The sequence below is a fragment of the Sardina pilchardus genome, chromosome 3 (assembly GCF_963854185.1).
Source record: "Sardina pilchardus chromosome 3, fSarPil1.1, whole genome shotgun sequence".
Lineage (NCBI taxonomy): Eukaryota > Metazoa > Chordata > Actinopteri > Clupeiformes > Clupeidae > Sardina > Sardina pilchardus.
The window spans coordinates 31,955,533-32,027,621 of record NC_084996.1 but is presented as its reverse complement, the minus strand read 5'-3'; the positions used below and the strand labels follow the sequence as shown (position 1 = coordinate 32,027,621).

The 72,089-nt window shown below is 40.5% G+C and overlaps 2 protein-coding genes across 5 annotated transcripts in view; both read left to right on the top strand.

Moving 5' to 3' along the window:
- The first annotated feature begins 13,701 nt into the window (after positions 1-13,701).
- Positions 13,702-50,120, top strand: zgc:165582 (uncharacterized protein LOC100124609 homolog). 3 transcript variants are annotated; one of them, XM_062532902.1, is made up of 3 exons: positions 13,702-13,872; positions 13,982-14,023; positions 48,458-50,120. In XM_062532902.1, the coding sequence occupies exon 3, from the start codon at positions 48,821-48,823 to the stop codon at positions 49,889-49,891; it is 1,071 nt and encodes a 356-aa protein (XP_062388886.1). In that variant the 5' UTR covers positions 13,702-13,872; positions 13,982-14,023; positions 48,458-48,820; the 3' UTR covers positions 49,892-50,120. The 3 variants fall into 3 exon arrangements, with proteins under 3 accessions (XP_062388886.1, XP_062388888.1, XP_062388887.1); XM_062532904.1 differs by lacking the exon at positions 13,982-14,023; XM_062532903.1 differs by lacking the exons at positions 13,702-13,872; positions 13,982-14,023 and adding an exon at positions 18,814-18,842.
- A 15,852-nt stretch (positions 50,121-65,972) lies between these two features.
- Positions 65,973-72,089, top strand: part of LOC134077347 (adhesion G protein-coupled receptor E5-like) — a 12,768-nt gene continuing 6,651 nt past the window's right edge. Inside the window, exons 1-11 of one of the 2 annotated variants that reach the window (XM_062532899.1) lie at positions 65,973-66,349; positions 68,033-68,134; positions 68,265-68,420; positions 69,049-69,201; positions 69,532-69,657; positions 69,931-70,071; positions 70,205-70,333; positions 70,611-70,739; positions 71,014-71,157; positions 71,525-71,647; positions 72,001-72,032. In XM_062532899.1, coding sequence (XP_062388883.1) covers positions 66,319-66,349; positions 68,033-68,134; positions 68,265-68,420; positions 69,049-69,201; positions 69,532-69,657; positions 69,931-70,071; positions 70,205-70,333; positions 70,611-70,739; positions 71,014-71,157; positions 71,525-71,647; positions 72,001-72,032 — 1,266 coding nt within the window. In that variant the 5' untranslated portion in view covers positions 65,973-66,318. The remainder of the gene's footprint in view (positions 66,350-68,032; positions 68,135-68,264; positions 68,421-69,048; positions 69,202-69,531; positions 69,658-69,930; positions 70,072-70,204; positions 70,334-70,610; positions 70,740-71,013; positions 71,158-71,524; positions 71,648-72,000; positions 72,033-72,089) is intronic. The other variant, XM_062532900.1, reaches the window with a different exon arrangement.

The following is a 72,089-nucleotide window of genomic DNA, read 5'->3' as shown; positions in this document are numbered from 1 at the left end:
GAGTGTATGTGTTGTCTTACATGACACCTAATGCACACCCTGCTGCAGTGAAACTGCAATTCCTGCTCCGATTGAACTGCAGGCGTGCAAAAATTAAAAGAACTAGATAAGAAAGCTTTATTGTCCATTAAATTAACATAAATGGAAATTTGTCTTTTGGCAATGCAGTGAAAAATAGTGCATAAAATATATAAAAGACTTCAAATATATGCTTCAACAGCAGCAGCGTTCATGAGCTTACTAACATTGTTATTAGTTCTCTGAGGGCATAAATGTTTATTTGTATCTGTATATGTACCTTGAGTCTCCTCCTAGATGGCAACAGCTGGAATGACGAGTGAAAGGGGTGGGTCAGTACAGGCCTCAGGTGTGTTCGTGGACGTGGACCAATTATAGAGGTTCTGGAGTTGCATTCGTTTTTTTTCTTCAGCGATCTTGCGGGCCTGGTTGATCACCTGAGTCAGCTTGTTCCTGTGTTTAATCCAGAGGCTCCCGTGCCAAGGACACAACGCTAAATGAGAGAACACTCTCAATGAGTGACCTGTTGTACGCTGCGGTCAGGGTCGGTCTTATGGCGTTGAAAACTCCTCCAAGTGCGAAAAGTAACTCCAGCACCACTTTGAGCAGCAGCAGCAATAGCAGCAGCAGCAGCAGCAGCCCGTTTGCGAAAGAGCAGTCGTCGGGAAAACACTACAGGTCGAGTGGTCGAGTCAAGCACGCCAGACGTCCACCCGCACACGGCCGGAACCTCGTCTAGTGCCATCACGAGACGGCCGGCGGGCCCGGCGGACGCTCCCTGTCGGCGCTCCCCTGGAGCAGGCCCTTAGGCCCTCGAGAGTGACTCCTCGCCGCCGCTGAAGGACAAAAGGAGGATCTCCACGGCGACGGCGAGGACACGCGCCAGGCCGCTGGCGGGGCTCGAAAGCCGCCGGCGCTCCTTAATAGGACTTAATCGGGCTATTTTTACTCCGACAGCAGTATCGGGGCCCAGATGGAGTAGCGGGCAATTTTCCGTCATTATCGCTCTTGATTAAAATGGCCGCCCTTCTCCTCCTCCCCACTCCTCTCCTCCATACGTGACTCACGTCCCCTCCTCTCGCAGGTCTCACGCTGGACTAATTGACTCCCCCTTATGCCTGATGACCACTGTGACCCCCCCCCCCCCCACACACACACACATACACCCCCCCCCCCCCGCCCAGCTTTCCCACCCAGCCCTTAAGCCACAGTGGAATGGGACTCCTCAGGCCACGCCAGCCTAAGTCATTAGGTGCAGCTGATCAGGCTGGCGCGGGGATACGGTGATGCAGATGAGGAGAGGGGAGAACGGGGGGAAAGGGAAATGTAAGGCCTTTTCTATCCCTGGAGCAGGAAGAGCACATTCAGCAAATATGCAAGCATACTGCGGACCTAGTTCCACCAGTGCTGACACACACACACACACACACACACACACACGCGCACACACACACGCACACACAGACTCATACACACCTGTAAACAGATTTGGAAATGAGAGTGTATGTGTAAGCATTTGTGGGTGTGAATGTGTGTGTGTGTGTGTGTGTGTGTACAGGAATGAGGGTTGTATCTTGCATATCTCTATGTCAGACAGGCTGAGTCCACACGTGGAAGACTGGTTTCCTGTTGCTCTGTGAGACTATTACATGGTCTACCAGAGCCTAACTAATAACCTGGACGAGACCACCCAATTCCCTCTTCCTCTCAAGATCATCACATGTCAGACCAACAGCGCCCTGAGCCCTCCCCCCCCTGCTACACACACACACACACACACACACACACACACACACACACACACACACACACACATATACAGACACACACACACAGAGAGAGAGAGGCACACACAAACTCGCACACACACAGACACACACACAGAGAGAGAGAGAGAGAGAGAGAGAGAGAGAGAGAGAGAGAGAGACACACACACACACACACACACACACACCCTTCATGTCTTTTTTATTGCCACTACCGCTAGCAAAAAAAAATGCAAACACTGGCTCTCAGTGAACTGGTATTTTGTTTTTGGTCAATTGGGTGTAAAATTATTCTCGTTTCAGTTATATAGGATAGCGTATCAGTTCATTAGGGTTAGTTGTTACTTTCTGTGAGTTTTACTCAACATTTATTGTTTAGCTAGCTTGCATCTAACATGAATGAACAAATTCTATTCACACTCTAAGACAGACGCGTACATTCAAATTCTTCGACACAGACACACACACAAACACACACTAAATCTTCTCCGATTGCAAAATCGGTTTCGATGCGAGCTTATTCGAGAGATGGCGCTGGCTTTGACCATCGCAGCTGTGTCTTGGGCTGTCTGGATGAATAGGGAATTATGGGCGCCGCGGAATGGCAGCCAGTGACAGCGTGCGAGTGTGTGTGAGTGTGTGTGTGTGTGTGTGTGTTGCTCTTTTCGGTGCGGCAGCAGGCGTCCCCACTGCTGGTGGACGTGCGCGCAACACGGAGGGGCTCTGTGTGCCGGAGAGACAGGGAGTGTGTGTGTGTGTGTATGGTGTGTGTGTGTGTGTGTGTGTGAGAGAGACAGGGCCACTTCCTCTGGGATCTCATTGAACTCTGCTGAGAGCCAGGGGAGTCTGCTGCACCAGACACAAGGCCCCCCAAGCATTTCTTTTGGGGGAGTGTGTGTGTATGTGTGTGTGTGTGTGTGTGTGTGTGTGTGTGTGTGTGTCTGTGTGTGTGTGTGGTGTGAGTGGGTGGGGGGTGGCGCACAAAATGCCTGCTGTGTTTTCACCGGGCAAAACCACTTTCCACCAACGACTCTCCCACAGGCAAAATAGCTGTGCCTCTCTCTGTCATTTTCATTTTTTTTTTGTCTTACTCATACACACACACACACACACACACACACACACACACACACACACACACACACACAAGCACATATGTCATACATGTACACACAAACATCCACACCTTCCATTAGAATTGCACCAGACACACACATGCACACATGCTCACAAATGTGCATGCTCTCATCCACAAACAGCCATATTCACACACGCACACCACCATCATCTTGATACCCAATTACATTCACACACACACTTAAATATACACACGCACCCTCACTCACATCCATATGCATGCGCACACACACACACACACACAGTCACACACATACACACACACACACAGACACTCAAGCACGCACACACACACACTAAGTCACATCCATATGCACGCGCACACACACGTACACACGTACACACACACACACACTAAGTCACATCCATATGCACACGCACACACACACACACACACACACGCACACACACACACACACACACACACGCACTCACACATGCTCACTAAGTCACATCCATATGCGCGCGCACACACTCACACACACGTGCGCACACACACGCACACACACACACACACTCGGTCTTGTCAGTTCTCCTCGCCTTGCTCAATCCTCCATTTCTTCCCTCCATCAACTCCGTGGCGCTCAGCAGTGGGCCGTGACATTACAGGAAAACAGGATGGGGGGAGTGGCGAGGGGAGAAGAGGAGGATGGGAGGATGGGGGGATGGAGAGAGAGAGAGAGGGAAAGAGGGAAAGAGGGAGGCAGACTGACGGAGATGATGAGGAGCGGGCAGTGTGGGGGTAGGGAGCGAGAGAACAAGTAAGCGATTTGAGGGAGCGAAGGAACAAGTCAAGCGACTGGACCAGCCTCTGGACGAGTGAGTGAGTGAGAGAGAGATAGAGAGAGAGAGAGAGAGAGTAAGCAAGTGAGTGAGAGAGAGGGAGAGAGAGAAAGAGAGAAAAAGAGAGAGAGAGAGTGAGTGAGAGCAAGCGTGTGAGAGAGAGAGAGTGAGTGAGTGAGCGAGCGTGTGAGTGACTGTGACCCCGCTGCATATAGAGAGGAGGAACGCTGCCTTGCTGCAGATACACTCTTCAACCCCAGGAGTGAAATCACACGCATGGGAAGGCCGGGAGGAGGGAGGCGGACGGCAGGGGTGCCCGCCATGTTCTGGGAAGGATCCCTGGGAAGAGGTGACTCAGGAAGCTGGGCAACCACCGAGTGTGGGGGGGGGGGGGAGCAGTGAAGCAAAGCTGATGGCCCACCAGTGTGATCGGGCCCTGATTTCCCTGGAAAGGAAACGTGGAATGACGCGGAGAAAGGGAGAGGCCAGGCAGTCAGGGTGAGTGGAGGGGGATGTGGGGAGAGAGAGAGAGAGAGAGAGAGAGAGAGGCCAGTGGTATGAGTGGTGGGGGATGGAGAGAGAGAGAGAGAGGGAGAGAGAGAGAGAGAGAGGACAGGCAGTGGGGTGGGTGGAGAGAGAGAGACAGAGGCCAGAGGCAGAGGGGGTTGGGGGGGCCGACTGTGACTAGAGAGGAGAGAGGGAGAGAGATACAGAGTGAGAGCAAGAGGGAGAGAGGTGTGTGTGTGTGTGTTTGTGTGTGTGTGTGTGTGTGTGTTTGCGATGGCAGTGGCAGTGGCAGAAATACAGGCAGAGAGGTGGGCACTGAATGGACGTGAGGGGGCAGAAGTGTGAAATCAGCTGGGGGACCGTAGGCACTGACTGCGTGTGTGTTTTGTGTGTGTGTGTGTGTGTGTGTGTGTGTGTGTGTGTGTGTGTGTGTGTGTGTCTGTGTGTGTGTGCATGTGTGTGTGTGTGTAAGTGTCGGTCACGGCAGGACGGGGTTTCACAGCCGAGGCAGCTTCTCCGCGGGGCTGCCATCCTGATGCACTGCAGAGAGTGTCTGTAATTACTACTGAAACACACACACACACACACACAGACACACACACACACACAGACACGCACACACACACACACACACGCACACACACACACAAACACACACACGCGCACATATACGCACACAGGGGATACTGGTAATTACAATAGAAAAACACTCACACAGGGTGCTTACAAAGACAAGCAGGCTATTCACCCACAACTACATGCATGCACACATCCACACCCACATCCACACACACGCACACACACACACACACACACACACACAGGATACTGGTAATCTCAGTTGAAATGTGTACATACACACACACACAAACACAGAGGGAGCTTACAAAGACAAGCAGGCCATTCACACACGCAGCGTAGGGTAGTTTGTGAGCATAAACACGAAATCTGGCACAAAATACATTTTCAGAGATTCTCGTCGTGAGGTCCCGTTGCGTTCCTGCTGTGAGCGCAACCACACAGAAATAAACACTACAGACACATCAAGATAGTCCAGCTACAACTACTGAAGTAAGTCTGTCTCTTTGTGGACACCAACTGGAGAACTACAGTACCATGTCAAAGAAAGTATGCTTGTGTAACATGGGCAACATTGTGTCGCATATTTTTGAAAAGCACACTGCATTGCCTCTGTGTATTAGTCTGGCTATCACCATACTAAGCTCAATCATTTAAAATTGAATATTAGTCTGAGGAGTCTGCGCTGTATTTCTACTGCACAAGAGACGTGATCAATGGGCATAGCTCAAATGGCTTTTGGATGGTCCTTCAACCAATCAGACCAACGATCTGGGTGAGCCTTTAGGGTAAGCTAGTTTGTGATTGGACCCAGAAGATGTGAACAGAAAGCAGGAGAGATAGATGTGCAGGTTTCCAGCCTGAGCTGCAGACCGAAATCGCTGGTAGATCAGGCAGGCTTTACCCAGCCTAGCTGTGTATGAAAAGCGGATCATAAATAAATTTGATAAATAAATGGTGTCTTGCCGTGAGACAAATGTATTTACCAGAGAGAAAGAAAGCCTCCTTAATGGCAGGCACCTCTGAAGAGAGGACTTTCTAATATGATAAAAATACCAGACACAGTCAGACCCGGTAGTGTCAAAGTGGAACTGCAGATATTTCTAATCCATTAAAATGCATGAGTTATATGAATAACCATGAATTCGCACAACAAACTGACACACGGCTGTCCCCTCTGGTTACTGTTTTGTTCGCCCTCTTCCATCCTACACGGTGCAAAACGAACTTTTGTCATTTGTCTCGCTCTCTTCTCCAACTTCAGTTCTCCTGTGTCTGTTGATGCCTCCTGACTTGTCTTCGGCCTGCCTAATTGCCTGTTGTTTTTTTGTCATTTACTTACTGACGATAATGAGTGCATTTCGAATCCACCCACCCTTATCTGCTCACACAGCTCATCACTTTCAACCGTCCAAAGAAAGACCCAGCCTTTGTGCGGCATTCCCAAGACGTACGGGTTACTTTGGTGCAGTCTCCCAATATCTTCTGCACAACCAGACCATCAGCACCATACAACATCGTTCCACACACAAAGCATCCTACTCTTCATGGGACCTAGATTATTCTGACTCCTATAGACATTAGTCAGAGCATGAGTACTTCATCATTTATTTCACAGTGATGGAATATTAAAGGAATATATTACCAAATGGTTGACCAAATTCCATTAAGTTACTTCCTCTGGCAATGCTTGTGCTGTTTATTACGTTTGGAACAGGGCATTGTTGCGAAGATAGGATCGTTTGGTTGGAACTTAGCAACGGATATCCGCTAGACCTCTGTCCTTGATCCTCAGTCCTCCGGCTCGTTCCCACTGATCTATAGGGAATGATGGTGCGGCAACATTGGGATAGCCTATCTAGTGTTCTTTATAGATCAGTGGGAACGAGCTGGAGGACCGAGGAAGGAAGGAAGGAAGGAAGGAAGGGAGGATAGATAAAAAAGACGAACGAGAAGAGCCTATTCTAATTCCATGGTCACTCACTACAGCCATGTCTCTCTGTAACAGGGCCTGCGTGGGCCAGCGGAAGCCTGTAAAAGCCAGGGTTAGCCACTCTGGTCCCCCCAAAGCTCCATTAGCACTGAGAGAGATGGAGAGAGAGGGTGGCGGGGAGAGAACAGAGTGCCTGCCATTTCCAAAATGATACCCCCTCTACATAATAACGGCAGTAGGAGTGGACTCATGCCAGGTTATCCAACTATGTCCCTGTTGCAGCCCTTTGCCCTGTTTACATAAGAGAGAGAGGACCGTTATCCAGTTGTTGCGGACCAAAGAAAGGGCGGAAGGAAAGGGAGGAAGGAAGAGGGTGGGCCTGTAGTCCCGTATTTGTGGTGTGCTGGCTCCCCCAAAAGGCTACTTGAGGCCTAACAACCAGGCTCTCTTCTGCGGGAATTGCTGTAAGGCTTGCTGGCTTGATAGAATCAGTTTATTTTTGACTGTTGATTGTGTCTTGAAAAGAAAGGGTTATAAAACAAATATATGTTATCACTGTTTCACTTTAGACCTGAAAAAAAGGCTGATACTCATTCATATTCATATTCTTCATTGTACAATTCTTTCATTAACTTATCAACAAATCGTCACAGGTCTACAGTATGTACCTAAATCCGGTAACACTTTATAATAAGGGTACATGAATTCTCATGAACTAATGCATGAATTAATGCATGAATTACGCATTAGTTAATCCATTAATATATCATGAATCATTATGACTTAACATGAATTCACTGATTGTCATTAATGAATTAATACATAAATAACTCATCATCTTAAGCATTAAGTACGGTTGGCACATCATCATGAATCATGATTAATTAAGCATGATCATGATGACTTTTTGTCAGACAACATTTTGGACATCACCGTCATAGAGAAAAAAGAAAAGTAATTACACATGAATTCATGTTAACTAAATGTCATGAATTATCATGAGTTAATTCATTAACTCATGCATTAATTATACATAAAAATCTCATTAATAAACATGAATTAATAGTATGTCATTAATGACATCAGGTATGGACAACAAATTCATCTTGAGCATTAGGTACAGTGGGTAAATCATTATGAATAATGATCAATTACACATGATCATGGTGATTTCTAGGTTTTTGAAATGTGCTCCAAAGGTTTAAACCTATAAACTTATTTAAAGTTATAGTGAAAACGAATAAATGCTCAAAATAATAGGGCAGAACATCTTTAGCAGGGGAACTGGGTGTGGATGTCTTTTATTAAGCATCCTAGAGGGCCTTTGTTGTGGCGCTTTGCCAGCCAGTAGGTCCACTCGATCCTACAACTTTGTATGGAAAGTAGTGTTTTGATGTGTGTAGGATTCATGCACTGATGCACCTGTTGGCAGGAATTAAAAATAACAAATGAAATATCAGTTTCTTCATTGTTAATAACACTATTCATCAATGTTAAATAAGCACCTGTTTACCACTTCAGTTAAGGGGCCACACACATGATGAACTCATGAGCACTTAATCTTTGATTCATGTAATATAACAATTTATTTCTTTCACTTCTTTCGTCAGTGATAAAGAAGGGTCCATTTACCACTTTAGGTGAGGGGCTACAAACATGATGAACTCATGAGTAATTCATCATTAATTAATGTAAATTGACCATTTTTGCATGACTTCAAACTTCATGCATTTAAAGCACCACCTGTTCATCACTTTATCTGAGGGGCCACAGACATGATTAACTAATGAAAAGATAATGCTTAGCTAATGAGGACATGCCTATATTTGAACGATGTGGATTCTTCGATATTCTCTGAAAATGGTCTCAATTAGTTCATGATGAGTTAATGTATAGTTTACTTACCCCTTGGAGCACATTTCAAAAACCTAGAAATCACCATGATCATGTGTAATTGATCATTATTCATAATGATTTACCCACTGTACCTAATGCTCAAGATGAATTTGTTGTCCATACCTGATGTCATTAATGACATACTATTAATTCATGTTTATTCATGAGATTTTTATGTATAATTAATGCATGAGTTAATGAATTAACTCATGATAATTCATGACATTTAGTTAAAATGAATTCATGTGTAATTACTTTTCTTTTTTCTCCATGACGGTGATGTCCAAAATGTTGTCTGACAAAAAGTCATCATGATCATGCTTAATTAATCATGATTCATGATGATGTGCCAACCGTACTTAAAGTAAAATCTTAAACACTGTAATTGCGTACGGCTATTTGTGCTACATAGACATTGAGGCAACGCAATAGTTCAGCTCAGGTCTAGAAGGCCCTACAAGTCATGGCCAGATGAGCATGGATCAGAGTAGTTTCAGTTGTTGCACATCTTTGGCATACCACCCCAAAATCCACCTGAAAAGCCTACAGGAAATCACAACATCCAACATTTCCTGGGGATGGACCTTTAGTTACTGCTAGGATTGGGTACCTAACCATGTACTTTTACCGGTACCGACCGACACGTCTGTATTACCGGGTATTGGTTCCCGTGAAATCGAACGGTGCTAAATTTCGGTATTTCATGTGCATCAGGAGCGGAGTGCACCATCTGAGGTCATGTCTGAGTGTAACGTTATGTCTGCCTCAAAAACAAAAGTTACTATGGCTAATTTAATATGCTACATTTAAAGGGACACTTCACCGATTAGCATTAAGCTTTGTATCTTTAAAAAAACAGTCATGTTTTTGAATGGTTGTGCATCATTCCCTCAGTTTGCCTTGAGATGGGAGAAATACGGACATACAATGTTGGACTTCCTGCTTTCAATGATGTAAAAATCATCATTTTACATCATTGAAAGCAGGAAGTCCTATGGGCTTCATTGAAATCCATATGTCTCCCATCTCAAGGCAAACTGAGGGAATGCACGACCATTCAAAAACATGACTGGTTTTTGAGTCGTCTGAACAGTTTGTCCAGGTAGGAGCGGTGAGTTTAGGAGGTGGCACACACACATGCAAAACCACAAACACTTACACACACACACACACACCAAGGTGTAGATCTTATCTCATGTTCTGCTGATGTTAACAGGAAGAGAGGCAAATGTCAGAGATCATGTGAGATCTCTAAAATCCCAAATCTCTAAAATAAGGTTTAAAATATGTTATGTGTGTGTGTGTGTGTGTGTGTGTACAGTATGGGGTGATGTGTTTGTGAGGGGGGTTTCAGTTCACCTGAAAGAGATCTCTATCTGTTGATCTGGTCACACACACACACACACACACACACACACACACACACACACACACACACACACACACACACACACACACACACACACACACACACACACACACACACACACACACCACTAAAAGATGAGTAAGATGTCCATGTACCTCTCTCTCTCTCTCTCTCTTATCATTGCATGTGCATGTGTGTACGTATATTGGAGTGTTTGTGTGAGTTGCAGTGTGTGTGTTGAAGAGTTTGCATGTGTGTGTGTGTGTGTGTTACAGTGTGTGTGTGTGTGTTCAAGCGTGTGTAATGTAGAAGGTGGTCTGTGGGGGGAAAGTTTGGGAACCACTGATCTAGGCTACTGTTAAATTGCACGCAAAAAAATCGGAAGGATTGCCTTTTTCAGGAACATGGCCTAAAATAGCTTTATCATCACATAACTCTAATGGACTAATTATTTTTTCAGTGTTTGACTTTGATTGAGTCTATTTTAATTGTTTGTATTGTGATAAAAACTTTTTGAAACTTTTAATAAAATGTTGTAGTTGTTACAAACAAGGTGTTACAGATCCAGTAAGGGTACGGTACCAAAAAAAAGTAGCCTACCGTTGAACCGGCACCGGTACAAATATCGGTTCAATTGCGATAGGTACCCAACCCTAGCTACTGCACAGTATGTCTTTGCTTCACAGAATCTAACCAATGTCTCCCATCTCCAGTAGGCCGCCCCTGGCTTTGGGCCCTACAAACCACCAGAATGCAAGGCACAACATGGGTAGGCAGACTACAACACCAAATCAAATCCAATTTCCTGACATCGAGTGCGGGACAAACTATTGGTCACCCCCGACAAAATCTCACTCTGAGGTTTTTTGAAAAGTTGGCAGCTCTGGTATGCGTTTGTCTTTGTGCGACATTCCTCTGGCGCTTCTCTCCCCTTCCTACTGTAACTTTAGGCTAACGTTATCTGCCTTGTGCCTGCAGGGCCGGTTCTCCCTATACGCACACTACGCAAGTTGCGTAGGGCCCCGCAAGTAAATGAAGGCCCCCTCCTCTGTCTTCCCTTGAGCCAAGTTAGTGACAGACAGGTAGGCATATGCAGACACAGCGACAGTGTTTCATAAGCTACATTACAAGAAGATGAACGTGAATCCGAAAAAAGAATAAACTTAACGAGAATGAAAAGCAGGAACAGCAGTTGGGTAATCTTGCGTTCGTCTCATGGTTTGATGTCTACACACATCTCTCCAGCGCGTGTTGCTGACCTAGCTTAGGTCGACCACACAAGGAAGTGAATCCCCTGAATCTGAAGTGAATCTGTCGTCGCTTGCTTGACAGCCTTTCCCAGTCATGGCAAAGTTGTGATAATGTACAGTATAATCCCATGTTCCGTTTTTGAATGCGGCGACTGGCTACATTAAAAGAAGAAGAAAAAAACCCACTTCTTTAAATGCGCTCATAATTACGTGCAGCTCGGGATGAAACAGCAGATGCGACTGCGAGAACAGGTCGAAACCAATCTGTGATTTCACTCTTCCCATACTATACATTTCAAATAAATGGGTTTACAATATTTTAGTCGAGCTTTTAGTTGGTTTAGATACCCTACAACTGAACGTATGCAAAATGGAAAGTAGCCTTTAGGCCTATTAACTTTGATTTGCTGTAGTCTGCTTTCCCAGTACAAGTAGCATGTAGCACAGCAGCTCTTTAATTTGAATACATTTGTTGTTGTTGTTGTTGTTGTTGTTGTTGTTTTGTCTGTCTTACTTAGTTTTTCTTGTATGTCCCTTGTGTGTTCCTTTTTATTATTATTATTATTGTTATTATTATTATTATTATTATTATTATTATTATTATTATTATTTTCTTTTTTTTCTTGTCTTGTCTTTAAAAGGGGTAGGGTACATTGTATATCTCACCTTTGTTAGTAGTGCCTCACTCTGCAAATTGAATTCCTGTACTTCTTTCCCTCCATATTTGAGAGGACCTCTGTTTTCATATTTGTATATTGAAAAATTCACAAATAAATCATAAAAAAACACTTTGATTTGCTGTGCCGCACGGGCAATATACATATCGTAAATTAGACATATGAAGTATTACAATTATTGTTTAAAATAGTCTACGTTTGAAAAAAATATTGAAGGGAATCAGGAGAGCCAGTTCAGATGTCTTTGGCTCGTAGCCTAGGCCTACTGCAGACACACAGGTAAAGAACGGTCTAGACCCTTACAAAAAAGAACTGTGTCAAACCACAAATTTCTGAGTATCAAAACCGTAGTTTTATTGCCTATTTATACATTATATTTACATTTGCTGTGAAGGTCCTTTATGGGGAAAAATATTATATTTGGTCATTTCTGTTTTGGGATGATTGTATTAGGAACACTGTTATGTCACATAATATACATTAAATATATATATATATATATATATATATATATTTATTTTAAAATGGTTATATTTTGGCCCTCAGAGTTCAGGTAGTAAGGAGGGCCCCTTAGCAGGATTTTGCCTAGGGCCCCATGGAGGTCTGAACTGGCACTGTGTGCCTGCCTGCGTGCGTGTGTGTGCGCACGCGCGCGTTGATGCACATTCGGTGTTTGTGTGTGTGTGTGAGTGTGAGTGTGTGTGCATTCGTGCACATTCGGTGTGTATAAGAGTTCAATTGCTGAGAGAAGAACTATGTTTGAATTAGGCTTGAATTAGGCTACAACAATTAAGAGCTTTTTTTATGTTATTGCCGTATCTGAACTTCTAGGAGGAGAGATGTTTGTTTCTTGCTCAGTGGTGCTGCCAGCATTGTGTCATCTGTCCCAATAGCCTACTTATGGACAGTATTATACAGACATGAATGGCTGTAACACTATACTATGGTTTGCACTAATAATAATAATAAAAAAAACATTTGCACAAAGCAAGCCTATCCACTTTACTTAGATATGAGTATTAAAATGATAAATCAAGGGACATTTTGAACAGATATAAATGTGCGATTAATATGTGATTAATCACGAGTTAACTAGGACATTCATGAGATTAATCACGATTATTTTTTTTAATCGATTGACAGCACTAATAAAAACATTTGCACGCTTAGGAATGGCAGAAGCCAAACTAAAAGACTATAAAGAGGTAAAGCAGGCTTTTCATGGACATTATATCGGAGTGCATACCGTAACGTTATTCATGAGTTGTATCCTGATAGCTTAGAGGAACAATACAGGCGGAGGTGCTTTTCTAGTTTATGTTTGTGGAGAGAATGTGCAGCACTGAGCAGCGGTCATATTTTGTACCGCTGTGAGGTACATCTAGTTGAGAGTTGTGTTGTTAACCGTGATTTTTACTTTGCATACCAGAAGACTCTGGGCAAATAGGGGGTGGTGTTAAGAAGCCTAAAGACCTATACTTCTGTCATCCCAATTTACATTTCAAGTTACTTGCACATTACTTTTAAAAAACATTGTGTTTAAAAAAAAAAAAATGTTGAAAGTATCTGTAAGTAAAATATCCAAACTTTACCTTGTAACCATCTTTTTGTGGCTTATATATGTGGCTGATAACCTATAAAAAATAATGGTAAAATGGCTCTCATGCTAAAAAGGTTCCCGACCCCTCGACTAGGGAGATGTGCTACAAAGGTTAATGCCCTGGCTGCCCCTCCTCCTTTCCCTTCACAACTGAACTTCTCTGTGTGAGACTTTCTCGGCAGCAAGCACGCGGATGCTTGCAAAGTAGCCTATACAGTACGGCCACTTCCTACATGGTGACATATGATTATAATATGACAACCTAACATTAGCCTACATGGAACTTTAATTGTGAAGAGGACATAACATCCGTAATTTGAGTGGTTCAGACCACACCCAGCCACAGTCTCTTTTGTGGTAAGTATGCACTATTTCCTCTCCCCTCCGGTGTGCTGTTCCACTGTATATCATGTGCAAGCCATTTACCAGGCAGGAAGCAATTGAATTACCATTTTTGTTAAAACAGGGTCAAAGGTCTTCTCAATGCCATTGGAACATATTCTACGAGGTAATTCTTGTTCCTTTACTTAATCTATGTATGTGGATATTGCAGGCATTTCCTCATGGTTTTACTGTGTCTGATTGACGTCTACATGAAACTTTAGGACTACAATGTGTACAGTATGAGTGAGTAATAGTTTCAGTAATTTGATACATATATTGTACACAAGGGTATTTCAACATGCTTTACATAAACAAAAGCAAAGAGCAGGTAAAAGCATAACAGGGAAGTAGATTATTCAAAGTCTAATTATTCAAATTGCCATTGCTCATTGCTTTATACGGTTAACCATTACTATATACATGTATAGTCCATATGTATAGGCCTATAGGTTTTTTTTTTTTTTTTTTTTTTTAAATGCTTTTACGGGAAATATAAAAAAAAAAAAAACGTTTTTGTGACTATGATTTTATCATGGTTTATGGTTAAACCCTAGTATGACTTTGGTCAGATTTGAAAGGTTCTCTGGAAGGAGAACACCATCCCCACCATATAGCACAGTAGCATCATGTTGCAGTAAGTTTCATGCGAACATATCGTATAAAAGCCATACAGCCAGGAAGCATACACCTCCAAAACAATTGCAACAAAGTAAAGGTTTTGGGAGAGACCATAACAAAGCATTGTCCTAAAGCCAGGCATTGTCTGTGATATCCTGTTGTTACAGTTTTTCTCAGTCACTTTGGTACATTTCTTGAATCATCCTTAACTCTCATGTTGTCCTTGGGGTCAATTTGACCCCAAGCAATGTTTAACATCATAAAATATATGGTTCACTTTTCTTGTTTTGCTTCAAGTTTCATGACTTTTCCTCATTTGAAGGGTACAACAGAGTAAACATGAAATTTGCACACAAATATGTTTCCAATGTCCTGTAAAAAAAATAGTTACGTTGGTGTTCTTGGGGTCAATTTGATTCTGATGCTTTTTTGACTTGGCATGGTCGTGTAAAGCTGTTTTACCTTCATATTTCACCATGATTTTGACTGAACATAAAGAGCAACTAGCATAAAACGGTTCGCCTGGGCAGGGTTTTAGCCACATTGCGTATTTCTCTTGCTTTACTGTAACCAGTTATCGTTAAAGCTTGTAGACCTTTTACATCGTTTCTTGACTGGCCTGTCACTGTCAGGTCCTGTAGCATCCTCGTCCTCGGTCTCTCCACCCATTTTTACATTGTTACAGTTTCTTCGACACACTCCGACTAACGATCTGCTGCTTCTCTCTCGCCGCCACACTGCACTGACTTGCCTGAGCCGTAGAGTAAGTGCTACAGTAGCCTACGTCATTAGAGCCAGTAAGCTTGCGCACAAATCTTGCAAGTCTGTGCAGCGAATAATTTGCATGTAGTGGATAAATGTAAGCTACCAACACAATATCAGATTAAACAGAAATACTAATTTTACGTATCATATAGAAAAAACGGAACATTCAGTGTCCCGGGAGAATATATTTTTTTTTCCTGGACAGACCATTAAAAACCGGGACAATCAGGTGAAACCGGGACAGGTGGCAACCAAATGAACCTGTTAGCAATTAAAATTTGAGAACTGGTTTGGTGTTAACCAGGCGATCCTCCATGATCATTGCAAAACTGGAATGAAATTAGACAATTGCCAGACAGGTAAACAAAATTATAAATTCTTCCTATTTTATTGTTTACAGGCGACTGCATAAGAACAAGTGAAAAAAGTGCATCTTTATAGTTGGAGAGAATTTTGTGGTAGGAGCAGGCTTCACACAGTTTTTTATTCTTTCTTAGAATGCAAGGCCAAACGTACAAGTGTAGCCTAACGTTGTCAAACTCGATTCTGGTCAGAGTGCACACGTGACTTCTGAGACTACTGTGACTTCCTCAGCAGACACAGTAGTGTCGAAATGTTAGAAGTGTTTGCACTGAAATGAAAGACTGCTAGCAATCAGTGTGCTCCAGCTCCCTCTCTTCATCTTAAAATGTATAGTTTATTCAATATCGTTTATAAATAATAAATACATGGAAAACAACATTCTGTGTTGATATAGCATCTGATACAAAGTTACATATATAACTGATACATACACAAACTTCACAACTGGCGCCTTGATGTCCTGCGACAGGAAGTGACACATTACACGTTTTGAGGCAGCTGGCAGCTGCCTTACGTTTCAGACAGGCCCTATTTTGTATTTTTAGTCTGTGTGTGTGCAGTAGTTTCAATCATTTATAGTAGCTGTTTCAATAATCACATTTTAAACATAGATTAGTGTGTGCTAATACTAGTACTGTGTGATCTGTGAGTAAAAGATGAATAATAGTAGCCTACATGCTCATTTAAGCCTGCCACTAAAGTGCAACTCGAAACTTCCCACACAAAAAAAAAAAACAATTAGCACAAAGGTAATCCTAGTTTGAACTGCAATAGACTCCTGGTTCATAAATAGTTAGTTTTATTTCTCATTTCTGCTTTTCTTTTTTCATGATACCAGAAGTCTGATGCACGACACAGAACTGAAAGCTTGTTAACTGAAGCAAAGATCCTTCATTACTGCTCCGCTTTAACCCTCTCTGACTGAAGCATTCCATTCAAGTGAGATTTGCCTGAACAAGGTACAGTTAGTAGCATTTATTTATATACCGTAGCACAAATCAACAGAATATTAATCTAGCAGGGGCAATGCTGATGCAGGGCTGTTGATTTGACATGGAACTACACTCTCATCTGGCGTAATAATCAAGGGAAGTTGCAAACGCAGTGATATTATCACAAACTACTTACTGCTTGTTGTCTATGGGGACTATTTTCAGATATCACTGTGCCCATGGTACGTTTGCAACTTCCCTTGATTATTACGCCAGATAGTTCCATGTCAAATCAGCAGAGGTGGGACAAAGTCATTGTTTGGCAAGTCACAAGTTAGTCTCAATTCATTGCCCTCAAGTCCCGAGTCAAGTCCCGAGTCAAGACAGGCAAGTCCCGAGTCAAGTCCAATAAGTCTCAAGTCAAGTCCCAAGTCCTACGGTCTGACTTTCGAGTCTTTTTAAAAATCGAGTGAAACAGGTATTTTGTCAATTGAATTTGTGTGTGCTGAAGAGATTAGATTGAGATGCAAATCTGTCTAGCAGAAATGTCAAATGGTATCTCTAGCACATTCTCAATGAAATATAGGCCCTGTGTGTTAACATATGTGCTCAATTTGTTAAGAAACCACTGATAGGCCTACACAAGCTGAAATAGTTTTAAAACGTGTGACCATGTTTATTACATTACAAAAATAGGCAAAGCCGTATTGCCATAAGGGGGATACAGATAACTCACAGCAGTGGCAATCCTAGTCTCTGCTCAAACCTCCAGTCCACACACACAGAAAATGGTGTGTCTTGTGTCTATTTCATATTTTGAATTCATAAACTTGACATATTTTGTTAACAATTTATAGCATTTTAGGATCTGCATAATTACTTATAGCTAAAAATATTCAGTAATTTGAATACTTCATATTGATTACACTTGTCTTTAATGATATTACAGGGTGGTGTGTATGTCTAATTGAGTGCCTGTCACTTTAAGAAGTACGTGAACGTAATTAGGTTTCATTCGGTTAGAAAAATAGTCACATAGTTCAAGGATATATGTTTTCATTAAATAAAATGAATGTTCAAAAAACTGACAAGGTAAAGAAAATATTTCTGATGTCATAGAAAATATCTTGCAATGTTAACTTCTATGATTTAGGTAGGCTACCGTGGCATGGCATTGTTGTCCTGTTCACTTTTTCCTTGGTCATGTTTAATTGGGTGGGTGCTTAACTTACTCTACCATGACATGGAGTTTGATATGTATCCAATGAGTAACAACCAGTGCTCAAAATAAAACGTTATAGTAGCCTATTCTCCTCCTGATAATGTTAGTGGAATGGATTTAATGTGAATGTACACAAAAAGACGCAGTGGCTATATGATACAGCGCATGTTTGAGGTGAAAATGTTCCACCTTTTAAAAGCCTAATCCTAATCGTGGTTAAATCCATCAATTAGACACCAGAATCAGTAGGGTAGGCTACCAGTTTTGTTTCATAGTAGCCTACCAGGCATGTCAAAAGCAGGCTAGGATGAAGCTGGGAGGAATTTAACAAGTTCGACAGAGTCAGTCGTTTCTTGTTGGTCTCCACGTAATTTTTGTAGGCAAACGAATTAACGAAATAATCTTAGGTATCATTTTGCTGGCGCATTCACGTTCGTTGTCTGGCCCTGCGTGTTGTCTATCTTGTTCCGCGTGGTTGGCCGCTGTCGAATCAAAACAATCTACAGTAAGTGATTTGATTGGATTTTGTGCCGAATACGCGCATTGTCTCACGCACAGGCGCACACACATAAATATAGATAGATCAGTCCGTGTCTACATTTTATCTTTTTGTCTTTCGTTTTTTTATGGGAAGTAGCAAGTCTTTACAAGTCAATAGGCGCAAGTCCAAGTGAAAGTCCGAGTCATTGATGTTAAAGTCCAAGTCGAGTTGCAAGTCTTTTTATATTTTGTCAAGTCGAGTCTAAAGTCATCAAATTCATGACTCGAGTCTGACTCGAGTCCAAGTCACATGACTCGAGTCCACACCTCTGCAAATCAGCCTAGAAAAACGCCAGGTTTCATTTTCAGTTGGTCTATTGCACTTTCTAACTTGAGAGGAGACATGTTTTAAATGGGAAAATTACCAGAAATCTTAGTCACCTTTAAACATGATGCTAGCAGGTGAGAAGCTAATGGTCTAATCCTATTCAATGATCTATGCTAGGCTGAAGCTAAAAGTTGTATCGCCAGACTCACAGAATGGCTGGATGAACGGGAACAAGGTAAATGTGGATTGTTTTGCTCGAGGGGAGGTGGGAAATGAGCTTATTTCCAAAAATGGCGGAATATCCCTTTAACGTTAACTTGGAAAATCAAGGAGAAACAGCGAATCAACAGTGAACAAAATCTAGCAAACAGTAGAACGTTTTAAATCTAATCGTCGGAGTCGGCGCTGTTGTGTGTTTGAAAGATAAGTTAGAGGCGCCAAGACCCGCCTTATGTTGCTTCTGATTTGTTTATATTGCGTGATGCCTTCCGTGCAGTGTTGGGGAGTAACGCATTACATGTAATTGAGTTACGTAATTTAATTACAAAATCAATGTAACTGTACTGCCTAAGTCCTAAACTGAGTAGTACTGGTTGTTGATAGCTTAACGTTTCCGACGTGCGCCCAGCGCGCTCCAATATAGCAAACGGAGAGTTCAGCGATAGAATAATATGAAGGTTTATTTTCCTTCTAAAATCACACAGCAGCAATAACATTAACTCATAATACATGTAACCAAAATAACAAACCGATTTCTCACTAAGCTAAAATACATAGCACATAGCACACGAGCACATAACACACGGGCACAGTCGAAAAACTGTTTGCTTCCCAATCAACAACACCTGTGATTAGGTTCAACCAGGTTAAATGGCCTAACTTGGCTGACCCGAGGTCAACTGAGCCACACAGCAAGTACAGCCCCCTAGTGGCACGGGGCAAAATAACATGAAAATAAAGCAGAGTTGATATGGCTCATACAGTAACAGTAATATATTATAGTTACTGTAGAAAAAATTGTAATTCAATTACAGGTACTTTTGAGATTTTTCAAAATTACAATTTGAATTACATCTCAATATTGTCAGCAAAACTTTGCGAAGAATATTGTATGTAAAAAGAACTGTTTCCCTCCACAGCCATAGTTTGATACGGGACCTTCTGATAGGCTCTATCACGTCTACAGCGCCATCAGCGTAGGCCTACATGCCTGCCTGTAAACGTGTTATGATTATCATTATATTATCCTCACAAAAAATTTGATGCTAATTCATGTATTGAATGCCCTTCCTGCCTTGTGGGCTTGTACAGAACTGCTTGGCAGCCTGAAGACCAAGGCCGAAATCTTCGCATGGATTTGGGGACTATATATATCATTCAAAAATCGGAAAAGTAATCAAAAAGTAATCAAAAGTAATTAGTTACGTTACTCAGAAAAAGTAATTCAAATAGTTACACTACTATTACATTTTAAACAGAGTAACTTGTAACTGTAACACATTACATTTCTAAAGTAACCTTCCCAACACTGCTTCCGTGGTTGGTGAGATTTAGGCACAAAGGACTGATGGATTGGTTATTGCTATCAGTCAATCAGAGCTCGAACTATGGCAAGGCAATGACCAACGTTTATCATCATGAAAAAATATAGTGCACTGAATGGGGAAATGAGAAAGTGAGAAATGTCAAGTATGGCGTGTGGTGTGAGAATGGGTCAAATTGCGTGACTGTCACGCTCAAAGCGTGAGACTTGGCAGCCCTGGCTGATGTTTCATTGCAGGAATGAGTCTTTAAGCATTACTGGCTTTAAGTTATAGTGGAAATTTGGTATTAGGCCTACATGGATATGTTAAGTATGACCATAAGCTACAGTAGAGTCATGGACAAGGGGGTGACCCTATCCAGACCCGAAACATTCCAAACTTAGCCAATTTTTACCGATTGTTCCATAGCGCTATTAGCATGAGCATCCGGGCATGTCTCATACTGCACATCAATCGTTTAACCCTATTAACCCATCTAACTGTACAAGGCTAACGAGAGCTCCAGACTTCGTCGACAGTGAAATTAGTTTTTTGTAAAATTGTATGTGTTCTGACAGTTTATTAGCTTAGAAATCTAGACGCACCCTAGCGGGCAAAAATATTTTTGCCTAGCGGGATGGTCTAGGGTCGCACCGTTAAGGCCAAGCCTGCGTTCCCGCTAGGGGTGGGCGATATCGTTTGCGATATTATCGTGACTGTTGTTTTAATGATGTGCAAATTTACATTATCGAGTATTAATTATGAATTACTTGGGGGGAGGCGGGGCACACTCGAAATCACACATTGAAACCCCATAAATTCACTGAATCAGGAGGAGTGCAACAGAAGTGAGAGAAACCGCTGGCTGCAGCAGAGCAGGTCACATGATCACGGAGCACATTGTCACACGCACGCCTAATGTTTATGTTGTGCGGCTAAACAAAGACCTCTTCCTATTGTTGCAAGAACGAGGACACAAGAGTGCTGGTGTACTTGACTATTCATGTTAATCTCCACGTGAAGTAGCGCATACACAACCACTAGGTGTAGTAAAGCATAAACAACCACTAGGTGGCAGTACATCCTGTAACATCTTCCTTTTACATAATAAAAGTTATGCTACCTGTATACAAGTATATGTACTGAGGCACAGAACTTAAACCTAGTTAGGCTACCAGTATAACTAAGGCACACTGAATACAAAACGGAACAGAACTAAGGCCTATACTGAATACAAAAAAACAAAACAAAATAACATCTGCCATCACACTGGCAACAGAATACAGTTGTACATTTGTCTCTCCCTTGTTTTTTTTGTTTTGTTTTTGTTTTTGAATGGTGCACAAACAAACTATTCAAAGATCAAGTCTGTTTGGTGCCTTGGTCAGCCGACCATAGTGCGACGTAACTGGAGGCCTTGTCGGTGTGGATGTTGGATCCACAGCTGAGCTGTCGACATGCCTAGGTGGGGAAGCGCATGCTGTGTGACCACCAGGCTCCACGATTGGTGACTCTGGCCCCTTTTGGTTCATAGGGAGTTCCTCTCTCAGCTCCCTCAGCAAGCCGCTCTGCACATGACTGTCTGAGTTTTGTGGTGTAGTTTGCTCTGCCGGCCGCAGATCTACCCTGTTTCTGCGGTATAGCGATCCCTCTACCTCGACCAGGTAGGACCGTGGGGCGACCCTCTGCACGCAGGATCCCCGTCTCCAGATGCCAGTCCGATCACCAGGCATTGGCTTCATTCGTACCCCTTGGCCTACCGTGAGCTCTGGTAGGTCCTTCGCTGAGCTGTCATAGCTGGCTTTGGAGATCTGCTTCCTGTGACACAGTTTCTCCAACACTCCAGACACCACACACAGTTCCAACAGCTTATTGGCCACCGGTAGCGCTGTCTTAAGACGCCTTGACATCAGGCGCTGCGCCGAACTACTGTCCATCCCTTCGGTCGGCGTGTTGCGCCACTGTAGGATCGCTTTCCAGGCATCCTCGCCCTCACGGCGAGCTTTCTTGCATAAGTTCTTTGCTATCTTGACTGCGGCTTCAGCTTTGCCATTGGCCTTGGGGTGATACGGAGATGACGTGATGTGTTCAAACTCCCAGTCTTCTGCAAACTGTGCTTTGCAGCGCTTGATCGTGGTTTCGGCCTAGAGATCTGGGAGGAGATCAAACTCCCAGAAGTCCGAATAATGATCCACTATCAGAAGAAAGTCTTTGCCATTCTGTTGGAAAAGGTCAGTGCTAACCAGTAATTAGAAGTAGAAGTAACGCGTTACTGTAATCTGATTACTTTTTGAAAGTAAGGGATTACAATCGCAAAACAGTAATTAGATTACCTTTACTTTCCTGCAAGCAGGCTGCGCTACTGCGTTACTAAACCGTGATTTTAATTGCTTTGTGAGACTGTCTGACAATCAGTCGCCTATAACGTGCAAGGCATTCCTAGAAATGTAAAGAACTGACGCATATCAGCAAGAACGGAGTGCAGGAGAGAGCATGACCATGGTGCATTTAATGGCCTTCATGAGTTGAGGTTTTCCTAAACTTTTCCCATAGTTCGGGAGGGAGTTCTTTTACTTATCTTTACTTCACTTAATTCTTCTTTCTACTTTCATTTCATTTCGATAACTTATGCTTTATACTTGTTTTCGGTGGACATAAGGGTTAATTTTGTACCGTCGGAGTCTTTGCGAGACAATGAGTAAAATGTCTGTAAATAATAGGTAGAGCCTGTATCATTCTCTGTAGTCGTTTTCAGACATAACCCCTGCAGTAGCCTATGAGGTTTGCCAAACGGAGTTCCGACCCTTCGGTTAATTATACATTACAGATTCTCTGTGGGTTTGAATGAGGGGTGGCGCAGAATATGCGGCCGCTGTCACAGGGCTTATAGGCTACTGTTTTACTTTTACCACCGACAGCGCGCACGTTTCGAATGTTTCTGTAACAATGCAGCATGTATTCTGTTACATCCGCATCCGCAGCATCGATGAAAGATTGGAGCATGACATCAGAGGATTAAAGCAGAGCTTTAAGGATCTTTGATGACATGCAGGCAATTCGAGCAGAATAACTGCGTAACGTTTAATTGGAACTCAGCAGTGACGCTCGTTGTTCATTTAACATAATCTGAAGGAATTCACGTTCAAGTTCTTTATTTACAAATGTGTTGCATGCAGTTCATAGTTTCCAGAACTCGTTTATGCAGAACACACTGCATTTGATTCTATTTTATATGATGGAATATGCAGAAAGAATCTGAAAGGTGTATTGCTTTATAGCATTCAGGTTGTGTAGCCGAGCTAGTGTGTTTTTGAAAAGTAACTAAGTAAAGTAATTAGTAAAGTAACTAATTACTTTTAGAAAAAGTAATCAGTAAAGTAACGGGATTACTTTTTTGGATAAGTAATCAGTAACTAATTACTTTTTCCAAGTAACTTGACCAACACTGGATATGAGCTGCAGAAACGAGAAACGAGAAAAAATGACTTTGATATGAGATATGAGTTCCTGTTGATGATGACGTGTAGCCTAGTGCACGATGGAAATAATTTGAAGGAATCTAGTAGCAGTCTTGTAAATAGTGACACTGTCTTTGCAAAATCCTAATCTGAGACTGGCCTGTGAAACTCGATGAATTGTCTTTAGATGTCAGAGGGTCTGAGACTGTAGTCTTTCAAAAATCTTTTCCAAATCTTTGCAAAGTCTGTCAATGTAAGGTAGACTTAAATCGTTTAGTGTAAGCTGCCAATCTTAGCGGTTTTTAGTCCGTCGGAGTCAGTCTTTTTCTAGTTTTGCCGTTACGACAATATCAAGCATGTTTGATATTATCGGAAGTCTTTTCAGTCATGGCTCATGCAAATAGTGACGTGAACATTAAAAACCAATAGTGACCTCGTTCCAACACGAAACAGGAAGGGGCAAAATAGGCGACAGCTGTAGCTTATATGATTATTTGTTATCTAATTTCTTATAAATTATTAGTCTAATTATTCTACGTGACAGAACAGCTCTATATCTGTTAGGGACGTCACACATGAAACAATGCTGCAGAAACGCGAAAAAATGACTTTGATATGAGTAGGCTATCATATGAGTTCCTGTTGATGATGACGTGTAGCATAGTGCACAACGGAAATAATTTGAAGGAATCTAGCAGCAGTCTTGTAAATAGTGACGCACAGTCTTTGCAAAATCCTAATCTGAGACTGGCCTGTGACAAGAAACTCAATGAATTGTCTTTAGATGTGAGAGGGTCTGAGACTGTAGTCTTTCAAAAATCTTTTCCAAATCTTTGCAAAGTCTGTCAATGTAAGGTAGGCTTTATCCAATTCAAAAGGATCCAGTAGCTGTAAGTTATACATTTGTATAGGCCGGCATAAGCGTGAACTCCAGATTTTTTTATTGCCCCAGGTTCTCCTTTATTCATTTTTTCCCCATTCTTCCCATTTCCCTACGTCACATGTACGACACCTGAGACTGCGCAGGAGACCTATGACGGAAATAGAAGACCAAAAAAAAAAACCTCGACTCAGGGAATTGAAAGCAGTTCTGTATAGACATGGCAAGTTTTCATGGTAACCATCGGCGCAGCTGTACCTAGCTGATTGTGAAAGCCGAAAAGAAATAGACCTAAGTAACGGCGAACGTTTAAACCAGGGCTATTCAACTTCAGTACCAAGAGGGCCGAATGGAAAAATCACTGGGTTTTCGGGGGCCGCATAAAATAAGACGCCGCAACATAATTGTATCCAACAATATTTGATAGTCAGAGCAATATTCAGTTCAATTCAATTGAATTTTATACAGTGGCAATGTCAGCAGCCTATGTCAACAAACACTGGAATAGAAACTAAGAATATACTATCCATATCCATAAAAAAAAGTATATGAAAACACCCATGTTAACCATATTATTTCATAGCTGATGTCTGATAGCTGCCATATCATGCATCAGTGGGAAAAATTGCACAGTGTTGATTTAACTATAGCCTTCAATATAATTAGGCTCCAATCTAATTATCTTGAACGCACAGCGCCAATCTCTCATATAATTCGCGTTGAATTTAAAGAAAAAGTAATGTCAGCTCTGCCTCTGTGTATCTATTTCACGATTTCTTACTGCCAAAGATTCTAAACTTCGAGCCTGCGCAAATCACAAACAATCCCATTCCCACGAGTGGAGTGAACATGCTCTGTCTAAAGCTAAGAAACGTCTAATTGACAACGATAATCGTTCATTTTACCCTCTGCAACAAGTACGAGACTTTCATGTTTATTGTGCAACAAATTCATCGCTGTAATGAAGGAATATAAAGTCATGAGGCACTTCTCAAACCACAGCTCCTTTACCACTAACTTTCCCGAGGGCTCGGAGGAACGGAGACCGGATTCTAACACTTTCAATTTGCGCAGGCGGTAAGAAATCGTGAAATACACAGAGGCAGAGCTGGCCTTACTTTTTCCTTTAAATGCAACGCTAATTATCATTTAATTAACATTTAAAACTAGTTACACATTTGGAAATGTCAGTTTGTGTAGTGATGTGTTCTCCGAGTGAAGATGACTGGAAGCATTAGTCTGGCCAATAGGGGCGGGCCGACAGTGTGCTACTCGCCAATCAAAATATGCTCACCCATCAGAGCGAGTTCATTCTCATGACGAGACACGCGGGCCACAGAAAATTTTAACCGGGCCACATCTGGCCCGCGGGCCGCTAGTTGAATAGGCCTGGTTTAAACTATGTTTGCCATGGGTAGTGGACAAAAAACACTAAAATAAAACAATAGCCTAAATATCTGTAGTGCGTAATGGACACGGTTGCATTAAAAGTTATTTCAGCAATACGAACATTTCTCGTCGCACTACGCACGCAGTTCAACCTATTCAGTAGTAGACTAGGCCTACTGGTAAGAATAAAAACTACTTTTAGCCCTGGACCTATAGGGGATTGTTTCCCCCAATAAACCGTTAGACCTTCTTCAGATAGAGGTAAAAGCTAGTAAAGTAAAGCTATTTTCACAAAGACTTGTAGTGTGCGGATTCTTCTCTTAGATATCCAGTCACTCTTAATCCTGCACCTCACACGGATGAGCGGTGATTTTTTACCTTTTTGCTCCCAATAAACCGTTGAAATTTGCTTCCTCTGTCTCTGCTGACGTGTAGGCCCACGTGATGGCTCTGTCCATATCTTTTACTGTCTATGGGCTGATTACGATTGATAACGCCCATTCAATGGACTGATAACGTCCGAAGCGGGTGCCACTGCCGAGATAGGGGAGAGAGGGGTAAGATGAGCCGAGGGGTAAGATGAGCCATACCCATACAGTCTATGGTTTCTAGGATACGGTAAGCAAATTTAATTCCATGACAGCATTCTAGGTGGAGGGGACCCTTTCCTAACATCTGTAGGAAAATTTGGTAAGAAAGATATTTGGAATAGCCTAATCTGTTTTTTTGCTATCCGAGTGAATTCCATGTTTGTCCAGAAGTAAGATGATTGAGAGAAAACAAGAATAAAACAACATTTAGACGCATTATATCTGATATGGTGCCTTTATAAGCTATTATATGAGGGCTAATCAAAATGACAAATCTTAGCCTAGCTTGTCATGAGAAGCATTTTTTCCCCGAAATGGTGGCTATGGGCTAAGAGGTGGGGCAAGTTGAGCCAAAAACAGCCTGACAATATCAGGCCTATATTTTAACAAGGCTTTTAAATTGCAGTTGAGTTTATTTTTGATATTATATTTTAACATATGAGAATAATGTACAATACTATATTTTAACATATTTTAACATATGTTAAAATAAGGTAATATGGTATGTGAATGCTTAAAACTGTATAATGTGACTAGTGTCTATGAGTGTGTGTGTGTGTGTGTCTGCTTGTGTGTGTGTTTTATGTGTTTCTATGTGTATATGTTCACTGTGTTCTCTGCCGTCACTGTCACTCCAATATCAGATCACACACACACACGCAGGCACACACTCACAGGCATGCGCGCGAGTGCACACACACACATATGCAGGCACACACTCACAGGCATGCGCGCGAGTGCACACACACACATACACACGCACATGCAGGCACACACTCAAACACACGCACACATACACACACACACACACACAGGCACACACACAGATACACCCACAGAAAGAGAGAGAGAGAGAGAAAGAGAGAACACACACAGAATACACACAAATAACACAGAACACACACAGACACAGAGAGAGACAGAGAGAAAGAAAGAGAACACACACAGAATACACACAGAACATGCACATACACACATGCAAACACACACACGGGCACACAAACGCACCCATACACACACACACACACACACACACACACACACACACACACACACAGGCTATAGTACATTACACACACACTGTGTGTGTGTGTGCGTGTGCGTGTGTGTGTGTGTGTGTGTGTGTGTGTGTGTGAGGTGTGTGTGTGTGTACTGTGCATCTGTGTGTGTGTGTGTGTGTGTGTGTGTGTGTGTGTGTGTGTGTATGTGTGTGTGTGAGGGTGTGTGTGCATGTGTGTGGGCGTGTTTGTGCATGTGTTATGTATATGCGTGTGTGCTGGTGCGTGTATGTGTCTGTGTGTGTGTGTGTATTTATGTGTGTGTGTGTGTGTGTGTGTGTGTATGTGCCTGTGCTTGTCTGTGTTTGTGTGTGTGTGTGTGTGTGTGTTCCTGCATGTTTGTGTGTGTGTGTGTGTGTGTGTGTGTGTGTATGACCGTAGCATCCAGCACCCATAGCAACCATTCTCTTTTATATATTTGGAAACTAGGTCATTAAAGGTTTCTAATGGTGTCACTTATATATTTCTAGGACAAAAACTAGCAGAGATTGTGATGTGTGTTTGGAACAGTTTTTCAAATCCCCAGCGGGGGATTTAGACTCCAGAGGGTTAACACCACCATCTACAGGCCGATGGGTATACAGTCCTGAATGTACACATAAATCCATTTATTTTATAGCCCCCCACGGATGAAATTCCACAAAACTTGGCATATTCCCAGGGGGTGTCAGGTTAATCATACACATGAAATTTGGTGCAGTTCATAACATCTCATCTGAAGATAGGGGCAATTAAAGCAATATTACATTGCATTTTCAATTTTTACCATGGGGGGGCAAATCACAAATGACTGGTTATAAGCTAAGTTGATGCAAGCTCTTGAGGCCAACATACCATAAACATTTTGTCATCCTCGGCGCCACGGTTCAGGTAGTTATGTAGGAAAAACTGTCATTTTTGGGCTTCGGGCGGGGGCAGCGCGGGGGTGGAGTGACCCCCGGGGACGAAACGAAAATTTTACACAGAAGTCTACTGGGGCTACATGCCCACCAGTGATGCGCGGGTACGTGTCTGAACGACCCGCCCCGCCCCGCCGTTTACAACTAACCCGACCGCAACTCGGACCGCAAAAAATAATTATTGAAATACTGGACCCGACCCGCTTCCCGACCCGCTTATTGTAAAAAGTAGTCTAACTTAGTCGTAGCGTCATTGAGCTACGCAAAACTGGTATCTCATATGCATGTAAAACAATAATATATATTGCCTAATTATATATAGCCTATAATTGCTCAGAATTTGGGAAACATGCATTTAGTCTACCTTTTTTTTGTTCCGTGTCAGCGTTCATCCAAAAATTAGGCTATTTGACTCAACATTGAACATAATTAGCCTAAGGATTTTCCTATACAAATTCTGTTTCAGCCGTTCCTCACATGAATGCCTTGAAGCTCTCCCAAGCATGAAATGCAGGCATAGAATATTATTAAGAAACTCTTTATTAACGTCTTCATCAATGGACCAAAACAAAAACCAAAACCCATAGAGCCCGATTGAGTGCGTCCGCGATTATAAATTGCAGCGAGATGAAACCTTTATTGCACGAAAGAGCAGACGTGGGGCTTTCCAACGAGCCACTTTATAAGTTGCGCAAGGACGCACATTGCATGCTCATACCAATTGTAGGCTATATGCCTTGATGACATTAAATTAAGAAATATTTCCTGATTTGGGAAACTTTTTTTGAAAGCATATGCTCTGAGAACAGAACACAACTGCATGTCAAGTGTAGCCGAGGGTCTGTCTACGTAGAAACAACAAGTGCATGTTCGTGACAAAATGTGGGGGATAGAATCGCGTTTCAGTGGGAATGCTGCAAATTATGTCTTTCTCTTCTAAAGACAATTATGTACGATATAAATGACAAAAAATTAACGGCATATTTTTTTTACCGACCCGACCAAACATGACCCGAATATCATTAAAAATATTTTTTCTTGACCCATAACCGCGGGTGACCGCGGTCACCCGCTCGATTTGGATCAGCCCGCGCATCACTGATGCCCACCAAGTTTCATGTGCTCCGGTGTTACGGTGTCCCGGGAATCGCTGACGAAAAATGACGGGAAAAAATAAATATAAAAAAAAAAAAAAAAAAAGTTTGACAACAACTATATGACCGCTTCGCTAGCTATGCTAGCGGCGGTCATAATTAATTATAACACTGCACATTCAACATGCGTTAGCACCAGTTTACAAACCTGCATGGCAGCTCAACTCCAGCACAGTGTCACAGCAGCAGCAAGAGAACCTAGCTACCAGGGGGTCAAGGCCGTGTAGATTAGCTTCGGCATGTTAGCAAGCGCCATTTTCAAGTATGGCGCCTCATGGAGCATTTAGAACCAGCTCCGTGCACGAAAATCCGTGTTGGGCACGAGCTCTCATGCGCGTACATGTTGGTGGACGGGTACCTACCATAGACAGTAAAAGATATGGACAGAGCTATCACGTAGACGGCAGCAGAGACCGAGGAAGCAAATCTCAACGTTTTTTTTTAGGTCTTCTTGTCTCCTGCGCAGGCTCAGGTGTCGTACATGTGACGTAGGCACGTAGTCTGACCGAGTCTGACCTATGGCGACGCTTTACTCTCGCTGGACGCATGCGCCTTTAACACTTTAGCATTGACTTCGGAAAAGCGTTAATTACTCAGCCGATAAGACAGTTACGAGATTATTACGTCAATTTCACAATATAGTATGTACCCCGACAATAGAAAATGTTCATATAAAGGCTTAAAACGCTTCAGCTCTAACGTAATTTGATGTCAAAGTGGCGCTTACGCCCCATAGGATTCAATGGAATGGCCAGCCAGCCACGGTCTTCTTCTTAGCATGGCGGCCGCCATACTGTCTACACTCTCAGAACGTTCGCTGCCCCCTTGGTACCTACAGCCAATCATTACTCTGTGCGACACTCCACTGGACTCAGGTGTGCGTTCCCAGAGAACGACCACTTGCTGAATACTTCCGCATGGTACTGCAACTAGAGGGCGGTCGTGAGCAAGTGGAGAATGAATGGAGGTGAATGGAGTTTCTCCTAAAATCCACTTTTCTCTGGATATCATTTTTTGTGTAGAAATCGGAATATTGCATGTGAAAGGGGGGTCAAGGAAAATACACACGGCTGAGTATTTTTTAAGTCCCTTAATGGCTCTAAAAAGCCTTTCAAACGTGTCAATGATGTCATTCATTAGCAGGGTGCTATTTTTGAAACCACTTAATCCACAGTACTCTTCACGTGACCCGCCGGTGGGTCGGTTCCCCCCCTCTACCACCTCTCCCCACCATTCAGTCAATTTTGAGGGTTATAACTAGTGATGCTCCGATCGATCGGCCGCCGATCATGATCGGCCGATATTGGCTAAAAATGGCTTGATCGGCGAACACCAAAAGTGCCGATCAAAAAAGCCGATCATGTGACCTAAATTACTTGCGTGACTTTTTTCCACTTGCATGCACGGCGCTCAGGCACACAGCCTAGAGAGGAGCAATGACAACATGAGTAATATAGGCTTAAGTTTTAGTTACCAAATTAACCATTTGCAATGTATGTCGTGCTGAAATCCCTCGAGGTGGAAGCCACCAACAACGTTTTAACACCACAGACAACTGAATATGTCGGGTAGGGTATGAGAAACAAAACCAGCCAACTTCCCCATCCTTCAATCAGCCGACTGTAGGCCTACTAAACGATAGGGATAATAAGAGATGGAAAGACATCACGTTCAGAATGTATTTGCCTCCGCGAACAACCTCTCGTTGTGGAGGATAATATATAGGCCTAGCCTAGGTTACGATTTTGCTAATATTTGTAGCCTAAAAGATTTTTGAAAGACTAGTCAGACTCAAAGACAAGTGACTTAAAACCATAGAGTTTTAAGTCACAAACTAGTCACAGACTATGCAAAGACATGTTTGATATTGTCGTACCAGCAAAACTAGAAAAAGACTCCGACTGACTTACAACCACTAATTGACACCTTACATCAAACGAGTTAACGGGAGCGCACCGCGATTCCAGTACAACTCCCATGGTTTCTGTCCCGACTTTGGATATTTAGTCGCCGACTGTGAAAACATGGCAATATCGAGCAATGTAAGTAGGCTTCAACCTGCCTTGATCCATGAAATGCAGGCATGAAACACGAATGTGCATCTCCCCGCATTACTAAACAGTGTAGCCTACGTTGACAAGCTGAAGAATAGGGTATTAGCTTCCCAAGCGCAGACGCCTGTCCAATGTTCCCGCTAGCTTAACTAGCGCACTTCATTGACTCAAACTGGTGGCATTTAACGGCATGTTTCAGTCATGGGGAATTCCAAGAGAAAAAAGCCTTGCATTTTTTTGCTTACAGTAGCTTACATTGTTTCCTTCGTTTTGTACTTTGTGGCAGTAGGTTTTGGTATAACACGTTTTTCATTTAATGTAGTCAGTGTATTAAGAGGCTATACTTTTCAGTAGGTAGGCTATGTGTAATTTGGTCTCATCCCATTTAGGTGATCTAATGCGTGTTGGTCTGCCTGACCCCCTCCCTGTATGGAACTGTCATGCATGTCACTCTGCATATTTGGAAAAGATAGCCAAAGTTATTTCATTTTCTAAACATCTGTTCTTCAACATCTTGACTAGCCTATAGGCCTACTGTTTTTTTTATGCCACTTACATTAATTCATAGTTAGTTTAATTTCTAAAAATGATGCAAACTCTGCTAGATTATTGTTAAGATTGTCATTCCCCTGCCAATCTGCCATTCTGTGATCGGCAGTGATCGGCAATCGGCCGATCATGATTTTGGTGATCGGTAATCGGTGATCGGCCCCCAAAATGCTGATCGGAGCATCTCTAGTTATAACAATGTTACAACCCATAATGTCATACATTTTCTGAAAGATTGGACTCTCGGGAATCCAAAATTGACCATTTTTTGTACTATCTGTTTAGTGCTTTACATTGTCAGATTAATCATAGGTACTATATCTTAATCAAAAATGCCCTCCTCCCCCTCCTCCGCTTTTGGTGCCACCCTGACATCTGGCTGCAGTGTAGCTGCACTACAACAAGTAAATGCCACATATTGGGTACTGAAATATTCACAAGAATCCATAGAAATTGAATCTTCATGTTGTTTTATCCAATATGAGTTGTCCAGATGTATAGTCTAGCAGCTTATATACAACCATTGATCCAACAAAGTAAATGCAAAAATAGAAATAGAGACTTTTGTGTAATTAGTCCATATTTTGTGTAGTTACTCTATATCAGGACACCTGACATACAATCCAAAAGGTCTACAAGAAACCTCAGAGTGTTGCCTTTAATTTGAGACCAAGATTATGCTTCTACACAAAGGGGTTCATGTGCAGAAAACATTTGATTGTCAGTGTAAATTTTGGATTGCCAAAAGTCCTATGGGAAGTTTACATAGGGGATTTTTAAAAACGCATGGACATATCTTGGCAAATAATGGTCTACAGCACTCATATTTCATGTTATATTGATCTACTTTTGCACCCAACCTAACAAGACCTGGTGCTGGGGCTCAATTTCGTTTCTAGGTTAGTACATATGACTTAGAGGGCTGATATATGGTCAGTTTAGAGCTGCTTGCAATCCCCCTGGAAGAAAAAACTATATTCTAGCCTCTGTGGCCCTGTGTCAGTACATCACACAGTTATCCTGATGGTCTCTACTGAACCTGCTGTGTCTCAGCCTTCCAGAGAGGTCAAGCCTTTGATTACAGGTCAAACTAAGTGGGAACAGTGGCCTCTAAAGCAGGCGCTGTGCCATTTTAGACAAACCTTAAAAAACTATACTGTGCATTAAGTGAAAACTAGAAACTCATGCGGTAGCAGAGGCTCATGTCAGAAACACAACAGGATATGGCAGCCCTTCAGACTACTTCTGTAATGCCTTCCACCTCCCCCCTCCTTCCCACCTGTTCTTTTGTTTGTTTGTTTTAATTCTGTCTTTTTTTCTCTTTCTCTGTCTTCATTTTAATTTCTAGCGTAATATTATTACAGTGCATGAAAATGCACTGTACTGTTCTTCCTATTCTTCTTATTATTACAGTGCATGAAAATGCACTGTACTGTTCTTCCTAGGCTTCTTATTCTTCTTCTTCTAACGCACGCAATTCAGCTTCAACCGCTTAACGTAGAAACTCCATTCAAACTATGTCGCGTAGGTCTTACTTACGCGATGTGTGCTTTGTATTTTTCAACTTTGTAACTTTTATACTTTTTAAACTATTAGTTAAAAACTATTACAATTTCCCCCATAGACTTAACATTGCTCATTATGACATCACGGCAGCAATTAGAATCTTACGCCAGGTGGCCGGCCACCTGGGCACCAACTGTCAGTTTCTCTCAGGCTTTACAATCTCTCTGAAGACTACATATTCTGTTCCCCTGTATCCTCTGCGCACAACAGTATCAAAATAAGTCCTCCTAATTCCATCCAACTTTATATCCATTCATCTTCTTCAAACCATTCACTCATCCACCCATTTTAAACAGTCTGCCTATAAACATCAATTAGACGCTCTACATTCAACTTTTAAATAATCTACTCTGTCTCAGGCTGGCTCTCTTAAGACTAGCCAGTTAAATTGATTACACCTGTATTTGTATCCACTACTCTCAGTAGAGAGCTGTGTCTCTCCATTCTACAAGAATATAAGGCACATTCCATCCAACATTCTATCCATTCATCTTCTTCAGACCATTCACTCATCCACCCATTAAACTGTCTATCAACATCTATTAAACAATCTGTCTATCAACATCCATTAAACTCTCTGTCTATCAACATTAATTAGACTATCTACATTCAACTTTTAAATTATTTACTCTGTCTCAGGCTTTAAGAGTAATCTGGCTCTCTTAAGACTAGCCAGTTAAATTAATTACACCTGTGTCAACTACTCTCAGAGAGCTGTATCAGTGTCTCTCTTAACAAGAATATAAGGCACATTCCATCCAACCTTCTATCCATTCATCTTCTTCAGACCATTCACTCATCCACCCATTAAACTGTCAATCAATATCTATTAAACAATCTGCCTATCAACATCCATGAAACATTCTGTCTATCAACATTAATTAGACTATCTACATACAACTTTTAAAGTATTTACTGTGGGTGCCTCTCAAGCAGCGTTTATATGTCCTCCCTCGCTCCTCGATCCTCAATGATCTACATAAAGAAAGATAGAAGAAGGGATAGACTATCCCATTGTTGCCGCTCCATCATTCTTTATGTAGATCAGTGAGGATCGAGGAGCGAGAGAGGACGCGTAAACGCTATATGAGAGGCACCTTCTGTCTCAGGCTTTAAGCATACAATCTCATTAAGACTACAGATCCTGTTTCACTACTTCCTCTGTCCACAACTGTTTCAAAATAAAGGTCCTCACTGCAATAATACACTATTAAATCATTTAACCATTGTAACTACTCAACTATTTAACTGTTCAACCATTCCAACTGTCAGTTATCAACTATGCTTCCAGTCAACTACACGAAAACTCCATGTACCTAGCAACCAACATAGCAACCATTAAAATTAAGCGTTTATGACTGTTTCCATAGCAACCAACATGATTATACTGCAGTAACTTCTTGTTTCCTGATAGTGGCCACCATGGATACCCTAGCAACAAATGTTTCAAAATAAAAGTCCTCACTAGCAAGTTAGCATTGTTAGCAATGTTAGCATTGTTAGCATAGTTAGCATTTTTAACATTATTTCTAGAAATCATCAGTTAAGTTAGCTAATCAACCTGGTTAGCATTGTTAGTTTAAGTTAGCATTGCTACCATAGTTAGCATTTTTAGCATAACTGCTAGAAATCATTAGCTAAGTTAGCTAATCAACCTGGTTAGCACTGTGAGCATAGTTAGCATAGTTAACATTTTTACCATTACTGCATGAAATCAGTAGCTAAGTTAACCAATCAACCTGAATATCATTGTTACCATAGTTAACATTTTAACATGAATAGTAATCATTAGTTAAGTTAGAACTGGGAATGTTTCAGCTTTAAACTGTCTACCTTCACACTATCAACTCTCTGTAAACTATGCAACCACCATGTTTACCCTAGCTACACCTTAATAACCACATCTACATTATCTATCTATTTTTGCATTTCATGCACTGGTAATTCCTTGGAATTGCATTTCTAGTTATTACAGTGCATGAAAATGCACTGTACTGTTCTTCCTATTCTTCTTATTATTACAGTGCATGAAAATGCACTGTACTGTTCTTCCTATTCTTCTTATTATTATAGTGCATGAAAATGCACTATATTGTTCTTCCTAGGTTTCTTATTACAGTGCATGAAAATGCACTGTACTGTTCTTCCTAGGCTTCTTCAACTTTTTATTATTCTTCTTCTAACGCACGCAATTCAGCTTGAACCGTTTAACGTATAAACTTCATTCAAACTTTGTTGCGTAGGTCTTGCTTATGCCATGTGTGCTTTGTATTTTTCAACTTTGTAACTTTTATACTTTTTAAACTATTAGTTAAAAACTATTACAATTTCCCCCATAGACTTAACATTGCTCATTATGACATCATGGCAGCAATTAGAATCTTACGCCAGGTGGCCGGCCACCTGGGCACCAACTGTCAGTTTCTCTGGCTTTAAGCATACAGTCTCTCAGAAGACTACATATCCTGTTAACTGTTTCCTCTGTCCACAACTGTTTCAAAATAAAAGTCCTCACTGCAATAATACACTATTAAATCATTTAACCATTGAAACTACTCAACTATTGAACTGTTCAACCATTCCAACTGTCAGTTATCATCCACTATGCCTCCAGTCAACTACATGAAACCTCCATGTACCTAGCAACCAACATAGCAACCATTAAAATTAAGTGTTTATGACCGTTTCCATAGCAACCAACATGATTATACTGCAGTAACTTCTTGTTTCCTGATAGTGCCCACCATGGATACCCTAGCAACAAATGTTTCAAAATAAAAGTCCTCACTAGCAAGTTAGCATGGTTAGCATAGTTAGCATTGTTAACATAGTTAGCATTTTTAGCATAACTGCAAAAAATCATCAACTAAGTTAGCTAATCAACCTGGTTAGCATTGTTAGCAAATTTAGCATTGTTAGCATAGTTAGCATTTTTAGCATTAATGCTAGAAATCATCGGTTAAGTTAGCTAATCAACCTGGTTAGCATTGTTAGTAAAGTTAGCATTGCTAGCATAATTAGCATTTTTAGCGTAACTGTTAGAAATCATTAGCTAAGTTAGCTAATCAACATTTTAACATGAATAGAAATCATTAGTTAAGTTAGAACTGGAATGTTTCATCTTTAAACTGTCTACCTTCACACTATCAACTCTCTGTAAACTATGCAACCACCATGTTTACCCTAGCTACACCTTAGTAACCATATCTACATTATCTATCTATTTTTGCATTTTCATGCACTGGTAATTCCTTGGAATTGCATTTCTAGTTATTATTATTTTTCTTTTTCTTCTAACGCTCGCAATTCAGCTTGAACCGTTTAACGTAGAAACTTGATTCAAACTTTGCTACGTAGGTCTTACTAAGGAGACCTGTGCAATATATTTTTAAACTTTGTAACTTTTATACTTTTTAAACTGTAAATTAAAAACTATTAAACATTTCCCCATAGACTTAACATTGCTCATTATGACATCACGGCAGCAATTAGAATGTTACGCCAGGTGGCCAGTCCAGGTGCAGCAGCTCCTCTCTCTCTCTCAGGCACACTGGCTCTCTTGAGACTACATTTTCTGTTCCCCTGTATCAACTGTATCAACATAAGTCTTCCTAATTCCATCCAACTTTCTATCCATTCATCTTCTTCAAACCATTCACTCATCCACCCATTCTAAACAGTCTGCCTATCAACATCAATTAGACGATCTACATTCAACTTTTAAACAATCTACTCTGTCTCAGGCTTTAAGGATACACTCTGGATCTTAAGACTAGCCAGTTAAATTGATTACACCTGTATCTGTATCCACCACTCTCAGTAGAGAGCTGTGTCTCTCCACTCTACAAGAATATAAGGCACATTCCATCCAACTTTCTATCCATTCATCTTCTTCAGACCATTCACTCATCCACCCATTAAACTGTCTATCAACATCTATTAAACAATCTGCCTATCAACATCCATTAAACTCTCTGTCTATCAACATTAATTAGACTATCTACATTCAACTTTTAAATTATTTACTCTGTCTCTCTGGCTCTCTTAAGACTAGCCAGTTAAATTGATTACACCTGTATCAACTACTCTCACAGAGCTGTATCAGTGTCTCTCTTAACAAGAATATAAGGCACATTCCATCCAACCTTCTATCCATTCATCTTCTTCAGACCATTCACTCATCCACCCATTAAACTGTCAATCAATATCTATTAAACAATCTGCCTATCAACATCCATTAAACATTCTGTCTATCAACATTAATTAGACTATCTACATACAACTTTTAAAGTATTTACTGTGGGTGCCTCTCAAGCAGCGTTTATATGTCCTCCCTCGCTCCTCGCTCCTCACTGATCTACATAAAGAAAGATAGAAGAAGGGCTAGACTATCCCATTGTTGCCGCTCCATCATTCTTTATGTAGATCAGTGAGGATCGAGGAGCGAGAGAAGACACGTAAACGCTATATGAGAGGCACCTTCTGTCTAAGACTTTAAGCATACAATCTCATTAAGACTACAGATCCTGTTTCACTACTTCCTCTGTCCACAACTGTTTCAAAATAAAAGTCCTCACTGCAATAATACACTATTAAATCATTTAACCATTGAAACTACTCAACTATTGAACTGTTCAACCATTCCAACTGTCAGTTATCATCCACTATGCCTCCGGTCAACTACATGAAACCTCCATGTACCTAGCAACCAACATAGCAACCATTAAAATTAAGTGTTTATGACCGTTTCCATAGCAACCAACATGATTATACTGCAGTAACTTCTTGTTTCCTGATAGTGGCCACCATGGATACCCTAGCAACAAATGTTTCAAAATAAAAGTCCTCACTAGCAAGTTAGCTAGTTAGCATGGTTAGCATTGTTAGCATAGTTAGCATTTTTAGCATAACTGCAAAAAATCATTAACTAAGTTAGCTAATCAAACTGGTTAGCATTGTTAGCAAATTTAGCATTGTTAGCATAGTTAGCATTTTTAGCATTACTGCTAGAAATCATCGGATAAGTTAGCTAATCAACCTGGTTAGCATTGTTAGTAAAGTTAGCATTGCTAGCATAATTAGCATTTTTAGCATAACTGCTAGAAATCATTAGCTAAGTTAGCTAATCAACATTTTAACATGAATATAAATCATTAGTTAAGTTAGAACTGGAATGTTTCATCTACTGTCTACCTTCACACTATCAACTCTCTGTAAACTATGCAACCACCATGTTTACCCTAGCTACATCTTAGTAACCATATCTACATTATCTATCTATTTTTGCATTTTCATGCACTGGTAATTCCTTGGAATTGCATTTCTAGTTATTACAGTGCATGAAAATGCACTGTACTGTTCTTCCTAGGCTTCTTCTTCTTCTACTACTTCTTATTATTCTTCTTCTAACGCACGCAATTCAGCTTGAACCGTTTAACGTAGAAACTTCATTCAAACTGTGTTACGAAGGTCTTGCTTAGGACATCAGCGCAATGTATTTTTTAACTTTGTAACTTTTATACTTTTTAAACTATAAATTAAAAACTATTAAAAATGTCCCCATAGACTTAACATTGCTCATTATGACATCACGGCAGCAATTAGAATGTTACGCCAGGTGGCCAGTCCAGGTGCAGCAGCTCTCTCTCTCTCTCAGGCTCTTGAGACTACATTTTCTGTTCCCCTGTATCAACTGTATCAACATAAGTCTTCCTAATTCCATCCAACTTTCTATCCATTCATCTTCTTCAAACCATTCACTCATCCACCCATTCTAAACAGTCTGCCTATCAACATCAATTAGACGATCTACATTCAACTTTTAAACAATCTACTCTCAGGCTTTAAGCAAAGTAAGCAAGCTCTGTCTCTGGCTCTCTTAAGACTAGCCAGTTAAATTGATTACACCTGTATCTGTATCCACTACTCTCAGTAGAGCTGTGTCTCTCCATTCTACAAGAATATAAGGCACATTCCATCCAACTTTCTATCCATTCATCTTCTTCAGACTATTCACTCATCCACCCATTAAACTGTCTATCAACATCCATTAAACTCTCTATCAACATTAATTAGACTATCTTCATTCAACTTTTAAATGATTTACTCTGTCTCAGGCTTTAAGTAACACTCTGGCTCTCTTAAGACTAGCCAGTTAAATTGATTACACCTGTATCAACTGTCAGTTTCTCTGGCTTTAAGCATACAATCTCTCTGAAGACTACATATCCTGTTAACTGTTTCCTCTGTCCACAACTGTTTCAAAATAAAAGTCCTCACTGCATAATACACTATTAAATCATTTAACCATTGAAACTACTCAACTATTTAACGGTTCAACCATTCCAACTGTCAGTTATCATCAACTATGCCTCCAGTCAACTACATGAAACCTCCATGTACCTAGCAACCAACATAGCAACCATTCAAATTAAGCGTTTATGACTGTTTCCATAGCAACCAACATGATTATACTGCAGTAACTTCTTGTTTCCTGATAGTGGCCACCATGGATACCCTAGCAACAAATGTTTCAAAATAAATGTCCTCACTAGCAAGTTATCTAGTTAGCATGGTTAGCATTGTTAGCATAGCTAGCATTTTTAGCATAACTGCAAAAAATCATCGGTTAAGTTAGCTAATCAACCTGGTTAGCATCGTTAGTAAAGTTAGCATTGCTAGCATAATTAACATTTTTAGCACAACTGCTAGAAATCATTAGCTAAGTTAGCTAATCAACATTTTAACATGAATAGAAATCATTAGTTCAGTTAGAACTGGAATGTTTCAACTTTAAACTGTCTACCTTCACACTATCAACTCTCTGTAAACTATGCAACCACCATGTTTACCCTAGCTACTCCTTAGTAACCATATCTACATTATCTATCTTTTTTGCATTTTCATGCACTGGTAATTCCTTGGAATTGCATTTCTAGTTATTAAACTTCTTCTTCTAACGCTCGCAATTCAGCTTCAACCGTTTAACGTAGAAACTTCATTCAAACTTTGTTGCGTAGGTCTTGCTTATGCCATATGTGCTTTGTATTTTTCAACTTTGTAACTTTTATACTTTTTAAACTATTAGTTAAAAACTATCACCATTTCCCCCATAGACTTAACATTGCTCATTATGACATCACGGCAGCAATTAGAATGTTACCCCAGCTGGTCAGCCACCTGGGCACCAACTGTCAGTTTCTCTCAGGCTCCTCTCTGAAGACTACATATTCTGTTCCCCTGTATCCTCTGCGCACAACAGTATCAAAATAAGTCCTCCTAATTCCATCCAACTTTATATCCATTCATCTTCTTCAAACCATTCACTCATCCACCCATTCTAAACAGTCTGCCTATCAACAACATCAATTAGACGCTCTACATTGAACTTTTAAACAATCTACTCTGTCTCAGGCTGGCTCTCTTAAGACTAGCCAGTTAAATTGATTACACCTGTATCTGTATCCACTACTCTCAGTAGAGAGCTGTGTCTCTCCATTCTACAAGAATATAAGGCACATTCCATCCAACATTCTATCCATTCATCTTCTTCAGACCATTCACTCATCCACCCATTAAACTGTCTATCAACATCTATTAAACAATCTGTCTATCAACATCCATTAAACTCTCTGTCTATCAACATTAATTAGACTATCTACATTCAACTTTTAAATTATTTACTGTCTCAGGCTTTAAGAGTACACGCTGGCTCTCTTAAGACTAGCCAGTTAAATTGATTACACCTGTGTCAACTACTCTCAGAGAGCTGTATCAGTGTCTCTCTTAACAAGAATATAAGGCACATTCCATCCAACCTTCTATCCATTCATCTTCTTCAGACCATTCACTCATCCACCCATTAAACTGTCAATCAATATCTATTAAACAATCTGCCTATCAACATCCATTAAACATTCTGTCTATCAACATTAATTAGACTATATACAACTTTTAAAGTATTTACTGTGGGTCCCTCTCAAGCAGTGTTTATATGTCCTCCCTCGCTCCTCGATCCTCAATGATCTACATAAAGAAAGATAGAAGAAGGGCTAGACTATCCCATTGTTGCCGCTCCATCATTCTTTATGTAGATCAGTGAGGAGCGAGAGAGGACGCGTAAACGCTATATATGAGAGGCACCTTCTGTCTCAGGCTTTAAGCATACAATCTCATTAAGACTACAGATCCTGTTTCACTACTTCCTCTGTCCACAACTGTTTCAAAATAAAGGTCCTCACTGCAATAATACACTATTAAATCATTTAACCACTGAAACTACTCAACTATTGAACTGTTCAACCATTCCAACTGTCAGTTATCATCCACTATGCCTCCAGTCAACTACATGAAACCTCCATGTACCTAGCAACCAACATAGCAACCATTAAAATTAAGTGTTTATGACCGTTTCCATAGCAACCAACATGATTATACTGCAGTAACTTCTTGTTTCCTGATAGTGGCCACCATGGATACCCTAGCAACAAATGTTTCAAAATAAAAGTCCTCACTAGCAAGTTAGCTAGTTAGCATGGTTAGCATAGTTAGCATTGTTAGCATTTTTAGCATAACTGCAAAAAATGATAAACTAAGTAAGCTAATCAACCTGGTTAGCATTGTTAGCAAATTTAGCATTGTTAGCATAGTTTGCATTTTTAGCATTACTGCTAGGAATCATCGGTTAAGTTAGCTAATCAACCTGGTTAGCATTTTTAGTAAAGTTAGCATTGCTAGCATAATAAGCATTTTTAGCGTAACTGCTAGAAATCATTAGCTAAGTTAGCTAATCAACATTTTAACATGAATAGAAATCATTAGTTAAGTTAGAACTGGAACGTTTCATCTTTAAACTGTCTACCTTCACACTATCAACTCTCTGTAAACTATGCAACCACCATGTCTACCCTAGCTACACCTTAGTAACCATATCTACATTATCTATCTATTTTTGCATTTTCATGCACTGGTAATTCCTTGGAATTGCATTTCTAGTTATTATTAAACTTCTTCTTCTAACGCTCGCAATTCAGCTTCAACCGTTTACAGTAGAAACTTCATTCAAACTTTGTTGCGTAGGTCTTGCTTATGCCATATGTGCTTTGTATTTTTCAACTTTGTAACTTTTATACTTTTTAAACTATTAGTTAAAAACTATCACCATTTCCCCCATAGACTTAACATTGCTCATTATGACATCACGGCAGCAATTAGAATGTTACCCCAGCTGGTCAGCCACCTGGGCACCAACTGTCAGTTTCTCTCAGGCTCCTCTCTGAAGACTACATATTCTGTTCCCCTGTATCCTCTGCGCACAACAGTCCTCCTAATTCCATCCAACTTTATATCCATTCATCTTCTTCAAACCATTCACTCATCCACCCATTCTAAACAGTCTGCCTATCAACAACATCAATTAGACGCTCTACATTGAACTTTTAAACAATCTACTCTGTCTCAGGCTGGCTCTCTTAAGACTAGCCAGTTAAATTGATTACACCTGTATCTGTATCCACTACTCTCAGTAGAGAGCTGTGTCTCTCCATTCTACAAGAATATAAGGCACATTCCATCCAACATTCTATCCATTCATCTTCTTCAGACCATTCTCTCATCCACCCATTAAACTGTCTATCAACATCTATTAAACAATCTGTCTATCAACATCCATTAAACTCTCTGTCTATCAACATTAATTAGACTATCTACATTCAACTTTTAAATTATTTACTCTGTCTCAGGCTTTAAGATATTCTGGCTCTCTTAAGACTAGCCAGTTAAATTGATTACACCTGTGTCAACTACTCTCAGAGAGCTGTATCAGTGTCTCTCTTAACAAGAATATAAGGCACATTCCATCCAACCTTCTATCCATTCATCTTCTTCAGACCATTCACTCATCCACCCATTAAACTGTCAATCAATATCTATTAAACAATCTGCCTATCAACATCCATTAAACATTCTATCTATCAACATTAATTAGACTATCTACATACAACTTTTAAAGTATTTACTGTGGGTCCCTCTCAAGCAGCGTTTATATGTCCTCCCTCGCTCCTCGATCCTCAATGATCTACATAAAGAAAGATAGAAGAAGGGCCGCTAGACTATCCCATTGTTGCCGCTCCATCATTCTTCATGTAGATCAGTGAGGAGCGAGAGAGGACGCATAAACGCTTTGAGAGGCACCTTCTGTCTCAGGCTTTAAGCATACAATCTCATTAAGACTACAGATCCTGTTTCACTACTTCCTCTGTCCACAACTGTTTCAAAATAAAGGTCCTCACTGCAATAATACACTATTAAATCATTTAACCATTGAAACTACTCAACTATTGAACTGTTCAACCATTCCAACTGTCAGTTATCATCCACTATGCCTCCAGTCAACTACATGAAACCTCCATGTACCTAGCAACCAACATAGCAACCATTAAAATTAAGTGTTTTTGACTGTTTCCATAGCAACCAACATGATTATACTGCAGTAACTTCTTGTTTCCTGATAGTGGCCACCATGGATACCCTAGCAACAAATGTTTCAAAATAAAAGTCCTCACTAGCAAGTTAGCTAGTTAGCATGGTAAGCATAGTTAGCATTGTTAGCATAGTTAGCATTTTTAACATAACTGCAAAAAATCATCAACTAAGTTAGCTAATCAACCTGGTTAGCATTTTTAGCAAATTTAGCATTGTTAGCATAGTTAGCATTTTTAGCATTACTGCTAGAAATCATCGGTTAAGTTAGCTAATCAACCTGGTTAGCATTGTTAGTAAAGTTAGCATTGCTAGCATAATTAACATTTTTAGCATAACTGCTAGAAATCATTAGCTAAGTTAGCTAATCAACATTTTAACATGAATAGAAATCATTAGTTAAGTTAGAACTGGAATGTTTCATCTTTAAACTGTCTACCTTCACACTATCAACTCTCTGTAAACTATGCAACCACCATGTTTACCCTAGCTACACCTTAGTAACCATATCTACATTATCTATCTATTTTTGCATTTTCATGCACTGGTAATTCCTTGGAATTGCATTTCTAGTTATTAAACTTCTTCTTCTAACGCTCGCAATTCAGCTTCAACCGTTTAACGTAGAAACTTCATTCAAACTTTGTTGCGTAGGTCTTGCTTATGCCATATGTGCTTTGTATTTTTCAACTTTGTAACTTTTATACTTTTTAAACTATTAGTTAAAAACTATCACCATTTTCCCCATAGACTTAACATTGCTCATTATGACATCACGGCAGCAATTAGAATGTTACCCCAGCTGGTCAGCCACCTGGGCACCAACTGTCAGTTTCTCTCAGGCTCCTCTCTGAAGACTACATATTCTGTTCCCCTGTATCCTCTGCGCACAACAGTATCAAAATAAGTCCTCCTAATTCCATCCAACTTTATATCCATTCATCTTCTTCAAACCATTCACTCATCCACCCATTCTAAACAGTCTGCCTATCAACAACATCAATTAGACGCTCTACATTGAACTTTTAAACAATCTACTCTGTCTCAGGCTGGCTCTCTTAAGACTAGCCAGTTAAATTGATTACACCTGTATCTGTATCCACTACTCTCAGTAGAGAGCTGTGTCTCTCCATTCTACAAGAATATAAGGCACATTCCATCTAACATTCTATCCATTCATCTTCTTCAGACCATTCACTCATCCACCCATTAAACTGTCTATCAACATCTATTAAACAATCTGTCTATCAACATCCATTAAACTCTCTGTCTATCAACATTAATTAGACTATCTACATTCAACTTTTAAATTATTTACTCTGTCTCAGGCTTTAAGAGTAGCCTACTCTGGCTCTCTTAAGACTAGCCAGTTAAATTGATTACACCTGTGTCAATTACTCTCAGAGAGCTGTATCAGTGTCTCTCTTAACAAGAATATAAGGCACATTCCATCCAACCTTCTATCCATTCATCTTCTTCAGACCATTCACTCATCCACCCATTAAACTGTCAATCAATATCTATTAAACAATCTGCCTATCAACATCCATTAAACATTCTGTCTATCAACATTAATTAGACTATCTACATACAACTTTTAAAGTATTTACTGTGGGTCCCTCTCAAGCAGCGTTTATATGTCCTCCCTCGCTCCTCAATGATCTACATAAAGAAAGATAGAAGAAGGGCTAGACTATCCCATTGTTGCCGCTCCATCATTCTTTATGTAGATCAGTGAGGAGCGAGAGAGGACGCGTAAACGCTATGAGAGGCACCTTCTGTCTCAGGCTTTAAGCATACAATCTCATTAAGACTACAGATCCTGTTTCACTACTTCCTCTGTCCACAACTGTTTCAAAATAAAGGTCCTCACTGCAATAATACACTATTAAATCATTTAACCATTGAAACTACTCAACTATTGAACTGTTCAACCATTCCAACTGTCAGTTATCATCCACTATGCCTCCAGTCAACTACATGAAACCTCCATGTACCTAGCAACCAACATAGCAACCATTAAAATGAAGTGTTTATGACTGTTTCCATAGCAACCAACATAATTTTACTGCAGTAACTTCTTGTTTCCTGATAGTGGCCACCATGGATACCCTAGCAACAAATGTTTCAAAATAAAAGTCCTCACTAGCAAGTTAGCTAGTTAGCATGGTTACGAAGTTAGCATTTTTAGCATAACTGCAAAAAATCATCAACTAAGTTAGCTAATCAACCTGGTTAGCATTGTTAGCAAATTTAGCATTGTTAGCATAGTTAGCATTTTTAGCATTACTGCTAGAAATCATCGGTTAAGTTAGCTAATCAACCTGGTTAGCATTGTAAGTAAAGTTAGCATTGCTAACATAATTAGCATTTTTAGCGTAACTGCTAGAAATCATTAGCAAAGTTAGCTAATCAACATTTTAACATGAATAGAAATCATTAGTTAAGTTAGAACTGGAATGTTTAATCTTTAAACTGTCTACCTTCACACTATCAACTCTCTGTAAACTATGCAACCACCATGTTTACCCTAGCTACACCTTAGTAACCATATCTACATCATCTATCTATTTTTGCATTTTCATGCACTGGTAATTCCTTGGAATTGCATTTCTAGTTCTTCTTCTAACGCACGCAATTCAGCTTGAACCGTTTAACGTAGAAACTTCATTCAAACTTTGTTGCGTAGGTCTTGCTTATGCCATGTGTGCTTTGTATTTTTCAACTTTGTAACTTTTATACTTTTTAAACTATTAGTTAAAAACTATTACAATTCCCCCCATAGACTTAACATTGCTCATTATGACATCACGGCAGCAATTAGAATCTTACGCCAGGTGGCCGGCCACCTGGGCACCAACTGTCAGTTTCTCTGGCTTTAAGCATACAGTCTCTCAGAAGACTACATATCCTTTTAACTGTTTTCTCTGTCCACAACTGTTTCAAAATAAAAGTCCTCACTGCAATAATACACTATTAAATCATTTAACCATTGAAACTACTCAACTATTAAACTGTTCAACCATTCCAACTGTCAGTTATCATCCACTATGCCTCCGGTCAACTACATGAAACCTCCATGTACCTAGCAACCAACATAACAACCATTAAAATTAAGCGTTTATGACCGTTTCCATAGCAACCAACATGATTATACTGCAGTAACTTCCTGTTTACTGATAGTGGCCACCATGGATACCCTAGCAACAAATGTTTCAAAATAAAAGTCCTCACTAGCAAGTTAGCTAGTTAGCATGGTTAGCATTTTTAGCATAACTGCAAAAAATCATCAACTTAGTTAGCTAATCAACCTGGTTAGCATTGTTAGCAAATTTAGCATTGTTAGCAAAGTTAACATTTTTAGCATTTCTGCTAGAAATCATTGGTTAAGTTAGCTAATCAACCTGGTTAGCATTGTTAGTAAAGTTAGCATTGTTACCATAGTTAGCATTGCTAGCATAGTTAGCATTTTTAGCATAACTGCTAGAAATCATTAGCTAAGTTAGCTAATCAACCTGGTTAGCACTGTTAGCATAGTTAACATTTTTACCATTACTGCATGAAATCAGTAGCTAAGTTAACCAATCAACCTGGTTATCATTGTTACCATAGTTAACATTTTAACATGAATAGAAATCATTAGTTAAGTTAGAACTGGCAATGTTTCAGCTTTAAACTGTCTACCTTCACACTAAACTATGCAACCACCACGTTTACTTTAGCTACACCTTAGTAACCATATCTACATTATCTATCTATTTTTGCATTTCATGCACTGGTAATTCCTTGGAATCGCATTTCTAGTTATTATTATTATTGTTATATGTGTTTGTTTTCTATATTGTATAGGTATTATTTCATGTGTGTGTACATTTGTGGCACTTGTGATACATTGATTTTGCTGAATGCATTTTGATTCATGCTCACGTTTTTACTGTGTCAATATATGCAATCGTTTGTGAAACCCAATAACAAATAATTGAATATATATAAGTATTTGAAATGAGCATGATTTCTTAATGTCTAGTGACTAATATACATTTTATGATTAATTGAAATACATTTCTTACATACGGTTCCTTTAACATCAGATGCTGCTGACTTTTTGGAATGTATACTGTAGGTGTGAAAAAGAATATCCTTATAGTACAATGAAGACTCTATCCATGTCAGGAGATGTGAGGGGATGAATACTAGTATCTTACTTTGTGTCTGACATACAGTACTCTTGTATTCTTCTCCCTCATACAGTGTGATGGCATCTACTGGAACCCCCAAAAAGTGCATCTCCCCCTTGTGACAGGCAATAAATCACATGCAGTCAGACCGATGGGGCACTCTCTTGGGCAGTAGGACAACACAGGACAAAGGCAAACACAGGACAGTGGCCGCTACAGATCTGCCAGCTTGCCATTTTCCACACTCATTTTGAACCCCTCTTGTCACTCAGCTGCAGTGCACCGATGAGCTAACTCAGTGCCCTGAGCAATCTTCAGGGTTGTTCTGAGCATATGGTTTGATTTAAAACACATATCAATTATTATTACCTCTGCCAAGGAGGTAATGTTTTCATCTGAGTTTGTTTTGTCTGTTTGTTAGCAAAATACATATAATATGTTTTCGCTTGGCGGAGGTCTGCGCTCTTGGAGTGCTTTTGTAATTTTGGTCATAGTTTTACCTATAATATTCTACATGTATCAATGGAAAGATACGTCAGCACATCAGATACTTGAAGTGGTCCACTCTACTAAGGAGAAAAGTGCAAATGAAACTGTCACCACCCTCCTCATATGGTTTTGGCCTTTTAAGACAAAATTTGACCTGAACTCTTGTGCATCAAAATATCAAATCAATGGCTGTCATCTCACTGATGACAGGAATCTGTATTCCATCGCTGACGGAGTGCTCATCCATCACAGAGACATTGATGATAATATGTCAAATCTTCCCAATCTGCCACGTCCTTCCTTCCAAAAATGGATATGGATGCTCTTTGAGTCTCCCCAGAATTCAAAAAGAATTGCAGGGCTGGACAATTTGTTCAATGTCACCATGAGCTACCGGAGGGACGCTGACATTACTGTGCGTGAGCAGCTGCAGCGTAAAACTAAAGACACTGAGGAGCCCACTCCTGTCAAAAGCAAAAAAACAAACACTGTTTGCTGGATTGTAAGCAACTGGAATAAGAATCACGCTCGAGTGAAATATTACAACAAACTTAAGGAGCACATTGAAGTTGAGACGTTTGGGAGTGGTGTTAACCGTGTGCTTAGTAATGCGGAGTACACCCAGACAATAGAAAGCTGCAAGTTCTATCTCTCTTTTGAGAATACACTTGAGAGTTCTGACCACACAGCAATTGACTACATGACTGAGAAACTGTACAGTCCACTCCGCTGGGGGACAGTGCCCGTTGTTTTAGGGCCACCTAGAGAATCCTATGAGAGGTTCATACCACGAGATGCCTTCATTCATGTTGATGACTTCAATAGCCCCAAAGAGCTGGCAGACTATCTGCGCGGGGTAAACGAGACCGAATATCACCAATTCTTCAACTGGCGAAAACAGTTCAGAGTGACTGGTGTCAACTTTGCACAGGAGCATGCATGTCGGGCATGCCAGTATATCCGGGAGAGAAAAAGCTACCAAGTTTTCACAAATCTCAACAAATGGTACTGGGGATAAGGACTACTGTGATGAAAACCTACTCCTACTGATATACACTGGGTCATCACTTTTAAGTGTTAGTCATCATAACACTGTGGGGTTATTGCATAATGCTCTGGTAATTTTATGAAAATACTAAATACTACTTTGCATTTGTAAATACTATTTGCATCATTTTCAGGCTACAATGTTTTATGGTGGAGGTGAAGGATTACTGTAACAGCATGCATAAACTCCAAAGAGTTACAGTTGGGGGGGGGGGGGGGGGGGGGGGTAGTGTGCTGTGTATATGGGGCAGTGTCGTATGATGATACAGTGGTTTGGTGGGCTGATGTTGTCTGTAAGTAGTGTGGCTTCATGAAGGAGTGTACTCAAAAAGGAAAAGTTTAATGACTTTGCTGCATTTAGACATTATAGGAATGCTTTATTTAATTCCAGTTAAGTACCCTATTTCTTATAGCTCAAGTGTAAGAAAGGTGCTAATGTTAAGCTAAGCTAAAGGTAGCCTACATTAATGCAAGAAAAACACTACTGTTGCTTTATGGACTGACAATTAACTTGTTAGTAACTGGTAAGGATAATATGATCTAGCTGCTAGATGATCCTACAAGTACAATGATTCGTTTGAAAAGAAACAAGGAAATATTAGAAGAAAACCATGTAGGCTATTTGAAACATTTTGAAAAGACAAAGTTTAGTAGCCATATCATCCATTCTGAATGATAGCTTCATGGGCTTGCTATTTCACTTATACAGTAGCCCAAGGCTGACTTAATATAATAAAAATAAAACATAACTGATCATTATTCAGCCTATAGCCTGACCATGCTATTTCACCAACCCAACCCATTTCACTTATACAGTAGCCCAAGGCTGACTTAATATAATAAAAACAAAACATAACTGATCACTATTCAGCCTATAGCCTGACCAATGTTATAAAAATTCTCATTATACTTACCAGTTGGGTATGACCCCTGGATCATGTCAATAACTTAATCTACAGAGAACAATTTCCTTCTCCTTGTCGCCATTTTAAGACACATTTAAAATTGCCTAAGTCAAATTAACTTTGTGCTGTGCATCAATTTTGCTTTGTCTGTCATTTGTTCTCTCCATGATCATGACTTTCTAATAAAGGTCATGTGACCCCCTTTTGTCACGAGCTAAGGGTATTTTGCCTGAGGCAGTAATATTAGAAATATCCTGACAGAGAGTATTCTCAAGGATATGTATTGTACAAACTAGATGTACCGCAAAGCGATACACAATATGACCGCCGCTCAGTCCTGCACATTCTCTCCGCAATTATCAATCACGCTTTTGTTTCCATCGCCTAATCCATCCCCTTCTGCAACTTTTATGTATGTAAATGTGTGCATGTGTGCGCTTGCTTTTGTGTATGAGTGCTTCTCTGTCTATGTGTGTGTGTGTGTGTGTGTGTGTGTGTATGCTTGTGTGTGTGTTTTATGTGTCTCTGTGTATACTGTATGTTCACTGTGTTCTCTGCCATCACTGTCACTCCAATATCAGATCACACACACACACGTACACACATGCGCGCGTGTGCACACTCACACATGCACGCACACACACACACAAACACACACACACACAGGCACACACACAGATACACCCACAGAGAGAGAGAAAGAGAGAACACACACAGAACACACACAGACACAGAGAGAGAGAGAAAGAAAGAGAACACACACAGAATACACACAGAACATGCACATACACACATATAGACACATGCATACTGTATCTTGGGAGCCATGTGTTTAAAACGAGTACACATCATAATGCAAAATCAAACGAGGCTATTAGCTAGGCAGATATTTACTTGGAACTATATTCGGCCTCATCACAGGCGAAGCACTGCTAGATAGGCACAAGGTCTCATGCAGCAGCACTTGAATCCCATTCTGTGAAGTTCCAGTCGAAGTTAGGAGTTTTCAAGTGCTACGTGAGACTAGCGGTGCTTCACCTGTGATGAGGCTGAATATAGTTCCAAGTAAATATCTGCCCAGGTAATAGCCTCGTTCGATTTTGCAGTATGATTTGTACTTGTTCTGAACACATGTCTCCCAATATATATTTAGAAAAAAAAAACTTTTTTGGAGGACGTGCTAACTGACACCCTTCATTTACAGCAACTGTGCTAAGCTAAAGCTAAAAACGCTGCTCCCAAAGCAGGACAATGCCCGGACGGATTTTAACCGGGTTTTTTTTACTGTTCTAACTCTGGGAGTGACCGAGACTGGCTTAATTTCATTTTAGGGTGGCGTATTCCTTTAAGAATTGGTAGATTGTTGTTTCATTGCCTTCCTCTAGATGTCACACTACACCTACTTTTCAACATAGATAGATAGATAGATAGATAGATAGATAGATAGATACTTTATTGATCCCCAAGGGGAAATTCAAGGTCCCAGCAGCTTAAGACACCACACACAACATACAGTACAATGTAAACAATGTAAACAGGAAGATTAAAAAGCAAATCAACAATCAACAATCAACAATGACTAAAGGAGCAGTAGAATACTATAGATATTCGCCTGAAATGGCTGCATGCTTCTTGGCCTATTATTTTACACAATTACACACCACACAACAAGCCGTAATTCATTGATTTTGTTTTATAACTGATTGACATGGAATTACATGTTGTATACATAAGAAAAAGTGAAAAGTCAATAATCTAACCATACAGTGGGAAGGGGAGTCGCCTTTCTGTACAGTATATGAATTTGACTATGATGATCATCAAGTCATTTCCTTTGGAGTATTATGTAAGTCACAGGAAATGTGAGGTGCGTTAAGCTATCTGTGTGACGCAGGATCGTGACCAAGCAGAGGCGCCAGTCATCCACCACCATTGTAATGACAGCTGCTAATGCTCTGGGGCTGTAGGTCTTATGCACATCCAGGGTACCAGGGCAGCATTAGGCAATCAGCAGGAAAACAGAGGTGGCGTCACAGAGTCCCTGAGGAGAATGTATATTGTATGGAGTGCGTGAATAGAATGCTTGTGGGGAAACAAAGGAGGTCTGAACACAGAATGATGACAAGGGAGGTGAGGAGTAGGCCTACTTGTGCCTTGATAGATAGATAGATAGATAGATAGATACTTTATTGATCCCCAAGGGGAAATTCCCATAAGACACCACACACAACATACACTGTCTACTGGATGGTAAAATAACAAATCAACATGACCAAAAAGAACAGTAAAATGTACTAAAATAAAGATACTAAACAAGGATCCGCATGAATGCACTGAGTATTGTTATGCATGACATCTACATTCTTCAGGAGAAATGGTTTGCTTACCACTTGAGGCCCATTATCTAATCAAGCTCCTGAAACCAGATTACCCACAGCAGGTTTAAATTTGACGGCAATTGAAGAAAATAGGGTAACACTTTATAATAAGGGTACATGAATTCTCATGAACCAATGCATGAATTAATGCATGAATTACGCATTAGTTAATCCATTAATATATCATGAATCATTATGACTTAACATGAATTAACTGATTGTCATTAATGAATTAATGCATAAATAACTCATCATCTTAAGCATTAAGTACGGTTGGCACATCATCATGATTCATGATTAATTAAGCATGATCATGATGACTTTTTGTCAGACAAAATCTTGGACATCACCGTCATGGAGAAAAAAGAAAAGTAATTACACATGAATTCATGTTAACTAAATGTCATGAATTGTCATCAGTTAATTCATTAACTCATGCATTAATTATACATGAAAATCTCATTAATAAACATTAATTAATAGTATGTCATTAATGACATCAGGTATGGACAACAAATTCATCTTGAGCATTAGGTAGTGGTAAAATCATTATGATTAATGATCAATTACACATGATCATGGTGATTTCTAGGTTTTTGAAATGTACTCCAAGGGGTAAGTAAACTATACATTAACTCATCATGAACTAATTAAGACCATTTTCAGAGAATATCGAAGAATCCACTTCTTTTGTCAGTGATAAAGAAGGGTCCATTTACCACTTTACGTGAGGGGCCACAAACATGATGAACTCATGAGTAATTCATCATTAATTAATGTAAATTGACCATTTTTGGTCACTTCAAACTTCATGCATTTAAAGCACCACCTGTTCATCACTTTATCTGAGGGGCCGCAGACATGATTAACTAATGAAAAGATAATGCTTAGCTAATGAGGACATGCCTATATTTGAACGATGTGGATTCTTCGATATTCTCTGAAAATGGTCTTAATTAGTTCATGATGAGTTAAAGGGATAGTTCGGATTTTAAGACACGAAGTTGTATGGGTTCCCTGTCAGCAACGTAGTGCATCAGCACTGACTTACCCCCGACAGCGTCCTGTGAGCCGAGATCCAGCCGGTTTTAGATCGTTTTTGATGCTGAAGAAAGTAGTCCGGCAAGTTTCTGGGGTCACGAAAGTAAAGTGTTTTTCTTCTCAAAACCATATGCGTTCAACAGAGTGATATATTTGCACCACAAAAACGTTGTCCAGGAAAAATTCAAACCTCGTTATCACTTACTTATTTTTCGCGATTCCTATCACTGCGCGCTACTGACAGCTGGACAACGTTTTTGTGGTGCAAATATATCACTCTGTTGAACGCATATGGTTTTGAGAAGAAAAACACTTTACTTTCGTGACCCCAGAAACTTGCTGAAGAAAATAGTCCGGCATCAAAAACGATCAAAAACCGGCTGGATCTCGGCTCACAGGACGCTGTCGGGGGTAAGTCAGTGCTGATGCACTACGTTGCTGACAGGGAACCCATACAACTTCGTGTCTTAAAATCCGAACTATCCCTTTAATGTATAGTTTACTTACCCCTTGGAGTACATTTCAAAAACCTAGAAATCACCATGATCATGTGTAATTGATCATTATACATAATGATTTAACCACTACCTAATGCTCAAGATGAATTTGTTGTCCATACCTGATGTCATTAATGACATATTATTAATTCATGTTTATTAATGAGATTTTCATGTATAATTAATGCATGAGTTAATGAATTAACTCATGATAATTCATGACATTTAGTTAACATGAATTCATGTGTAATTACTTTTCTTTTTTCTCCATGACGGTGATGTCCAAGATTTTGTCTGACAAAAAGTCATCATGATCATGCGTAATTAATCATGATTCATGATGATGTGCCAACCGTACTTAATGCTTAAGATGATGAGTTATTTATGTATTAATTCATTAATGACAATCAGTTAATTCATGTTAAGTCATAATGATTCATGATATATTAATGGATTAACTAATGCGTAATTCATGCATTAATTCATGCATTAGTTCATGAGAATTCATGTACCCTTATTATAAAGTGTTACCGAAAATAGCATTGAAGTATGTTTCAGCTAGTTATTGGCCATGCAAATCCCCCAATGAGGTGGCACTATTTTCATAGTAACAGGTCTCCTCTCCGTGCTGGTAGATATGTGTCTTAAACCTGATGCAACAGCATGTGTCACGCCCGGCTTTGTCGTGCTGGGTGTGCTCACTCCACCTTATGACAGTGTAAGTTTGGGCAGTCTCTCTCCCCCAGGTCTGAAGGGGGAGCTGTCTGTTTGTTGGTCTACCTGGGCTAGACAACAGCTGATTGGCGGGACTGTTCAAAAACACCTCTGACCTGCTGGTCTGTCTCTGCTTTGCTCTGCGCTGCATTGCTTTGCTTTGCTTTGCTTGGCTCTGGTGGTGGTGGCAGCACCATTATACTCCTTTTGCCTTTTGCTTAACATGACCACCCTAGATTAGGCTACGCTATTGCTCATAAATATCGTAATCGTTTTTTTTTTTTTAAATAAGTAATTGACCAACAATGACCAACATCATCCCAATACCGAGAACGTGCACAGACCTGAGCTGAAAGCCTAGTTTTACAAATGTATCACATAACTGGTATCGTAGTAGGCTAGGCCTACCACATAATTTAATATTTAATGTGCAGCCTCAAGTCTAGCATACTGTACGCTATGTCTAACTTGCTTCTGGTGTAACGTGACAGATTTTGCGACATATATAAGAAATTACCGTTTCCCAACTGTAGGGGGACCCCGAGAGCAAAACTTACATGGTGTTGCTTTAATAAATTATTTGATTTATTCATGTCTCCCTTCATGTCATGGCTACTCTGAGCTAGGTAGTCGTGACAATGCCTAATTTATGCCACTACCACTAACTGTATTCACACCGCCGCCTATTGAGCTTCCAAAGATTCAGGAAGTCATTAACTTTCAATTGAAGCCGGCTTCTTTCAGCTGCTAGCAGCGGCAAATCTGCCGGCATCGCGTTTTGGGCGTCTGGAGAGTCAAGGCCCGATCACATTATATGCGGCATGCGCTATGAAAACCATTACTTTCAATGGGTTGAGAGCGCAAAAGCGGCTCTGCCGCTGTGCTCAGCAAAGCACAGCGCCGGCGGCATTTTGCCGCTTTGCCGCTGTTGCGCTTGCCGCGGTCAAAGTTGAAACATGTTCAACTTTGACCGCGGCGCGCTGTAAGTGAATGGTCTTTTGCACGGAGCCCAGCAGTAACCATAGAAATAGGAGCGGTAACAACAACAAAAATCGTAGAACATTATCTCAACCAAGAGCAACCTAGCGGTGAGCGCAGCGCATGCCGTCTATAATGTGATCGGGCCTTCAAGCAGAAAGTTGAAATTGGCTCAACTTTATGGTAATGAGCTATGACACGATTCAGCGGCAAACGACCAGCAACAAACATGATCAAACATAGAATACTGCCATGTCAGAGCTGCCAAAGCGTCCAAAGCTTCCCATGGCGTCCTTGGAAGGGCGTCCAGAGCCTTTTGGAAGCTCAAGTCGGCGGCGGTGTGTATACAGTAAAATCCTTATCAGCAAGTCCCCCCACTCAGTGACCATCTGAAAACAAATGTGTTGGAAACAACACAACTTGTAGGGTCCAAATAGGGACAACACAGTTTGTGTTGCTTCCAACACATTGCTTTTGTTATTTGTTACAACAATATGTGTTAAATAGCGCAACTTATGTTGTTTTTTTAGCACATCTCTGTGTCCAGATAGGGACAACACAGTTTGTGTTGTTTCCAACACTTTTATTTTAGGAGTGTAACACACTTTGGGCAGTTACCGGGCAGCTATTGCCCCCATGCATTTCTAAGGAGGATTCCTTGAGTGTTGTGTCTCCTCATTAGAAAGTCTCTGCTACTAAAGCCCATTTAATCCTGCCGGTCACAATTGTGACCGAAAAAAAAAAAATCTTGCTGCTATGCCATTAAACATGTAATTGTATGAATTATAAAGATACATGATACATTTTGATGATTTTCATGTCTGGGAAAAAATTGGGATTAAATGGGCTAATAATGGTCCATGGATGTAGGCCTACTGTAGCCCATGCAAACAAAGTACCGTACATGGTTAGCCTCATGAAGGATTGCATCACACCAGGCATTTCCACATGTAGGCCTAACTTAATTTCAACGAAAGAGGAACACAACGAAAGAGAAGTAGTGACAAGTGACATTTGTACTTTTCTGAACACATGAGACCCAGTACACTCATAAGAAGATACTAGAAATGTGCATCTCCGTGGAGGAGCAGAAAGAGTGGGCTTGCTCACCAGGGGGCAGTGATGTAAACTCCTGAACAGTCCCCCATTCATATCAATGGGGAAACGCCTCTGGTGGAGCATGGCGGAACTACAAGGGTCTGAAAACGGGAATACTGGAAAAACGACAACCGGCAGCCATCCGACATTAACAAGCAACCTACACCGGATCGGGCCTGATTTTTTAGTGTTTGAACCGCGTCGATAGCTCAAACGCTCTAGGAGAAGAGGCGTTCTCAAAAAAACGGGCAAAGAAGAACAATAGATGGGCTTGCCTTGCAGCAAGCCCACTAATTAGAAGCATCCCTAGCGAACACACCAGACAAGTTTTCAAATGAACTCGCCAATGTCTGCCTCCAAGGCTGCATTACAACAGCCAAAGCGACCTGCTGAAAATCAGCATGGAGGAGGAGGTGAGCTACACGAAAATATAGGGAGGATAGACACTCCCTGCTGTACATCTCTCTGATAAACACACAGCAGCAACGGTGTGAAAGATAGCACACTGACTCACCATGTCTGCAAGGTCAGTCAGTCAGATGACCGGCGCTGCTGGGTATGAACCTCACTCATTTGGATCTTAACTAAAGCAGCTGTACACGTGTGTGCGTGTAGTTCGCATGGGAAGTTCACAGTTGAGGTGTGATGTACACCCCGAAGCTAAACTAAGCTAAGCTAAACGTTAAAGGGGGTTTCACACTGGCCTGGCTCCGCCTGACTACGTACTTCCGCTCAACTTCATTCTCTTCATACTCCGTCTGTTATAGTTTGATTCAGCTTTTACTCCGGCAAGTGCATCTCCGCCCAATCAGCGAACAGAGGGCATTAGAGCAATTACATTTAAGTTTCAAGACTATCGATATCGATGTGTCCCCCGTGGTTATGCCAATGGATCTGCGAAGAAGAGAGTCTGGTCTCCAGACTAATTTAGTATGTCAGAATTTTGAGATACTGTACTATCCTATAGGCCTAAGCCTAGACCTATCTAAAACTAGACTCAGTCCCATCTCAGTTCTAGACAAGTATACTGTACCTCGGCTAAAAAGAGCCAAATGAAGTTTTTCATGCTGCACCGCCACGCTTCACAACATCATCTTTGGTCTTCACCACCACAACCAAAGAAGTTTGTAGACCTGCATGACCAGAATTGACCTCACTTGCTATTCAATGATGCAAGATGGAGACATGGTCAAAATAGGAGAGTAATGGGCTACATGGTTTAGCAACTTTCTTGTACACTACACATTGCGCTTTGTTATTACATATACCAATCACTATGACCGCCGCTAGCGTACTAGCGAAGCGGTCATATAGTTGTTGTCAAAGGTTTTTTTTTTTTTTTAATTCTTTTTTCCCCGTCATCGATCCTGAATTTTTCGTCAACGATTCCCGGGACACCGTAACACCGGAGCACATGAAACTTGGTGGGCATGTAGCCCAGTAGACTTTTAAGGAAAAAAATTGTTTCGTCCCCGGGGGTCACTCCACCCCCGCGTTGCCCCTGCCCGAAGCCCAAAAATGACAGTTTTTCCTACATAACTACCTGAACCGTGGCGCCGAGAATGACAAAATGTTAATGGTATGTTGGTCTCAAGAGCTTGCATCAACTTAGCTTATAACCAGTCATTTGTGATTTGCACCCCCCTGGTAAAAATGTAAAATGCAATGTAATATTGCTTTAATTGCCCCTATCTTCAGATGAGATGTTATGAACTGCACCAAATTTCATGTGTATGATGAACCTGACACCCCCTGGGAATATGCCAAGTTTTGTGGAATTTCATCCATGGGGAGCTATAAAATAAATTGATTTATGTGTACATTCAGGACTGTATACATCGGCCTGTAGATGGTGGTATTAACCCTCTGGAGTCTAAATCCCCCGCTGGGGATTTGAAAAACTGTTCCAAACACACATCTCAATCTCTGCTAGTTTTTGTCCTAGAAACATATAAGTGACACCATTAGACACCTTTAATGAACTAGTTTCCAAATATATATGTTTTAAAAGAGAATGATTGCTCTGGGTGCTGGATGCTACACACACACACACACACACACACACACAAACATGCAGGAACACACACACACAAACACAGACAAGCACAGGCACAAACACACACACACACACACACACACACACACACACACACACAAATACACACACACAGACACATACCTACACACACACGCACCAGCACACACATGTACATAACAAATTACATAAACACATGCACAAACACGCCCACACGCATGCACACACACACCCTCACACACACACACACACACGTATTGTATGTGTTCTCTTTCTTTCTCTCTCTCTCTCTCTCTCTGTGTCTGTGTGCGTTCTGTGTTATCTGTGTGTATTCTGTGTGTGTTCTCTCTTTCTCTCTCTCTCTCTGTGGGTATATCTGTGTGTGTGCCTGTGTGTGTGTGTGTGTATGTGTGTGTGTGAGTGACAGTGACGGCAGAGAACACAGTGAACATATACACATAGAGACACATAAAACACACACACAAGCAGACACACACACACACACACTCATAAACAGAGAAGCACTCATACACACTCATTTGCATACATAAAAGTTGCAATAGGGGATGGAGTAGGCGATGGAAACAAAAGCGTGATTGATATTTGCGGAGAGAATGTGCAGGACTGAGCGGCGGTCATATTGTGTATCGCTTTGCGGTACATCTAGTTTCATTATAGCTTCTCAGACATACAGTAATATGAATAATATATAAGATGATCACTTGAATTATCATATCAACACATTGGCCATGCATTGTTCTCAGTCAAAGATTCAAAAGTAAACAGGGGAGTCTTTGATTGTAAACAGGTCAACTGCCAGCATTGAATTACCCACTTATAAAGATCATGGGACCTTTATACAGATGGGAAACAAACTCAAACTTGTCAGACGATAGGACCTAGAGCTTTTCCAAAGCTTGGCATGATACCTGGAGAGTGTTCTGGTAGCTTGCCATAAGTATTTGTTAAGACAAATTAAGTCATGATGGTTTTCAGGATAAGCCACATTTCCTGTGCTATGTTTCATTTCTCATCCTCAAGTTTCTACTCTGTCTCAGCACAGAGGAGATGAGATTCAAACTGACCAATTACCAAATGATCCAGTCAGGAGGTCAACGTATTGTGTTATCAAAAATATAATGTTCAAAAATACAATCCGAGAATGTTTATGCTCCCTTCTTTGTTCATGTCTCAGTCACCACTTATTCTAGAATGTACCCTCACAGATTTTTTCTCTGAATCAGATCCAAGTTCCTCACTGAGGCTATTGTTAGTGCACATAACATAAAGATGGATTTATGGCTATTGCCCCCTCGCTTTTCACACATTGATATTTTTTCCCAAGGAGTGGTGAGGAAATGTCTCTTTTCGCTTATTCAAGCCTTAAGGCAAGAGAAGAGTGATGTTGATAATATGGCTACGTAGCCACATCAAACACATGTTTTGCTATTAAGGGTAGCCTACCACACCATTGGTGTGAACTGTGAGCTGTACATGCATTTGCGTCAGAGGGAGCTATTTCAGGCATTGTAGATTTTTATTGGTGACCAACGTGGAGCATTTTCCATCCGCACGGAACCCAAGCAAAAATGAAATCCTCTCTGAGAACAGTAGAGTGGCTAACTTATTCTATTAAATGATGTGATTTTTCAGGAGACATTTCAAGACATCCACAGACACATTGAGTTGATATGGTTGTAGGCATAGTGCAATGGATCTAGTCACAATCAATTGACGGCCCTAGACTGACTTGAGCCTGATGTCCAACACAGAATCATTTACTAAAGAACCCTTTCCGCTGCTGCACAATAAAACGCAGGGGCTCAGTGGCCTACCGGAGCGCTGTAACAGTCCTTATATAGATTCTTGTCATTACTCTGACTCCATATATGGTTATCTATGTACGTTTGTAACTGTGTCTGTCCACTGTAGTTGCTAAAGGCGTACCAAAGTCACATGTTCCAGCGGTGTTGGAATACTAGTAGTGATACTAATACTGATTTCTGCTAACAGAGGTGGAAAAGTCCAGTTTCAGAAAGTAAAAGTTCTGCCACATGTCTGTGCCAACCATTCACTTAAACCAGCTGATTCCAAGTCTTCAGCCAGCTTGAGCAGCTAATCGATGAGATCATCTGTGTTAAGTGCACAGGTAGAACCTTTACCTTCTGAAGCTGGAGTTTTCCACCTCTGGGATCTAATGAATGTTTGCCCTTAAGTTCAATGTAATGGACCAGCATTAATAACCAACAGGACTAGAAGGTGAAAGTATTCGCTGGTGAAAGTGTCATCTTCCCTGGGCGGTAAGAATGTTTTCCGTTAGGGCTTAACTTGTGAACCAGAAGATGACCGTCAGAAATCTTGTGAAATGTCACACTAATCAGGTGAGCTTTTTTCAACTTGTACAGACTAACTTTAGTGTGTGTGTGTGTGAGAGAGAGAGACAGAGTGAGTGAGAGAGAGAGAGAGTAAGTATGCATACATATTTGTGTGTGTGTGTGTGTGTGTGTGTGTGTCTGTGTGTTTGTGTGTGTACGTGTGTGTGTGTGTGTGTGTCTGTGTCTGTGTCTGTGTCTGTGTGTTTGTGTGTGTGCGTGTATGCGTGCATCTTTTCTAATCCCAAGTTTTTGTGAACACATGTCAAAGGAAAGTTTGGACAAAGAGAAGAAAAGGAGAGGATACAGTCAGAGAGGAAACAAAAAAAAACTTCATGGATTTTTTAATAGTTTCCTGGAGAGCTTGCCAGAGTTAAAGTAGGCCACAGCTAAATCCCTCTCCCCATAACAGACTGACATTAACATCAGACGACCGCTGTCATAAACCACACTATTCAAATAACTTCAATATGACGATCATCATGCATAACCACATACCAATACTATCAATCTTTTAAAAACACGTAGACTTTCACACATAGTTACCAAAGATTTCAAACCAGATTATTGATTTATCAAGCTATAGCTGTGTTCAAGCACATAGAAACCGCTGTGTTATTTTTAATGACAGAGTTTTGTATACAGTTCCCTAGGAAACCAATGTACGGTTAGGTCTGTTTTGATGTTGTATGTGTGTGTGTGTGTGTGTGTGTGTGTGTGTGTGTGTGTGTGTGTGTGTGTGTATTGATGTTTCAGTGGTTTTTACACCTTTGAGGAGGAAGTGGTAACCAAGAAGAGCTTGCTATAAAAGCTTGGTGGATAAAAACGGAAACTGTGCACTAAGCAGAAGCAAGCCGAGGAGCTGCACTTGAACAGAGAGGAGCTTCGGGCATCATAAGTCGACTGAAATCTTAGGACCCTCGCCGCATCTATAGCTCATTTTGTTTCTTTTCCTCCGTTTACTCACACAGGACTTGTCTTGATTGTTTTAGTGCTCCGTCACAGGCTAAATAAAACAAAGTTGAACAAAGGCAAAAACTGTGCTTGCTATAAATACAGTCAGGAGGGAAAGGGAAGTTTGAGACAGGGGGCAAATTGACGAAGGTTTACCAAACACTCATCAACATGGGTCCAGTCCTCCGTGGTGTAAATGGACTATGTCTTCTGTCCTTGAGAAAGACCAGACTGATGATTTGTCAATGAAAACAACAAGTCAAGTGCCAGTGTCTCTAATATGAATTATGCTATAATTACATGGGATATTATATAATAGGGCTCGGGCACATGCCTTGCATTCTAGGAAAAAAGAAAAAGGCAAAAACTAACAGGAACACACTAATAGGCGGGAGTAAATCCATAGTAATCCATAGTAAACTAAGGAGTGAGGCTGCCAACATGGCTGTGCCCGCACACAAGTTTTCACGTCATGATCCCGAGCCGTATTGTAATGCATTGACAGGATATGATAGTTAACCATGCAGATGTGTCAGTTCTGAACAACATGTACAACACAGACTTTGTGAAAAGAACTTCCTTTTCTCAGAAGTACTCAGATGACCTGACTTCAGAGTCAATGTTTGACTGTTTCAATAACAGAGGTTAAGACTATTGACTGAAACTAAATGGGGGGTGAGTGATGAATGAACAGAAATCAAAATGAGCAATAATAAAAATTCACCCTTTAGGCGCCAGAGGTTTTTTCCAAAAACATTCAATTTTGACATATTAATTTCAAAAGGCTTTAACTTAAAAGTGATAAGAGATAGAGACTTTCTGTAAATCAGAGAAATATTAAAACATTAGCTTTCTTGATTTAACTTGATTCGCTGTGAGAAGGACTGCAATACAGCACTTGTGATCGTGGTGGTAAAGGATACACCCATGGCTGTGGTTACCAACAGCCAAACCACTGCCATGGGCAAATCCTTACCAAACCTAACCTCAAGTGTGCCCATAGCCATAACCGTCACTATCAACTTAAAGGGACACTTCAGCGATTAGCATTAAGCTTTGTATCTTTAGAAAACCAGTCATGTTTCTGAATGGTCGTGCATCATTCCCTCAGTTTGCCTTTAGATGGGAGAAATACGGATTTCAATGTTGGACTTCCTGCTTCAATGATGTGAAAATCATCATTTTACATCATTGAAAGCAGGAAGTCCTATTCATGGCTTTCATTGAAATCCGTATTTCTCCCATCTCAAGGCAAACTGAGGGAATGATGCACGACCATTCAAAAACATGACTGGTTTTCTAAAGATACAGCGCTTAATGCTAATCGCTGAAGTGTCCCTTTAACTGTAAAAACGTAAATGTAAAATGTAATGCCACAATGTATTTTTTTGTCCATGAAAGTGGTTTGCTAAAGTACAAAAGACTCTCTGGTTGTTGATGACAAATCACCATAGTGTTGGGTCATCGTTCTCTCCCTCTATCTCCTCTTCCTACTCACCATGTACCACAGAACCAAACTATCATTGTAAAAAGTCAGCCGTACTCTTTCATTACTTTACATTACTTCCATTGCTTTACACCTCTTGCTTCTTATAAGATTCACCAAAACTCAAACCCATTGTTGACTTGTTGGCTCTCGTTTAGCAGGTCAGTTTGGGCCTATAAGCAGTGCATCACTCTACCAATACAGCAATTTCCTGTGCATTTATTGTGTATAAGCCGCAGGACAGTGTTTTATGCAAGTTAAAAGAAACAAAACCATATTAATAATACCATATTAACTGCCCCTGTGTATTGACCTCATAGCTGAAGAAATGTTGCTAAATCTATACGGTATACGCCGCGGCTAGTAGTTTGGAAAATTACGCTATCACAAGTTCACAACTCTCAACTAGAAAAAACAGCAATTCACTGCTCTGCGTACGTACGCGTCATGGCACACCATTCTGCTCAGTAGTCAGAGAGACGCTTCTAGAGAACATGCTGTTCCTCTCCTCAGTATCAGCAGCAGTCACGTTGACAGTGACATGGTTGCAGCATGACTGTTTCCCTCCAAAAAGTCACCCCTACACCTTACTGTAGCAGAACAAGCTTTTCTTTCTGAAGTGGTACTGACAGTCCTCAAATGCACTTACTGTATCAAGCTAAATCCTTTTTCAGATCTTATTTGTTTATTTGTCATGAACCACAGATATGAATGAGACAGTAGTATAGAAAAGAATAGAATAGAATATATTATACTGTTTATTGTCATTGTACATGTACACCTTATTTTGAAAGTGCATGTCCTTTATACAGCATGTGTTTATCAGTATACTGTAACAGTTGATAAGCCAAAGGGACTGCAAAAAAATATGTTTTCTCTTTTAGTCTACTTTGGCCAGGGTGTAAAAGGCATTTGATAGATGATGAGCAAATCATCAAAGGAGAGCTACAGCTATCCTATCAGGAGCATAGGTTTGTGGTCACGTGTGTGGTTTTCTATTACTTTCATTCTGCTAATAGTAGGCTACAAAGTTAGATTGTGTATTAACCTTGCCATCCTCATCATCCGCCAGATCAAAGCCATCCGACTGTTTTCTGTTCCACTGCTGAGCTCCCGGTATCCTGGCCTCCAGTCATTCAAAGGATAGGTAGCCGTGTCAGGAGAGGAAAGGGAAAGCAGTGTCTGCTGGGAGCAAGGCCAACTGAGCACGTTTGGGTTTCTCTTTTTTTTCTTATTTTTTCTCTTTATTTTTTATCATTATTTAAATTAATTTATTTTTTGACGAGGCCTCAAGCGATCACAACTTTGTTGTAGAACAGTGTGGGTTGATTGAGATCACATCTAGAAACCCCCCCTCCTCAAGTTTGCTTCTAACTCTCACATCTCCATTCGTTTTCTGGCCTCATTCTGACATTTCGTAATTTCCCCTCCTCGTCCTCCCCTCCCCCTCCCTCTTTTTCTCTCTCTTCCTCACTTCCCCCTTCTCTCTCTTTCTCTTTTTCTCTCTCTCTATCTCTCTCTCTCTTTCCTCTCTCTCTCTCTCTCTCTCTCTCTCTCTCTCTCTGTGTGTGTTTGGTTCCTGGCCAGCTGAAGGGCGTGACGGTGCAGTCTGCTCTCCAGATGAGATTCAGCGCTGGCCCCAGTGCTGTGTCAGACAGCTGGAAACAGAGGCACGGGGGAGGGCAGCGGCGAGAGAGAGAGAACCACTCTGTGTTGTGTGCTCAGACAAGGCAGGGTGCGGCGTTGTGCTGCCCACAGAACATCTGGACACCTACGGAGGCGACCGATACAAATCATTCAAAAAAGAACGGCAGGAGGCTCCACACGTGTCATTGTGCGGATTCATTTTGAATCTTTGCAAACTTGCTTGAAGTGGAGTTTTGGGTCTTTAATCGCAGAGTGGCCAGAGTCAGAGCAACGGTGAATTCTTCTCCGTCGCCATGAGATACAGAGGGCATCTCCTGATTTGGGGTGAGTCATCTGCTGTCACAGTGAGTGCGGACTACATGTTGCCATGGAAATAGAGTGTGTTTATGGTTGTTTAGGCCATTCTGGTTCTCTTTTCCTGACACTGCTTTCTCACAATATCTATTTCTCACCGTATCTATTTCACACCTAATGGCTTTAGCTTGATCAGTTTATACTGTGTACACAATGATTTTATTTTCATACTATAATTTAAATATGTATCAGTCTGTATATGTATGACTGTATTTCCATTCAGTGAAGAGACAGTTTTGCGTTCATGGCTTATCATTTTATATGTAAAGCATTAAGCTGTAAGATAGCCAGTGTGTAAAAAAAACAAATGTTCACAGTAAAAGTAGCAGCTGTTGAAAGTTTCACTTTTATATGGGCATTGCTGTCACTTTAGCCAACACAAGACTTTTTGTGAATCTCCCTTGTGTCTTTGCATTAGTTTCAGCCTGCAGTTGGATGTTGTTAATAGAAGAGTTAGTCAGTCAGTTTCTGATGCTTCTTGTCATAAAACCTACCCAGAGCCCGGGAGCTCTCTCAAAGAAAAGAGCAGGAGAGGGAAAAAACGATGTCATTCCAAAGAACTTTCCTCGGGATTCTATCCTGATTCATGGACAATGTGGTCTAATAATTCCGAGAGCAGAAAGCGAATGAATTACTGAGGTTGAACCATTGACAGAGAGGGATAAAGAGAGAGAGAGAAGGAGAACACAGACTCTTTTCTTCCAGCTTGGCTCTTTATCACCCACGCTTAATAGAGGCTGTGTGCTCTCTCGCCTTTAAAGTAATATTTTTAGACTGTGAAATCACTACACTGCTCTGGGTGGCAGAACCCACCTAACCATGTGGGCTGGGTTAATTTCCACTTACTGTATACTTCTCTCTGTAACACACGAGGACATGTCAATGTTTGACATACAGTAAATGTTGTAATATACATAACAAGATACAAAGGTTGTAATATATCAACGTTTTTGGTGGGCTGGTCAAAGTTTTTGGTGGACTGACTGTGTGGTCGTAGCATGTGATTAAAAGTAAGTGAACCTTGAGTATTGTCAAATTAAACTCCTATCTTTGAGTAAAAGGGGAGCAGGACTTCTGCAACACCTACTGTATGAATTATTTTCATCATGCTTAATTTTATCATCATGCTTAAAATGTGTTACGCAGCCTAAATCACAGGAAATGTAAGGTGTGCCACAAAAACAACAAAGCAGTGATGTCAGTGTTTTAACAGAATCCAATTAATTAAAAGCACTCATGACAAAGGTGGAACTGACTTACATATAGCTCAACCAGTGGTGTTCAAAACTAGCCTCTAATTGTTAACATTCGGGATTCTAGTTCACAGGGGGATGTTCACCAATCTCAAATCATCTTAATCAGATGAGATCAGATGCTTTGGGTTTTTGCTCTCTAAGGCCCAGCTAACTATAGTTGGATTGCAGTTTATGCAGGCTAATAGACAAGAGTTGACATGATGACGATTTCTTTCCTTCTGCTCTTGTGAAATGAGCTTAATGATATGAGATAGCAAGTGTTTCTTATAGCAGCTGCTGTTGCAGTGAGGTCTGTTTTGCATCATAACTGGAGCGCTGAACTGATATTGGATTACAGTAAAATAACATCTACAAAACGTCAAGCTGTTTGCAATATGTGTCTTGATCTGTCTGTCAGAATTGCTGTTGGTCCTGCTTTTCCTTGTGGTTAAATCTGAAGTCTTTGCAACTGACTGTCCTGACGGTTATATGACCCTCAATCCAAAAGGCCCCTGTATGGGTAAGATATCCTATATACCAATGTATATTCACTTACATGTATGATTGGCTCTATAACAACATTCCTGCCATTCACTCGAGGTTTCTTTTTACTGTGATGGTGATTCTCTGCCCCCTGTGTTTGGTCAAAGACATCAATGAGTGTGAGGATGAGGGAGAAGAACTATGTGGTGACCATGCAGAGTGCTTCAACACCAAGGGCAGCTACTACTGTCAGTGTGAACCCGGATTCAAGTCCACTAAGGGAAATGTCAACTTCACTGCTGAAAATTCAGAAACATGCCAAGGTAGGAATAACAAGCCATTTTATAGCACATGCATCATGGTTTGTTATGTGTTTTATTAAGTTAAATGTAGGTAAGGACAGATACAAACAACATGGATAGACTTAAACAGTCATCTTGTGTATGTATCGTAGTGTTTTTAGCTGAAGCTAATTCTGAACACTTGTCCCTAATTACTGTGTATTATGTACAATTTCACACCTCCAAGTTTTCATAAATGACCCCTCCTTTTGGGGGGTCTGGTGCAGCGGGTGGGCAACGGATCAAAAATGAAAATAAATGGTTTCTGTGTCATTCTTCTGGGGCTAGATGACTATCAAGTTGTATGCAGCCTGGGCTTATAGTGTCCCATGAATCATTGACACTGAAAAAATGTTTAAGTAAAATTTGATTAAAAACAACAACAACAAAAAAAACATCCGGGCGATGAACAATCTTTGATTAGATGTACAGTATATGACTTCGAACGCACTTCGCTATTGCGTTGGTCATAATAAATAAATAAAATAATATATTTTTTATTCATTTATTCAATTAATTAATTTCCACTTGTATTGTGTGCCTGTAGCATAAAGGGTCCACGTTCATGTTGACTGGAGGTTGAACTGACTTCACCATTGTCCCTCTGCAGATATCAATGAATGTGCAGTGGAAAACATAAACTGTGGTCCCCATGCCAAATGTCATAACTATATGGGAGGGTATGCTTGCATGTGTACGGTTGGATTTAAGGCAAGCAGTGGAAAAGAGACATTTAAGGTTGGCCAGAAAGTGACATGTGAAGGTGAGAAAGCAAGAAAAATCATTATTTTGTTAAGGATATGAAATGTATTAATACATTTGTGATATATTTATGCCTTATTTATTGCATTAATTAGAGGGGATGCATCAAATCAAATTAGATTTGTATTTCTTAAGATGAGCATAAAACAAGAGTACAGAGCATGTCTTTTGTCTTGGCTCACCATGACTGTTTTTTTGTTCTTGTTTTGTTTCTGCACACTGATTTATGCATTACCATTAGAGGTCCATTTAGCATGTTAATGTTGCCTCTTCTGGACATCTGTGGAAACTTCTTCACCTTTTCCTTGTCCCCACCCTCACCCTTTCCCAGATATTGATGAGTGCACAGAGGAAGACTGTGGTCCCAACGCCACATGTCAAAACAATGAGGGGAGTTATGCTTGCATATGTAATGCTGGATTTAAGAAAAGCAGCGGAAAAGAGACATGTGAGAAAGGTGAGAAAGCGAGAAAAAAAAAGGATATGAAATGCATCAATATATTTGTGATATATTTATGTCTTGTTTTATTCATTTTTTTTTGGTTTTGGTTTTGGTTAGCATAAAACAAGAGTACAGAGCATTCATATTTTGTCTTGGCTTACCATGACTTTTCTTTCGTTCTTGTGTCTGAGTTTTGTTTCTGCACACTGATTTATGAGGTAACATTTTAGCATGGTAGTGTTGCCTCTTCTGGACATCTGTGGAAACATCTTCACCTCTTCCCTGCAGATATGTGCACAGTGAAAAACTGTGGTCCGTATGCCACATGTCAAAACATTGATGGAGGTTACACTTGTGTGTGTAAGGATGGGTTTGTGACTAGCAATGGAAATGACACATTTTTGGCTGACCAGGGAGTGACATGTCAAGGTGAGATACTAACTAACTAGAAACTAATTAACACATGACTTTGGTAACTACCAGGAGGAGGTGAAAGTAAATATTGATTTCTAATGTGTGCAGACAGTAATGACTGATACTAGTTTTTAATCAAACTTCACAGACAAAGATGAGTGTGTCCTGAATGCCGCCATTTGTGGGGGGAACGAAAAATGCCACAACACCCCTGGCAACTATTTCTGTAGCTGTAACCCTGGATTCAGTCTGAACAACGAAACTGGTATTTGTGAGGGTGAGACTAAATTGATATTTTTTCATCATTGTTCTCTACTCAAATAAGAATATAAAAGTCACCAAGATGCTAGTTAGATAAAGAAAATAATACAATTTTCAAAACACTGTAAGGAATTACTCAAGGTCTTTTGGGTTAACCATGGAGTGCCATGTCAGGGTGAGATACTGACCAAAATATGATTAGCTTAAATGGTCACCTTAAAAATATGAAAGTACAGTAATACTGATTTCTAATTTGGCCTGCTACATCACTAGTTTTTAATCAAACTTCACAGACAAGGATGAGTGTGTCCTGAATGCTGACATTTGTGGGGGGAACGCGAAATGCTACAACACCCCTGGGAACTACTCTTGTAGCTGTAACCCTGGATTCAGTCTGAACAACAAAACTGGCATTTGTGAAAGTGAGATTAAACTCAAACTTAAGTTTAAACTTATTCTAATTATTGGCCTCTACTCAAATAAGAATATATGTCACCAACCTGTTAGTCATTTTATGTGAAACAAAACATAACATTGCATTTGCTTACAGGGAGACATATGTACAAAGCTTTCAGCAACACGTCAGTTTGCGATAAATTAGAAATAAATACCGTAAATAGATAAATTGATGAATTGATTGAAATTAATATGTTATTTGGTTCGTTAGGCTTTTGTAACACTTCTCTCTTGTGACAGGTGAGTGTGAGGCTGACAGCACCATTTGTGGGGAGAACGCAAAATGCCACAACATCCCAGAAAGCCACTACTGTGTATGCAACCCTGGCTTCAGACTTGGGTCTGGAAAAACCAACTTCACCAAAAAAGATGGATCCTGTGAAGGTAAACCAATGTTCTAGCAGCCAGCTGATAGCAGTACAGCACCTGTGAAGTTACCGTTCTCTCAGGGGGCATTAGATTAACTAGCAAACTAACAGACCAGTAGGCTACATTTAATCTCTAAGTAGCCTTAGTACATAGGTGTAAAAGACTGGAACTGGAGGAAGGATACTGAAGAAAACTACTCTAATGCTGGCTAACACTGATGGATGCATGATTGTAATGGAAATGGAATTGTCAAGGAGGATAGCCTCTGACATGGCTATTATTAGCTTTTGAAAATACTGCACATTTTAAGTCTAATTTACTGTAAGCTTGTGAAAAATGCTGTCCTAGTCCTACTCATTCTACCACTTCATATCTTTTCCAGACATATGCTCTATGGACCGCTCTATCTGTGGAGGAGGTGCATGTCAACAGGGTCCTGGTGGTTATGAATGTATTTGTCACAAAGGATATACCAATTATGGCCTCAATCAGGAAGCATGCACAGGTGAAAAACAATAATACTCTCTTCCTTTCCTTCCCTCTTCTTCCGTTCCTTCCGTTTCCTCTCAGCTGTCTGGCACTTGAGTCCTGTCATGATGAGACTGTTTCGAGTATTTGGCTTTAAAATGGTTCCTGCTCCAAGGGCTATTTCCCTGTGTTGTAACTTAGTTGTGAGAGTCTGTGGATGATGTTGTTGTAAATGTAAATATGAATGTCATATCGACCACATCTCTAGAGGTGCTATGCTATTTGTAGTTAAAACTAACAGACACATGCTGCAGCAATCTGATATCATCCATAGGCCATCAGAACAATAATGAATAATATGCTTATAAATTGTGTACGTTTTCCCATCAGCATTCAACTGTGACGATGCCAATCCTGGGCAGGTATGACTGAATACAATATCTGTTGTTTAAAAATACAAATGATTTGATCCCTACTGT

Coding starts and splice junctions, on each gene's coding strand:
- zgc:165582 (XM_062532904.1), top strand. CDS start 48,821: ATGTTTTCGCTTGGCGGAGGTCTGCGCTCTTGGAGTGCTTTTGTAATT.